The sequence below is a fragment of the Bos mutus genome, chromosome 10, assembly GCF_027580195.1.
Source record: "Bos mutus isolate GX-2022 chromosome 10, NWIPB_WYAK_1.1, whole genome shotgun sequence".
Taxonomy (NCBI): Eukaryota; Metazoa; Chordata; class Mammalia; order Artiodactyla; family Bovidae; genus Bos; species Bos mutus.
Window position 1 is genome coordinate 72,069,918 of NC_091626.1, and position 62,860 is coordinate 72,132,777.

The following is a 62,860-nucleotide window of genomic DNA, read 5'->3' on the forward strand; positions in this document are numbered from 1 at the left end:
AGTTTGAGGGAGTGGAGAGGATGGATTGGGGTGCTGGGTTCTCACCCAGTGACTTCAATGTATTGGGGGCTTGTCACTAGAGATTACTGCATTTTTTAATGCCCATGTCTGGCCTCCAGGTTGTCAGGTTGTGAGAATATAAAGCTCAAAAAAAATGTCCAGATTTGGGACTTCCCTGGTGGTCCAGTGGTTGGGACTCCACAGTTCCACTGCAGAGTGTCCAGGTTCAAGCCCTGATCTGCGAACTAAGATCCCACAAGCCATGCTTCATGGCCCGCCACCGCCCCCCGCCCCCCCACCCACACCATCAAAAGAATGTCTAGACTTGGGAGCTGCGTCCCTCTTCTCCCCCTTCTCTCTTCCTCTTTTCTTCCTTTCCCTTCCCTTCTCGTTTCTTCCTCCTCCTTCTTTTTCTTGGGGAAAAACCGTAGTTTTGGACACGTCAAGTTGCAAGTGCCTTTGAAACATCCAAATGATGTTAATTAGCGGCTGGACAGGTAACTAGTTTGCAACTTAGAGGGGGAGACCTCTAACCTTAGAGGGGTTAGAGATCTGTGTGTGAGCTCATTGACATACATAGCACTTGAAGCATGAATGCAAGGTTGGGGGAGAAAGGAAGAGAGAAAGGGGTCCAGGAAAGACCTTGAAGAGCCTCAACATGCAACAGCTGAAGGAAAATGAGTCCACAAGACAGCCAGAGCAGTAGGGTCAGACAGTGAGGAGAGACACCCAGAGAGGACGTTGTCCAGAAAGCTAAAGGAGGCTATAGGAAAGAGAGTGTGGTTCCCCAGGGTTGAATGTTCCTAGGAAGTAAAAAATGGAGCCTGAAGATGCCCACTGGATCTAGTGGGTCATAGGTCATTTTTTATTTTGGCGGAAGATGTTTCTATGGAATGATGGGGGCTAGGGGTTGGAAATAAATAGTAAGTTGGGAAATGGAGACAACAGGTATAAACAACTCTTTCCAGAAGCTTGATTATTCTGTTAGAGCTTGCAAATGTGAACTTGAATCCTGTGCATCAGGACTCACTGAAGTGAGTATCATATTTCAGTGGAAAGAGAGCCCCCATTGGTCAATGGGAAATCCACATACTAACAGCACTAGTGCCCTACTTAATGAATCTGCGGAGCATGGATTCTGGTGGGATTGCTACATATAACGTGGCATCAAGACAAATGTTTTCATTTGGGGTATGCACTTGTAAACCTCAACAGCATGATCTGTACATGCAGATGGTTTTGTAAACAATTACTGATGAGGGGAGGTGTTTTTAGCCCATTGATCTACCAGGAACAGGAAGTGACAGGAAAAGAGACTAATCATAGTGATGGATGTGTGCATCAGAATTCCTGACTCACAGCATGCATCAGCACCCAGGTCTCACCACCACTGCCTATGACACTTCAAACAGCATTAAAGCCATCTTAAAGCCAAGGTCGGAGAAGGCAATGGCACCCCACTCCAGTGTTCTTGCCTGGAGAATCCCAGGGATGGGGGAGCCTGGTGGGCTGCCGTCTATGGGGTCGCACAGAGTCAGACACGACTGAAGCGACTTAGCAGCAGCAGCAGCAGCAAAACCAAGGTGGTGGGGGTCTGCTATGGAAACGCAGGCATGTGCCATTTATTCAACTCTGACGAATGTGAACTACAAGGGCAAGCAAGAGTGTGGGACCAGATTTTTGGAAACTGAAACATTTACTAGTACCCACAGCTTTGATGCCTAAAGTCAAAGGCAGAGGATTATTTCAGTCATTTTGGATCCCAATACTTCAGACATTTTGACTCATTTGAAGACACTGACAACACTCACTTGGTTCTAAATCAGCATTTTTTTTTTTTTTGATCTGTGTACATATGCCTCAAAACTCCTAACTCTAAATTCTGATACCAAAGGCTCTGATTTAGAGGCAGATACTTGTTTTTATATTTTATCCTTTTTACCTGGAAAGAAGCAGATCCTGGAAAGTTGAAATACATGTCAGGAAAATAGAGAATGTTTGAAACCTTAAAATCGGTGTTCATTAAGGCAAGTATCTTGACAGCACATCATATTGACGGCAGACATACCATACAGTGAGAACGCTGGTACTCACTTAAAAACGGCTTCGGGCACACTTGAAACGTATTTATTCATAGAGCATGCATAAATTAAAGGGAAGGGTTTTCAGAAACAGTTATCTGACAGTGACAGTTATCTATGTTCAGACATCTGGTGCTTGTCTCTCAAGCCTGAGCTCCTCGTTGGGTTTAAGAAAGATGCCAACACTGCCAAAATATCTCTTTCACACCACAATTCACTTTAATAAATACTGATGTCTCCAAGTCCTCGGAGGAGGAGAACGAGGCAGGTGGGTTGAGGACAGTGTGGGCAGTGTCAGAGGACCCTGGGGTCTCCTTATAACCAGGAAGAGAAGACAACCTCTTGCCTGGGGTGATTTTAGAGTGCCTGGAAAGGACCCTCAGAAAGGTGGGTGGGAACGATGATGAATTACAACCATAAAACTCCCCCACTGTGTAAGTCAGGAATCCCTCTAACAGGAGCTAGAGATAAAATGTAAATGCTTATGGTTCTGCAGGAGATAATTCAGAGATTTAAATTCACCCTCAGGTGGAAATGATGCTTTCAGAAAACCGGTTGATCCTGAAGGAAGGAGTGTGGGAGAAAGACCAGGCAGGAGGGCAAGGGCTGCTTCAAGGACTGAGGTGTCAAGGAAGGCTGACAGGAGCCACATTCTGGCTTTGGTTCAGAACTGGGTATGACTGGTAAAGAATCAGTCTGCAATGTGGGAGACCTGGGTTCGATCCTGGGCTGGGAAGATCCCCTGGAGAAGGGAAAGGCTACCCACCCCAGTATTCTGGCCTGGAGAATTCCATGTATAGTCCATGGGGTCGCAAAAAGTCAGACACGACTAAGTGAACTTCACTTTGGGTCTGACGGGGAGGCAGACACAGAGAGAAAGAAAGTGTGAGAGATGGGAGTGGGTTTTCTGTACTCTTGGGAGCAGGATGATGGGCTTGTCAGAGAGCGGGCATTTCAAAAAGATACCACCCTTTGGCTGCCTTCTCTGCAAGCCTCAGGCACTTCATTCACAAGGATGCCTCCAATGTCTTTTCATCCATCTTGACAACTGCCACGTCGGCACAGGACCTTAAAATTGGTTGCAAGACACCGTTTTCGGATATGCTTAGAAGAATCAATCCTGTCCATCACCTTCACTTTCTGAGAAACTCAAAGTGATAGTTGGTGGGGACCAAACCAGATTTAGGGGAAGGACCCTGCTGAATTCGTCTATCTCTAGTTTAATAATATGGAAGGCAATGGCACCCCACTCCAGTACTCTTGCCTGGAAAATCCCATGGACGGAGGAGCCTGGTGGGCTGCAGTCCATGGGGTCACTAAGAGTCGGACACGACTGAGCAACTTCACTTTCACTTTTCACTTTTATGCATTGGAGAGGGAAATGGCAACCCACTCCAGTGTTCTTGCCTGGAGAATCCCGGGGACAGGGAGCCTGGTGGGCTGCCGTCTATGGGGTCGCACAGAGTCGGACACGACTGAAGTGACTTAGCAGCAGCAGCAGCAGCATTTGCACATATATTCTTAAATAACATTTGGATCTTAAGAGTTTGTATGTGTCTGGGTATACACGAACTTACCATGATGATTAGCTTAAAACTTTTATTTCTTTTTAAAAAAAAACAACACTTTTTTTTGTGTGTGAGAGACAATATAACCTAGTGTTTAAGGGAGTAGGTCCTGGAGCCAGATGGCCAGAGTTTAAATTCCAGTTCACCTGTCTGCTAGCTGAGTGACCCTGAGAAAATTACTAAACCTCTCTGTGCCTTACTTTCCTTATCTGTAAATTAGACATGACAATTGTACCTGCTTCCTAGGGTTGTTATGAAGATGCAGTGAAATCATACATAGAAAGTCAGGCCAATATCTGGCATGTAGTAGCACCTAATAAATGTCAGCCACTTCTGTTGGTGGTTTAGGGTTTTGCTTCCTATATCCTTCTAGTTCCCTAAGCCACAGGTTAAGACGTTCCTCTGTCTTCTGTATTTCCTGCAAATCGGCAGCTGGTTGTCTAAGGTTTTGTGGTGTTAGCGGCTGCTGTTGCTGAGTGCCTAGATTCTTTAATTCATTGGGGATTGCAAAATGGTGATATTCTATCACTTACTTTTTTATTATTAATTAGGGTACTTTATCTTAAAAATGCTTCCTTTCGTCCACTACTTGGTTGTTGTTTAGTTGCTAAGTTGTGTCCGACTTTTGCAACCCCGTGGACTGTAGCCGATCTGGCTCCTCTGCCTATGGGATTTTCCAGACAAGAATACTGGAGTGGGTTGCCATTTCCTTCTCCAGCAAGGCCCTTACTGTTTGGTAGCCAAGTGGTAAAATTCAATAGAAAGTCAAAATAAATGCTTGATTCTTTTAAATTTACTAGTTTTTAAAGGTAAGAAATATCATTTTCTGAAGATGACTTTTAAAATACCAGTATGAACTCAAATTTGGACATAGCTGATTGTTTCAGTTGGTTACAATGATCTTTTCTGAAGTTACAATTGTCCCATCTTTGGCTGTGGGAGTCTTTCTAAGTTGACTTTCATGACAAGTCTTTAATCATTCCCTTGCTATCTGATAAAACATGATGTCCAGGCTGGTCTTTTATATCTCCTATTCCAGAACTGGAACCAACCGTTTCTCCAACAAACTCTATTTTTTTGTGTATTGTTTTTGTTGTTTTTATTTTTAGTAGAAAATGGTATTTCAAGACTACAGTCTGGGTACTATAGATATTTATTGCTCCTGGATGGGTCATTGTTCCTAGGCCTCTTCAGCTGATAGAGCTAGGATGGATAGATCAAGTGATAGATCAATAGATAAATATAAACTATCTCATGAATTCCTACTAATACTTCCCATTCAGACTCAGGACTAAAATATTTTCTGTTTATTTGTTTGTTTGTTTTTGTTTTGGCTGCAGCTTGCAGGGTCTCAGTTCCGTGACCAGGATTGAATCTGGGCCAAGCAGTGAAAGCCAAGAATCCTAACCACTAGGCAGCCAGAGAACTCCCCTGCTTTTTGTGTTTTTAATCTTAGGAAGTTTTATTAGTCATGTATACTTCAGTAAGAATTAGCTAGTGAAAGTGAAAATCTCTCAGTCATGTCTGACTCTTTGCAACCCCATGGACTAAACAGTCCATGGAATTCTCCAGGCCAGAATACTGGAGTGGATAGCCTTTCCCTTCTCCAGGGGATCTTCCCAACCCAGAGATCGAACCCAGGTCTCCCACACTGCAGGCAGATTCTTTACCAGTTGAGCAACAAGGGAAGACCAAAAAGACCAAAAATACTGGAGTGGGTAGCCTATCTCTTTTTCAGGGGATCTTTCCTTCCAGGAATCAAACTGGGGTCTCCTGCATTGCAGGTAGATTCTTTAAGGACTTAGCTATCAGGGAAACCCTCAAGAATTAGCTAGACCCTTCCCAAACTGAAAGATGAGAATAAGTTCTCAAGCAAGCTTAAGCAGAAAAGGGAAATTTAGTATAAGGATACCCAGAGCTCAAAGATGCAAATGCAGCCAGGCCTCGAGAAGGTGGTGGAACCAGGGGCAAGAAAGCTATCAGAGATCAGGGCAGCCCTTCTCCATGGGAAGCTTCTTGCTTTTCTTTCATCAGATTTACTTTCTCCACTTCATCATCCACATGCTTGGTAAAAGGTGTCCAAACACTTCTAGGCAGTAAGCATTTTCCTGTGTTACAAACATGGGTATTGGGGGTGGAGACTGGGGCTGGAAAAGGAAGGGCTGTTCCCAGGCAAGAGGGAATCTCAGTCACGTGGAGTCCATGTCATGAGGGGTATGAGAACATAAAGGCTGTGGGCACAAGGGAAGGTGGCCGTAGCTTGTGAAAAGAATGCAGGACTACTGGGTTTTCACTTAACCTTTTCCGTATCACATCTGTATCTTATTCTTCTGCTCCAAGAAGCCTGGTTCTCAAGGACACAGGGCAGGATAAAATTAGAATATCACATAATTAATAATCTACTTTATCCCACTTCACACACACAATAGTCTCAAAGTAACATTAATACTACCACTATCAATGTAATTACTGAGAACAATTAAAATTGGTTTTTACGTATGTTCTCTGCATTGTCCCATTGTTATAGTTGTCTATAGCTACCCTGGTGGCTCAGTGGTAGAGAATCCACCTGCCAATGCAGGAGACGTAGGTTTGATCCCTGGGTCAGGAAGATCCCCCTGAGAAGGAAATGGGCACCCACTCTAGTATTCTTGCCTGGGAAATCCCATGCACAGAGGAGCCTGGGGGACCTACAGTCCATGGGGTCGCAGAGTCTGACACAACTTACCAACCAAACAACAACAACATAGCTACATTATACAAGAATATGGCCTTTGGTGCCCTATATTTTCTGTTTTACCTCTTGCTCTGTCCTAGTCAGACACGACTGAAGCAACTTAGCATGCACACACAATCTTAGTCCTATGAGTAACCCTATATTTAATGTTCACACCAGTCCTTATGTTGATATTTTTCTAGTCATTTTGATTATCTTAATTGTGAATTCAAAAAAAAAATTTTGCTGCACCATGCAGCTTGTGGGACATTGGTTCCCTGACCAGGGATCAAACCCACAACCTTGGCAATAAAAGTGTGGAGTCCTAACCACTGGGCCGCCAGGAAATTCCCATAACCAATTTCCTTAAGTGTGACTTTTAAAAAAAGTCTTTATTGAATTTGTTACAGTATTACTGCTGTTCTATGTTCTGGCTTTCTGGCCATGAGGCATGTGGGATCCTAGCTCCCCAACCAGGGATCAAACCTTCACCCCCTGCTTTGGAAGATGAAGTCTCAAACCACTGGCCCACCAGGGAAGTCCTCAGTTGTGACGTTTTAAGAATATCCTTCAAAATTATATTATTAGGGTTCTCCAAAGAAACAAAACCAATAGGCTGTTGTGCATGTGTGTGCATGTTTATGTGTGTGTATGTATATTTATTACAAGGAATTAATTCAAGCAATTATGAAAGCTGAAAAGTCCTAAGATCTGCAGTTAGCAAGCTGGAGACCTAGGAGAGCTGATGGTATTAGTTAGAGTCCAAAGCCAGCAGGCTCAATTCTCAAGAAAAATCAGTGTTTCTGTTTGAGTTTGAAGGTGGGAAAAAAAAAACCATGTCCCAGCTTACTCCCAGGAGGGTCAGCCATTTTTTCATTCAGACCTTCAACTGACTGGATGTGGCCCACCCACATTAGGGACCACAATCTGCTTTAATCAGTCTACTGATTTAACTGTTAATCTCATGTCTGACCAAATATCTGTGGCCCATGTAAGTTGATATACAAAATTACCCATCATAGAAGCAGAGGTCAGGAATACTTTTTGCTCCCCCTAACATCAACAAGAAGTCATTCATTCTGCTGGCTCATTTACAAGGCCAGACCTAGTAATGGTGCTGGTATTATATGAAAGGCTGCAATTTAAAGAGCATTACATGTATTATCCCATCTCCAAACAAACCACAATCCATATATCCAGAAACTGAGGCTTTGAGAAGTAAAGCAATTTATCCAATGTCATAGAGGTAAGTAATGAAGTGGGGATTTGAATAAAGATCTCCTTGATTTCCAACACTTTGCTCTTAACCACTATGCTAGATATCCTGGAGAAAACATGGGCTTATAAGGATAGAAGGTGACGCTTTCTATCCTGTGGTACACAGTTTAACTAAGTGATAATTACATGTGCTCCAAGCCTCACAGTCTCTTTATGTATACTTTGAAAAAAACAGATTTAAAATAGTAGGTAAGTGAGAAAACAATAAACCTCTTCATCACCAAATTTTTTTTAGCCATGCTGTGCAGCTTGTGGGACCTTAGTTTCCCTACCAAGGATTGAACCCAGGCCCTTGGCAGTGAAACAAGTCCTAACTGCTGGACCACCAGGGAGTTCCACATGACCAATTTTTAGATTTGGTTACTGTAATGTAAAACTTCAGGAAGCTCATTTCTCCATTTCTAGAGTCCACAAATAGTGGTATGTGGGTTATGAAAGCTATGATACTTAGAATTAAAAGAGAAAAATAATTTTTGACACAATATATATATATATATAAACGGCATACATAAAATATATCTACATTTCAAAGAGTAATAAAATAAACACACATGGACCCATCTTTCTACCTGAATTGTATCTACTACTTTCTACTACTTTTGGAAATTAGAAGTAGATGAAAACATTTTGTACATGTGCTTATCTATGAAAGCGAAAGTGAAGTCGCTCAGTTATATCTGACTCTTTGTGAGCCTATGGACTGTAGCCCCCCAGGCTCCTCCGTCCATGGGATTTTCCAGGCAAGAATACTGGAGTGGGTTGCCATTGCCTTCTCCAGGGGATCTTCCCAACCCAGGGATCAAACTTGGGACTTACACATAGCAGGCAGACTACTGTCTGAGCCACCAAGGAATCTATAAGAGAGAGTCAAAAGTGCAAAGCTGATTTAAGAGCTGGTTTGAGCCTCTTAGAGTCTTGTCTTTTCCAAAATAGATTCAGAGGAACCCCAGACCTGTGAAAAAAGGGATTCTATTGTCAAATAAGTTTGGAAGAACAGTGCATATTCCATCTCCACCTTCCACTCAAATCTGGAAGGGACATATTAACATATCAGGAATGTTTTAAATGTGCAGGAATCTTAAATTTTTGTAGTTCTTTAAAAATCTTGTAAATTCTGAGAAACTCTGGATTTCCCCAACATATTTGACCATCAAAAACTTTTATGTGGCCTGTTTCAACCTGAGTGCAACTTGTCTTCTCTGGGGAAATGCCAGCACAGGTGCCTGCTGGTGACTAGGGCATAAATGGAAGCTTTCCTGACGGTGATGCTGACGGAGCACAGTATGAATGATCAAACCTCTAGACTCCTGAGAAAAGTAGAGGTTCAGGAGGTTGGGGGAATGGGGACAGTCAGAGGAGTCTAGTCAAGGACATGGGCAGAGGTGAGAGCCAACACAAAATTAGAAGTTTGCTTTGCTGGTCCAGGGCAATACTACCTTCAGCTGTGCAACTTGGCTGGTGGTTTCCAGGAGGAGACCATGAAAAATAAAGCATAAGAGCCTGTTACTTGGTTTGTGTTGGAGTCTCTTAGTTCAGGCTACTGTAACAGAGAGCCACAGACTGGAGGCTTAACAACAAACTTTCATTGCTCACAGTTCTGGAGGCCAGGAAGTCCACGTCCTGGCAGATTTGGTATCTGCTGAGGGCTCTTTTCCTTGCTTGCAGATGGCCACCTTCTCACTGTGCGCTCACATGAAGAGAGAGAGAAAACTCCAGTCTCCCCCTCTTCTTGGAAGGACACTAGTCACATCATCCTAATGAACTCATCTAAACCTAACTACCTCCCAAAGGCCCCACTTCCAAATACTATTACATTGGGGATTAGGGTTTCTACATATGAATTTTGAGGGGGCATAAATATTCAGTCCATAGCAGTCTCATTAACAATGATTGCCTTAACAATTATTGTACAAAATTTTGTTGTCCTATTATGTTTAAGAGTACAAGCTGCTAAGCAACATGTGTCAATGCACTGTGAAGCTGCCCCCACCCAGCATCTGAACACGGACCCTTTTCTTACACCATCTACAGAAATTAACTCAAAATGGATTAAAGATCTAACTGTAAGACCTGAAACTATAAAACAACTTAGAAGAAAACATAGAGGAAACCTTCATGATATTGGAATGGGCAATGATTTTTTGAATATGGTATCAAAAGTACAGGCAACAAAAGTGAAAGCAAAAATAGACAAACGGGACTACACCAAACTTAAAAACCTCTGTGCAGCAAAGGATGCAATCAGGAGAGTAAAAGACAACATACAAAATGCAAGAAAAGATTTACAAAGCATATATCTGATTAGGGATTAATATCTAGAATATATAAATAATTCAAACAACTCAGTAACAACAAAAACACCCACAAAAGACCCAGTTTTAAAATGAGGAAAGGACTTTAATGGATATTTGTCCAAAGAAGATGTAAAAATGACCAAGAAAACATAAAGAGGTGCTTAACATCACTAATCATCAGAGAAAGCAAATAAAAATCACAATATCACCTCACACCCTTTAGGATGGCCACTATCAAAAAGAAAAGGCAAGCAAACAAACAGAAAATAGCAAGTGTTGGCAAGGATCTGGAGATATTAGAACATTTGCACACTGTTGACGGGATTGCAAAATGGTGTAGCTGCACTAGGAAACAGTATGGAATTTCCTCAAAATAATAAAAACAGAACTACCACCTGATTCAGCAATCCCACTTCTAGGTATATATCCAAAATAATTTAAAATCATCTTGAAGAGCTATTTGCACACCCATGTCCAGTGCAAATTTGCACGCATCAACAGATGAATGGATATAGATACAATGGAATTCTATTCCATTTAAAAAAGAAGGAAGTCCTGTCATTTGCCAAAACACAGAAGAACCTCGAGGATATTATGTTATGTAAATAAGCCAACCACAAAACACAAATGCTACATGATTCTACTTATATGAGGTATCTAACATAGTCAAATTCATAGAAACAGAAAGTAGAAAGGTGGTTATCAGGGGCTGGGGGGAAGGGAAACGAGTAGTTTAATGAGCAGATTTCAGTCATGCAGGATGAAACAGCTGTAGAGATCACTGTGCAACAATGTGCGTTTAGTTGACACTATCATATTGTACACCTGAAAATTAAGAGGGCAAGTTTATGTTACATGTTTTTTACCACACGCCAAAAAAAATGCCTTGTCCAGTAACCTCCTCAGATTCTGCTTTGAGTAATGTTCCTCAAGCAGTACCTTCCAGTCAGAGCCTGGGAGACTTCTTTTCCAAGTTCCTTCTAGAAAAGAAATATAAAACTGACTTTTCCGGGTACTTCAAAAGCTAGAATGATGGAAGAGAAACCATCCTGACCTCAAGGAGTCAGGCAGGGCAGTTCAGGGCAAATACAGGGAGCTGTATTTGCAAGTAAGGACACGACAGCCCAGAGTAACACTGGTGGGGTGGGTGCCAGGAGGCGGTGCCAGAGGAAGCTGCCCTGAGGAGGGGCAGAGCTGGGGCCAAGGTCTACTCTACAGGCTGGTGTGCAGCCTGGAGACAGAGGAAGGTCACCAGGACAACTGGAAAAGCGCCCCCAGCAGTGGAAGGGCAACGTGAGCAACTCAGACTCTCAGAGAGGGAGCCTTTAGTTCTGGGAATGACACTGCCAGAATGAATGAGACTCAGAATCCAACAAGGGCTACGCACTATTTCAAAAAGCCAATCCTGGTAAATTGCTTGATATTTAATCCTCAAGAGGCTCAAAGTTAATCACCATTTTTGATTCCTTTGAGACAGACTTTAGAGTTGAACTCATACTTTTTTAGGTTTTCAAGTTTTTAGGTCCTACTACAGAAAAAATATATATATACTTTTATATATTTATACTTTATATATATACTTTTTCTGTAGCACACACACATATATATAATTATATATATTGTTGTTTAATTGCTAAGTTGTGTCCAACTCTTGCAACTCCAAGGACTGTAGCCCACCAGGCTCCTCTGTGATGTGATCCTCCAGGCAAGAATACTTGAGTGAGTTGTCATTTCCTTCTCCAGGGATCTTTCTGACCCGGGATTGAACCAGTGTCTCCTGCTTGGCAGGTGGATTCTTACCACTGAGCCACCTGGGAAGTCCAATTATGTATTATATATATTATATATAATATAATGGAAGTCCAAAATATGTATTATATATATTATATATATATATAAAATTTTAAACTATGGATCTATAGAAAACATAACTTAAATGCCTTGCAAAGTAGATTAGGAAAGAAGGGCTATTTCACATATACCATATGCTCAGCCTGGCCTGTCTCCTTGACTTCATGACAGTAAGGCACCTCCTGTGCTCTCCCATCCCCCCACCCCTGACCTCCCGCCACAGTGATTACTGCTCACATCACAAGGAAGCCATATCCTGGGAAAGTCATAACAGTCCAAAGCATTCCCCGGAATAAATGTACCTATACACTTCAGTCCACACAATGTAGTCATTTTGGACGAATCAAGGAATCACACATTTGACATTTCCAGAAATTACTAGGCAATTTGCTGTTTAATCCTGTATCTGGAAAGCCTTTGAAATCGAGTCACTCTAATGCTTGAGACCCTAACTCAGTTATTCTTCAAAAGAAAAAGGGTTGAGTTAGAGAGGGAAATGTGAAGAGTTACCAGTAAGTGCCAGGGTCCAGCATTTTGCACTCTTGAGGAACATGCTGCTAAGTCACTTCAGTCGTGTCCGACTCTGTGCGACCCCATAGACAGCAGCCCACCAGGCTTCCCCGTCCCTGGGAGTCTCCAGGCAAGAACACTGGAGTGGGTTGCCATTTCCTTCTCCAATGCATGAAAGTGAAAAGTGAAAGTGAAGTCCCTCAGTCGTGTCTCTAGCGACCCCATGGACTGCAGCCTACCAGGCTCCTCTGTCCATGGGATTTTCCAGGCAAGAGTACTGGAGTGGGGTGCCATTGAGGAACATACACCCCATTAAAAGAGAAAAAAAATTGCCCAGTTCTCTGGTATCCACTTGTTACTCAAGTAAGTATAAAACAAAGTAGATTTATGGAAATACTTATTATATTACTGTAAAAAAAAAAAAAACAAAATTACAGGTTCAAAGAAAATCACAGCTAAAAATCATTCAAATTAAAATCATTCATTTTATGTGATAAATGGTGCTGTTGCTGCACTGAATTCTGTCCACCCGACTATGGTGCCAACTGCAAAGATGCAGGTTCTCTGAGTTCAGCTTGCTTCCTTCTATCAATTTCCACACCATTTTTTGGTACTATCATCAGGGAAGAGCTCTGGTAGAGTTGCTTGCACCACCTCTGTTGTAAATGCAAACTTGGAAGCGGAGATGACACAGAAGCACCGGATTATAAGGTAGTGCTTCAAACCATCAGGAATATTATACGATAATTTGCTTAGGTCACCACCAAAGAACATTCAAAATTATAAGACTCCCCAGAATATGTCTGTAGGTCATAGTCTGAGAAAAATTTCCAAAGCCCAAACCTGAGGTACCTTTTCTGTACCACAGCTCCCTTTGGTGGTCTGGTGAAGCTTCAGAATTGCATGTTGCGTAAACAAATCATAGGATTGCAAAGGAAACCAATTATATTGAAATTTAGCTATCAGTATATTAAGAAATGAAAATGTGGTATTAATACATGCTTCTTTATGAATATATTATTCACAGGATCTAGTGGCAGGTCTGATAACATAATTTCTAAGTAGTAATGAGTATAATTGATAGTTTGTGATATCTTCAACGATGGTAAAGTGATATTAAAAATATCTGTGATGTCTCTAAATGTCAAAGTCACCAATTTTACTAATATTTCATAAAACTATGAATTTATAATATCTCATATTTCAGAGGAGGTTAGAGAAAATAAAGATACAACTTTTCCCAAGATTAGCAATCTCTTGAAAACTGTCCTCAGACCTCTAAGGGGTCCCAAGGACCCTAGACAAGGACGCTTGGTCTAAATCTTACCCAAATAAAATGGTTAAAATTATATACATGTATTCAAGATTAAAGGCAAGCTTGGATGATTAAGGAGCTGCCCTGGCCCGGACCCAAACCCAGCGCTTCTGGCCAGCAGATCTCTGAGTCTCTGTGGCAACATACCATGAAGAGCTGAACTGTCCTGGCATGAGAAGGCTCTTACTTCCATCTTCTCCTTTACCTTTTTCTCTTCAAAGATTCACTGCAGGGTGAGGTATGTATCCTCCCCTTAGCCTTCAGAAACTCCTCCCTGGGAGGAGCCCCGCATTTTACAGTGCACTTGTATGGATCCCAAGTCAGGAAGAAAGGCCCTAAAGAGATTCTGCTCGTTTCCTATGAGGGAGGGGGTAATTACATAGAGTACAGGGACCCCCTGGTTGTTAGGCAACAGGTCATGAAGAAGTGGGGCCCAGAAGACCTCCAGAGCGAGAGACCCCCAGTCACCTGACTGTCCTCTCTACCCACCCTCTGGCTAGGAAGGGCTGAATTGCCCTAGGATTGCTAGGCAACAGGATAGAATTCACTGATGATGGTACCCAGAAATCTGTTACACCTTTGGTAGTCTGGCACGTGGTGTGTGTGTATGATATGACCCATCCCTTCCCTGGAGGTCTAGAAAGGGGCAGAAAAAGTGAAATTTCTAAAAGAACTTAAAGGGGAATTTGAGGTTCCAGCAAGGCTGACAATGAAGGCTAGGCTTCACCGTAGTATGTTGAAGGCACCCCTCCCCTTATCCCTTTGGGGTGTCCTTCTCCTTCCCACACTATTTTGAAATCCTATCAAAATCTGCTCTCTATTCATGGTCAAGGGGCTAAAAGTGACTACTAAACACATCCATTGTAAGAATCCAAGTGATAAGACTTCCCAGCTGCTTCCAACAGTGTGGAGAACAAGCACAGGCTGAGAAACGAGCTCTCTGCATCAACCCCGGGTCAGCCTCTCAGTAAGTGTGTGACAGCCCTCTCTGACCCCTCAGCCTCCATTTCTGTAACATAAAGAGGTAAATTCCATCAGAGAGTCACCAGGAGTATCAGACCTGCCAACCTGAATCTAACCAGGAGGAGCCTATCCAAAAATCTAAGTTAAGGGACATTCTGCAAACAACTGATTTGAATGCTTCAAAATGTCAACAGCATGAAAGACCTAAAAAGGCCGGGGGTGGGGTGGGGGAGTGGGAGACTGTTTTAGATGAAAGCATACTAAGAAGTCATGACATGACTAAGTACAGGGTGTGAGCCTTGATTTAAGAAATAAAAAGTCAAAACACATTATCCAGTCTAATGGGAAAATTTGAATATGGACTTAATACTGCTGTATAAATATAAAATGACCCAGGTTTGATCGTAGTATGGGGTTACCTAGCAGAATGTCCTTTTCCTCAGGATACACGCTGAAATACTTTGAGAGTGAAGCACTATGATGTCTGAAATCCATCCTAAAATGGTTCAGGAAAACATACACAGAGAGATAAAATAAATGTGGCAAAATGTGAACCGATGAATCCAGGTCTATGGGTGTTAACTGTATTAATTTTACAACTTTTATGTAGGTTTGTACCTTTTCAAAATAAAAGAAGAAGAGGTGTACAGAAATCTCTTCACACAGGGCCTGGCACAAGGAAGTAATTAATAAACTATGATTGACCTTTGCATCTACAAAGGGATGATTTCATAAACCAAAAGAATGACCATAGAAAATGGAATGACAGGCTCTCACGCTGGATGGTGGCCGGACTTGGAGTGCTGGGGCTCCTGCTGTGCCGGCCCCCAAGGGTGAGGACAGTGTCCATGACACAGGCAAGAGCTCCTTCTCTCACCTCTGGGAGGAGGACGTCCCAGCCAGCCCAACCCAGGCCATTGGTCCTGTTCACAGCCTGGCCTTGAGACTTCTCCTCTAGGCAGGATAAGAGATTAGACCTGGAAACAACACTCTTAATCCCAGGCTTGACGGCTGCGGCCCCCTAGATGTGGAGCGGATGATACTTTTGTGAGTGTGAAAAACAGGTGCTCTTCCTCTGGGAGATCCAGCCTGTGTCCAGGCACCAGCCATGTAATTGCACACAGCAGCCCTGATTAATCCCTTCTATATAACCCTGAATATTCATTGAAAGGACTGATGCTGAAGCTGAAGCTCCAACGCTTTGGCCACCAGATGCAAAGAGCCTACTTGTTGGAAAAGACCCTGATGCTGGGAAAGATTGAGGGCAGGAGAAGGGGGTGACAGAGGATGAGATGGTTGGATGTCATCACTGACTCAGTGGACATTGAGAAAACTCCAGGAGATGGTGAAGGACAGGGAAGCCTGATGTGCTGCAGTTCATGGGTCGCAAAGAGTCGGACACGACTGAACGACTGAATAATGACAATGTAATGATAGCTTTCATTTATTGAATGCCAGGCATGTTCTGTGACTTATTTTGAAACCTCACAACAACTCTCCGGGACAGGTCTCATTTTGCTCATTTCACTTGTGGGGGAAACAGTTCAGAGGCTGGTTTGATTGACCTAGCTAGTGAGTGTCTGAGCAAGAGACCAAGCATCTGAAGCCAGGACTGCTTGACTCCTGAGCTCTCATCCCATGGATGACCACTCTCCAGCCTTCTGTTGGTACAGAGTTTTATGCCGCATCAAACTCCTTTCCTTGTGTGGTCTGCAAGTCCCCATAACCCCACAAAGTAGAGAAGATGACAAGTGAGGAAAGTGAACCTTAGAGAAGGGCTTGCTCCAGATCATCAGAGGCGTGTGGCAGAGTGCGGACTGGAATTCAGGAATCGGGTCACTCTGTGTCCTTAATACCCTAACTGTGCTCATGCATGCTCTGTCATATCTGACTCTTTGCAACCCCATGGACTGTAGCTTGTCAGTCTCCTCTGTCCATGCAATTCCCTAGGCAAGAACACTGAAGTGGGTTGCCATTTCCTCCTCCAGGGGTACTCCAAGGTACTCCCTCCCTATTAACCCCTGGAGACTCCTACCCACCTCTTCTGGAAGCTTGGCTGGATTAGGAACAAACGAATAGGGCCCCCTTTCACCTCTGCTTTAGGGAAGCCATTCGACTGTTGAAAGTTCCTCCCTTTGGGGAATTCACATGGTCACACTTCAACTCCCAGGCTTCTCTCAGTTTTACTTTTCATGACATCTGTCTCTCATCTATTTTCCTGCCAATCCTGGTAGCACTACTTTCTGTCCTGCATCACAGCAAGCCTACGGCCGAATCCTGGGCTGCTTGCTCCATCTCATAAACCTCTGCCATTGCTTCCTTAGTGGAATATCTCTCCTTCCTTCTAGTTCTCTCCTTTTAAAAGCAATATGCTAGCCACCAGGTAGATGTTCACTGTGATTCCTGATTTCTCTTCCTACAGAAGTTCCTCTTCCTCTATTCTCCTTGCTGCTGTTTATCCATCCATCCATCCACGTACCCATCCATCCATTCATCCCGCCCTCCATCCAATTACTTATCCATTTAGCCATTCATCCTCCCATTCAGAATTGCACACACACACCTATCCATCTATCCATTCATCCATTTATTCATGTATTCCTCCATCTATTCTGCTGACCTTCCACTTATTCAGCCTTTATTGAGCACCTACTATGTGCTACAAATACAAAGAGAAACAGTCTGACTCTTGCCTTTGAGAAACTCCCAGGCTATAGGGCAGGGGCAGACAAGTAACAACATGGGTAGAAAGCTCTCCTAGAAGTATGTACTAGGGACCATGGGACTTCAGAGGAGGAAGGGGCTAACTAGTCAGGAGAAAACTGACCAGTTTTCTGACTGGCCTTCAGGGAGGGCCAGGTATCTGAGCTTTGACTCCGAGTCTTCTTGGTTCTATCCTTCCTCTGCGCCCATCGTTCCCCCTGTACTCCATTCATTCATTCTGTTATCTGTGTGCTTGGGCTGAGGGCAGTCCCATTGGACAGAAAGCAAAGACTCCTCCCCAAAAGTTGCACAGGGGCTGGGTTTTACCTCCTGGCTTACCTCCTGGCTTTCTTGCTTTAGTTAGGCCAGCCTTCGCTTTCATCTATCAGAAGAGCTCTCTTTTTATCACTGGACCCTTGCAATCACTTGCACTCAGGCAGCAGGAGTTACCCCCACCTTCAGAGAACCAGCCTACCACTGCTGCTTTCCCAGCAGTTTCTGGGGAAGAGGTTCGTTATGGGTTCTCACTAAGCAGCGGGTAGGAGGGGGGACGTGGGGGTGTGTATGTGTGTGTGATGGAGGCATGTCTGCGTTTCCAGGGATCAGTTGACCCCCAGTATGGCTTAAATCCTCATCCAGAAAGCTTTGCCCCATTCCCCTCAACTAGCCAAACCAACGTTCTTGGGCCTGCCTCTAGTGCGTTCCTCCAGGCAGCCCACGGCCCTCGGCAGCAGTGTGCTTGGGGCCAGCCTGAAACTTGGCTCCCAAAGACTCTTCTGCCCTGATGGTCCCTCTGACCACAGTGCTTGGACTCTTGGGACTCTGCTAGGGCTCTGGTGGGGGTTTCAGATGCAACTCAGCTCTCCAGGGCTAAGGACAGAGAAATGGTCCAGTAGAGGCTTCATGACTTCCTGCCTCCTAGGCTGCTGTGAGATGGATGGCTCCCTCCATCTGCAAATTGTCCCTGAAGTGGTGGCCCAGCAGAGCTGGGGCAGGCACTGCAGGGCCAGTGGAAAAAGTAACATAACAGGCACCTCCTTCCTAGGCTCCTCAAGTGTTTCTGTCTCCCAAGCCCCACCCAAAGGCTGAGACCGGCAAAGTTTTCCTGCTGGAGGGTTGAGGAGCAGAAGACCAGGCCCAAACTTGGTCCTCCTGATCTCCCCACAAGGGCACCATCAGGACTAACACTATGATTCTCTTTGTTTCCATGGGGACTCCTCTACAGAGGGGTCCGGGCCCAGGCAATACAAAGAGCTCAGTCGAGGAGTCTACAGAGTAGCTCTCTTTAGGGGAATTTTGCTTCCCTCTCAGGCTGTCCTGCAGCTTAAGTCCATATGGATGAGCCTATTGGGAGAAAATCTAGACTGTATGCCCTGGGGATCTGGGGCTCCATCACCCAGACTCAATCTCTGGGTGATTCTGCTCTCAGCTGAAAGGGTGAGCCTATGAGACATGGAAGCTAAGCAAAGATAATCATCAATATCCACCCAATCAATGACAATGATGCAGAACAAAGATAACCAAAACCTGCAGTGAGTTGGGTAAATTTCAGAGAAAACATCATGAAAATTACAGTACGGGCACTTGGGAACAGTGATAGCACACGTCTTCCAACACCCAGACGAAGAGCAGGGGCAGTAGTCCTGCTATAAAGCCAAGGAATGACCATGGGGAATAGTTTACTTACAGATGCCCGACACCTAGAGGCTCTTGCTAGGCTAACAGCTGTTTTCTATTTGTGAAAAAGGTCTTTATGTCAACAGAACCTATGGAGACCAGTGCCCACAGATTGGAGTAACTAGGTCTGTGTGGCAGCCGTGAAAGTGCCTGGCTCACATCTCCTTTCAAGAGAACCTGCTGTGAGGAGAGAATTGGCTGATAGGTCCCAGCTGCTGCACCTCAGTCTGCTATGAGGTTCGTGTCCCCCCATTTCTGCTCAGTGGAGGACTCTTCCAAAAAGCAGTCTTGGCCTGGGACTCCCCACTAGCCTTGCTGAGACTTTCTTATAGGGGCACTGTAATCTAAGACTCTTCCCACCCAATTTTTCCTTCCTGCTCTCCTTTCTCAAGGGTCAGGAGACACTGCCTGCCTATTTCTGCTCCTGTTCCTGCCCCCTTCCCCCTTCACAGCTGTTTTCTCCTATTAATCTCTTGCACATCTAATTCTTGGTATCTGCTTCTCAGAAGACCCAAACTGAAAATCTACTATATTCAGTCTGGATCTACTGGAAAGTAGATTCTCAGGGTGGGCAATTCTGGACAGTTTTATAATAGCTGGAGAGGCCTGCAAACAGAATTGCTGGGGGAGTGTTGGAAGGAGATTTGGAGAAAAAGGGCTCAAAAATTAGAGAAAATGAACATGATGCTTTGCAGCAAACGCAATGAGCTGGGTAACTTGTGACACATGTTCACCTATGGAGGACCAAACACTCGATGGAGCTGGGTTTTCAGCTCAGCCCCACCACCTCTTTGGGTAAGTCGTTTAGTCCTACTTTCTCCATCTATAAAATGGGAATACTTTTACTTACCTTGTTGGGTTGTTGTAAGAAGGGAGAGGATGATGAGTTAAAGCACTCCACTGCGCGGCTGGCACAGGTACTCTCAGATCAGAGTGGCCCTTGTGAATTCTTATTTCCCTTTAGGAAGAGAAAGAATGTCTTTTCTCTTGTTTGAGGCCAGGCAGGGACTGGTTCAATAAATAAATAAAAGCACTGGGTTCACCCTGGGAGGGGGAGGGCTCTCCTTTTGGCCCCTGGGAAAGGGGAGGGCTCTGTATTCACCCAGGGGGAGGGTCAGTGGTTCCACTTGGACTTTGGTGTTTCCTGCAGAGCATCCGTGTGGTGGGTGGACAGAGATGGGAAGCGGAGGGGAAAGGACCTTAGAATTTAAGGTGACATGGTTTCTGGGCAGTAGCTTCAGACGGAGGAAAGATGGATTAGAACTGGATCCTGGAGGTGAAGCCAGGACCCAGACCCAGAAGGCCAAGCCCCTTTGGGTCCCTCTTCTTTCCTTTGTTCATAACCCTCAGCTGAGAGAAGTTAAGCTGCCAGCAACATGCTCCTGTGCCCAAGAGGACTCAGTGGTAGGGATGCAGTGAGTTTTAAAGGGGGCTTTGTCTTCAGAGTCACCAGGCAGTGGCGTAGGGCTTGGTTCCATGTGGGGATGAGGGTGGACCCAGTGAAAGGGGGAATCCTGAGTAGACACAGGCCAGGTGTCTGGTCCCAAGAATACCCTCGGCCCATCCCTGACGACCCACAGCTCACCACACACCTCCAGCTCTGGCCTGGGTACCCAGTATAAGGCAAGCCCCACTAGGACTAGCCGCACCCACACAACTCTCTGCTACCTCCGTGGCAGCTTCTTTGAAGAAGTCCATTTTTCTGAAAGGAAAGGTAGATCCCCAGTGAAGTTCCTCAGGGGCTGATTCTAGGGAGAAAAAGGACAGAAGGCGGCAGTTCATCTAAGCAGGCCCTCTTTTACCTCAAACCCTCCTCCCACACCACAAGGTGTCTGGTTCTGGCTGTCAGGATGCTCTGTGGCCTGGCACCCTTTTCTGTTTAGTAGAGAGTAGCCAATAAGCTAACCACATCAAGGACGGCATCTCCTCCAGGGCAGGGACTGGCAAATGTCAGCTGGGCTGAACTGGGTTCTCTGCAAATGAAGGACTGAAAGAACTGCGGAGGTAGAACATGTGTGAATGCCCCTAAACCCACCCACATCCACCCCCCCCCACCCTCCTTCGTCTTCCTTAACCTTTCCATCCCCTCTTCTCTCTACACCCTCACCTTCTACCATCTCTCCCTCTGTCACTCTGCACACCCATGCCCCTACAATTTGGGAGGTCCCTGGGAGGGACTTCACTTAGGATACTTAACTCTCTCTGTGCCAGGTTCTGCATCTGTAGAACAGGCTAAAACCTGTAGCACCCGGCTGTTGTGGGGTTGAAAGGAGATGAGGCAAACACAGCAGCTGGGCTCGATGCTGCAGGGCCTTGGGAGGAAGACTGAGGAGCTGGCGTGGATCTGGGGCTGCAGTTCCCAACCAAGGAGCAAGAGACTGGGGACAGAGTGGAGATGAGGGTGGGGGTAGGAGTGGGAGGTCCTGAAGGGCCAGAAGCCCAGAGAAGATCTGACCAGTTGGCAGAGGAAGTGAAGGGCCAAAGGGCCCTGCCGAGAGGCAGCTCTGATCCCCAGCGCTGAGTGGACACAGTGTCCTGGGTTCTCCCTGTCCCCATTGGCCTCCAAGGGATCAGGTGTTCAATTAGCATTTCAGAGAGCATCTATCAAACCAGGTGCTGGGTTGGGCCCTTTGACTCATTTTTTCTTCGTTACTCCTCACAGTGATCTACATGTAAGATAAGCATTATTATTCCCATGATACAGAGGAGCACATGGAGGGTCAGAGAGATGTTTGGGGAGCTGGCGAGGAGCAGAGGTGGGACTCAATCAGTCTAGGTGACTCCAAGCACAGTACTCTCCATCCTGCATCAAGATGTCCACCTTGGTTCTGCCAGGCCATCTACCTCCTGCCGGTCCCTTGGGCTAGGTCCTGGGAATGTCACATGAACAGGACAGATTCAGTCTCACCTTCACACAATTCACATTCTGTGAATTGCGTGAGAGACTGATAAGTAACTGGGCAGATATGGCAAGCATGGTAGGAGCTATCTGAGGTGGAACCTCCAGGAGCTGAGGATCCCACACAGGGGATCAGTTAAGGCCTCCTGCTGAGTCATGGCAAAGAAACATGAGTGCCCAAAGAAGCCCCTTCCCCAAATGTGGTTAGTTTACTTCTCCAAAGTCAGGCCAATAGCAATGCCAGGTAAAAGTGACATCTGCAAGGAGGCCCTTCCTGCCTCCCTCCCTCCCTCCCTCAGGCATCACCTCTCAGCACAGCCCCAGGTCCCTGAACTACAGCGGTTCCCATGGGGGACGTATGAACTAGGACTAGAGCCAGCTCTGGCCGTGACTCTCTCCCAGGGGCTTGGCAGGCCCTGCCTCCTGTTCTTCATCCCCTGGTGGGTCTGGGGGTCTCTGGAGAGAAGAAGCTGAATGAGTCACACTGAGGCCTGTCCTCTACTACCCTGATCCTACTCCTCCCACATTGCTCACAACTTCCTCTGAATCTAAGTCAGCAAAAGCTGGCCCCTCCACTCAACCTCCTTGCCTTCCTTATAATTCTCAATGCCAGGAATAACCTCCCCCAACTCATGCAATGATCCCCCTTTTCAACTGAGGGCCTCCTCAGTCAAGAAGTATTCCTGCCTAAGAGGAGAAATATCTTTACTTACCTTCAGGGAATAATCGTGTAGATGTGCTCTAGGCCTAGGGCCTTTCTTAATGGTGGTGCCCCAGAAGCTGAGTCAGTGATTGGTATGGCTTACGGGAAGCTCTCAAAGGCTCCGTGGTATGATGATGGCCCACTGCACTAGCCCTAGCAAGTGACAACTTTCTCTACCTGCAAGCTCTCTCCCCTGTTCTGGGGAGAGGGACATCAGGGGGACTTGGTGGACACACAGGAGCTCAGAGGGAGAATCAGAGATACTGACCTTGTATACAAAATGGCTTTATTAAAAAATTCAGCAATTAGGAAAACAAAGCCTTCTCAAAGGTTCTATAAAAAAAGTACAATTTTTAAATAAATGCATCAGAAAAGTGGCAGCCACATACACCAGCCACAGTCACAACCCTGGGGGATGGGAGAAGTGCCCAGAGTCCCAAGAAGAGGCTGGGCACAGGGGTCTTTGGACGCTGTAGGGCCAGGTACTAGAGCTACCAGGCAGGGGCCCTTTCAGTTTTCCTTTCCTTGGAAAAAATGTAAAGAATCTGGCAAGCATAGGAAATTCTAAGTCTGAAGCAGAACGATACAGAAGTCATTTATAAGGCACAACTGACTCCAGCCCTAAGGCACATGAAGTGGATGAACAGGAGATCACAGCCACATGGCCCCCAGTTCCAGTCATGCTCCTGGTTGGCACCCCCTCTGGGTTTGGCTACAGGTTAAATTAAGGTTGATCAAGTGGACAGTAAAATCCCTGCAGGCAGGGCCGTGGAGCCGGTCTTGAGAAGAGATGTATTGCTTCACTAGAAAAACTGGTATCTTGCCCTGCCAGGGCAAGAAGGATCACATTGGCTCCCAAGAAACGCCCCTATGGAGAGCACCAGGCCACCTGTCCCACCTTGTCATCTGAGCCACTGTGGGTACCCGCCCTGGACAAGGAATTTCCAAGGGCAGTCCTTTCCAGCTAGGCATTTAGACAAAGAGAAACGCTGGAGCCAGGGTTTCACTGTATGGCAACACAGAAGCTGGCATTGTCAAAACCAGTCCCCCAAAACTGCTGGCGCACACCCATGGTCACTGGTGACAGGCCTCCCTGGTGACATTAGGCAGTGGGTAGGCGAAGAGGGAGAAGTCCAGGATATACTTGGGCAGGACGTCCTGCAGCAGGGCCCGTGGGGCACTGCACAGGTGGTAGTGCAGGCTTTCGGGGCTGGCTGGCCTGTACCAGGCCTGGCGAGCTGGGAATCGGACATGGGGCGGTGCCCGCACCCACTCCAGCACCTGGTTGGCATCCGCCTCCAGCCGCTCATAGGAGCCCACAAAGTCATAGCGCACCGCACAAGGCTGGCACAGGTGGTACACGGGCATCCAATGCTCGTTCATGCGCTCGGGGTCCTCATCCGCCAGGTATCTCAGAAACTCAGGGAAGGTGACATCGTCCCCCGCAGGGCTGGGCCCCGCTCCAGCCCTGTACCGCTTCACGATCTCAACTCCGTAGCGCTGCTGGTACTCTCGGATCTCACCAAACTTGTTGCGGTAAGCAGAGAGAAGACGCTCCAAGGGGTCCCGCACAAACAGGAACTTGAAGTAGTGCTGGAGGCGGTAGCGAATCTCGTCAGGCCGCAGGTCGGCCAGGAACACCAGGTCGCTGCGGTGGTCCATCTTGAGGCGGACGTCCACGTTGTCCAGGACTCCCGCCAGCACCTTCAGAACCCGCTTCCAGTTGGAGCAGGCCACCTTGGGCACATAGCAGTAGAGGAAGCGGTAGCGGTCACTCACGAGGATGTGGCGCAGCAGGGTGCGCCGCTGCCCCACCGGCAAGTCCCAGGGGTCCCGGGGCATGCCCGGTTGTCCGCACACTGCCCGCAAGGTCCGGTTCCGGACGTCCTGCCTCACCTGCAGGTCCGAGTCCCCCGCATCCAGGGACAGCCTCCCAGGCCTGGGGACTGTCCCGCGCCAGACCGCGTCCTCGCGATTGGGAGGGTGCAGGGGAAGGGGCTTCATCTCGGCCAGGATGCCCCGCTCGATCATGAGCAGCAGCCCGCTGGAAGCCACGATCACCGCGAACATCAGCATGGACGGCAGCAGGAGGGGCGGCCCGCCCAGCCCAGCCCGGGCCCTGCCCAGGGGCGCCCGCCTCAGCGCCCGGCCCAGGGGCTCGGCGCCATTTGGGGCCGCCAGCGGGGTCAGCGGGCGGGGGAACATTGTGCTCTCGGGGCGGGGGCCTGCGTGGGCCAGGCTGATCCGAGGGCTGTACGGGAGGCGGGCTCGGGCTGGGGGCGGGCCCGAGGGCTTGGACCCGCGGAGCCCGGAAGGGATCCGGGAGAGCAGCGCTGGCTGGAGGCCCCCGGCGCGCGCGGGGTGGCCGACTCCCGGGATGCGGCGCCGAAGCGGGCGGCGGGCAGCGGGCAGCGCGCGAACACGGCGAGGGACCTGGGCCGGATGTCCCGCCCGGCCGCTCTCCTCCCCCGGCCCCGCGGTGACACAGGCGCGGGGGCGGGCCCAGGCCAGGGGCGGGGAGAGGGGCGGGCCCCCTGCAGTGAGCGGGCTGGGAGGGCGTGTGCCGACCCCTACCCTGGAAAGGGCGCCTGAGCCAGAGTCGCTCTGGTCCTCCGGCCTTCGGGCACAAAAGCTGCCGAGGCCCCAAAGGCAGAAAAGACCGAGGCCGCGGTTCCCTCTCCCAGGCACCGCGTGCTCAGGAAGCTGGACGGACAGAACCTGCACGCAATGCCCGGCCGCCGCACTCTCTGACCCGGCAGAGCCCTTACTCCAGCAGGTCTGGAGGCAAGGCGCCGCTGCACCCTTCTCCCAAATTTCTGGAGGTCCCAGTGTGCTCCCCTATGTGCTGTGTCGGGCTACTCCAATAAAAAGCAACTAGACTGTCAGGCAGAGACAATGGATCAGCTCTATGGTGACCCTTAGGATTTAAAACAGCAGCTGGTGGTTACAGTGTTTATCCATTTACCCAATGGATGTCTTGAAATGGAATCTCCTGTCTTCCCTCCTCCAGGCCTGAAGAGCTGGGACACTCTCTGGTGAGGGGCCGGTGACAAGTTGGTACCTCATGACTACTGGTGTGATCAGCACACATTTGAAGGATGAGAAGCTGGGGCCACTGAGTAGCAACTTCCTTGCCTGGAGCCAAACTGTGTGCTCAACCCCACCAGGCTAGCCATGTAGATAGAGGCAGACAGGGAAAGACTTGGATGTCAGGGGACAGTTTTTATTGATCTGAACTGTATCCACACTTCACTGTTAAAAGTGGGCAGCCAGCGAGGCTCTGAAACAGAGTAGTGTCCACAGTTGTTGAGGCAGGTGTCATCAGTGTTTTGTATTCATTATCTCTAGTTGTCACAGCCACGCTGCGCATTCCCACTGAGCAGCTCAAGAAACAAGAGAGGCTCAGGGAAGCTGAGACTCTACATGGATTGGTCTGATTCTAAAACCTAAATTCCCAATCACAATCCTTCTGAGATTAATGGAGCACAAATGTGGAGGGAGAAAGCAGCTGACCCCAGAACACACTGTACTGAGGGGGAAATGGCAAAGAAGATGCCAGAGGCTCTGAGTTTAGTGAGTGATGAGCGGAATTCAGAGGATGAGGAGTCCTCAGGAATGGGAAGCCTGGAGGCCTTCAGCTCCTCAGAGCAGACTCCATACTCCCAGTCTGAATGCTAAGGCTGCACCATTCACTGATTTAGAAGTTTGCATCAGGGTTCACTCCTCACTAAACTGCTCCTTGTTTCCAAGAGAACTGAAGGTAGATTTATGGTAGTGGGATTACTTCTACTGAAGTCTTTTTAAAAAAAGAATAAAAGTACATCTTTTATGGGCTTTTCCAGGTGGCTCAGTGGTAAAGAATCCGCCTGCCAATGCAGGAGACGCAGGTTCAATCCCTGGGTTGGGAAGATCCACTGGAGAAGGAAATGGCAACCCACTCTGACAGTCTTGTCTAGGAAATCCCATGGACAGAGGAGCCTGGTGGGCTACAGTCTATGCGGTTGCAAAAGTCAGATACGACTAAAGTGACTGAACAACATTTTTTATACCAGAAGAAAAAACAACTTTGAGAAAGTGTTTGCTGAATGGGTCACATGTATTCACTTCTCTGAGCAGTTTTCTGTTAAGAGTCACAGTAAGGCAGTCTGAATACAAGAATAGCCACTTACTCTAAAGGAGTCCCTAGACAAAATACTTGTCTCCAGACCAGTTTCCTGTCTGTAAAATGATAGGATACCACCCATCTCACGGGACTCCTGTGGGCAGCACACTGATGTCAGTGCTACAGTAGGTCCATGGTGGTGTTTGTGTCACCAATAACCCTTATGGAAATGCACCTACCCAGACGTGCTTACAAAACGCAGCAGACGGCTAAGCAGCATTAACTGCCTCCAGGGAACACCCCCAGCCTTAGACGACGGCCCACCTTGGACAGAGTCAACACTGAGGCTTTGGGGCGAGGGCTGGATTGACTGAACCAATGGTCCAGGTTTGACTCCTTGCCTCATGATGTGGCCTTCAATTCCTCATGAGTGACAGCTGCAAGATGCCAAGGCCCTCAAACAGCTTCTGCTGACCAGTTCTCCAGGGGCATGACCGAAGGTGATGAAGTAGTATCTTCACCATGCAACCACTTGGAGGCGAGTTCCCAGGTCACCAGCCAGGTGAGAACTGGCGACCCAAGGATTTCCCTCACCCAGGCAGGTGGCTTCAGCTACTGCGACGCGAAGAAGTCAACTCCAAGTTGCCAGTCCCTGTGTCTTCTCCTCATGCTGCTCTCCACCCGCCCTCCCCTTTCCTGTGCTCTTGGCTTATTGGCCTCAATGAGTCCCTGCACTGCAATGGAAGGAGCCCCACCAAAATAAAGAGGAGTGAGCCCCTCTGTGTGAGCCCACACACAAAAAGATGACAGGACACGCAGAAAATGGTCCTTTTCTAAATTAATACAATTTCTCAAATTTATTTTTTTCTTAAAGAAGTACTTCTAATCTCTGTCAAAAGGGAGGTGAGGAAAGGTCCTCCCTCCCTTGTAAACACTGAAATACAGATCTGAGAAACCAGGGTCGACACACACAAAAAGTGCATTTTACAAAATATCAACTAAAATATATTTTACATGAATTATGCTTCCACTGAAATTCTACCAGCTGCATTTTCAGGTTTGAAAAATATTTCCACATCTAAGAGATTCAAAAGCATTTAAGTTCTGGGCAGTGGACCCCACCTCCCTGGAGGAGGCCTGACCTCCCGCTGGGTGAGGCTGGGCTCCTTAGCAGCTCCCACTCTGCCACCCTCTCTTACTCCCCCACCCTCCTTGACTGATGTTTTCCTCCAAACAGCTTATTCAGTAAGAAGGGACCCAAGTTTCTTCCCTTGGGGTTTGAGATTGGGTTTCCCATGTGTGAATTCACCTCTGAATGGTCCAGGCCTCACCTGAGCCTGGTGACTAATCAGGAGGAGCCATCTGCTCAGGGACAGGGCAGGGCTGGGGACTGCTGGGTGTGCCCTCAGGGTTTGCTTCCACCTCCCTCTCCAGCTTCTGCCCAACCGTCCTCACCCAGTGCCACCTCCTCAGCCTGTGGGGTCCGTGTCTGCCCCTCTCTAGGGGAGGGGGACCCAGTGCTGCCCTCCTTGGCTCCTGTCCCCAAGGTGGTACCCTGCAGAACTGCTGAGCATGCGCCCAGCGCCAGGCCCAAGCCACGCTCCCTCTCCCCGTCAGGCTCCTCTTTGGTACAAATAGGAAAGAACCAGGCTGCTCCAGCCCCCACAAAGTGCCCCAGGGCCAGGGCCTAGTCCTGGCAAGGACAGCAGGGGGCTGAGCCTCCTAATCTACTCTGGGGAGCGGCATGAGGTGAGAACAGGGCCCCTTGGCAACAGGAACAAACTAAAAATGCAGGTCCTTAGCTCCTAGAGTGAGTGGCTGCAGCTCAGCAGGTCTGTGGACTGATACAGTGTTGATTCTTGCTGGGATGTAAATTAGTGCAATCTACAAAAGACTAGGGAAAGGGGTGTCAGAGGCAAAGGGAGCCACAGCACTCCTTTGGTTTGATTTCAGGTGGGTGTGGCTTGAAGAGTCATGTGTGAAGTTCTGCAAGAGGTTTCCTAGAACCTCCAAGTGTAAGGCAAGAGGAGAAGTCTTCAATAAATCAGGTAGCAATTTTCCTTGCCCCCTGCCCCCACCCCCTCCCAGCTCCCTTCTGCTCTCCCAGACATGACAAAGCCCGCGTTAATCAGTTAACTTCTGGGCAGCCAGACCTGCTGGGTGGCCTTCACCAGGAGGTGGACAGGAAGCTGACTCCCACGAGGGGGCCACACCCATGACTGTGAGGGCTGGTAACTTGTCCCAGCACCAAGGGCTACTGCAAGGGCAAAGGAGGAATGCCGGAGAAAGGCCCCAAGTCCAGGAAGAGAAAGTCAACGCTCTGGGAGCCAGACACTGGCTCTCCAGGTCTCAAAGGAATGGGCTCGGAGCTGTGCTAGAATCTGGGAGAGCCTGGTCCCAGGCTAATGGGGAGGCAGCGGGTCACAGTGGGTGAGGTAAAGCTGGCTCCCATGCCCCCTTGAAGGGCCCAGGGGAGGATAAAGAAGGGCATGGTTCCTGAAGGACCTTCCCCCAGTCCCTCCAGGGCCCATGCCCCTCAGGCTTGGCCCAGCCTCAGGGAAGACTGCTTCTTTAGGAGCCTCTGCCCATGGGCCCCAGAGAGGCACCCTGGGCCAAGCTGAAGGTTCTGATGCTTTTCTTATACCCTGGCCTCCCCTTCCCTCCCATGGGGCCCAATCCCACAGGGGCCCCTGCCCTCCCCCACAAGAGAACCACAGGCCAGCCACCTTGAGCTCCTGTGGCCCCTTAACCAAGTGCTGTGCTTCAAGCAGTGCCCCCTGCCCTGAGCCCCATTTGCCCATGGGCAGCCCCAGCATGGGTGTGAGGAGGCTACTGGGGGTTCTTGAGGATGCGGCCATGGCGGAAGTCATAAACATGGCGGCAAAGAAACACCAGCTCAGGGTCCGTGTCCTCGGGCACTGTGCGGTGTGGTGGGGTGGAGTAGTCCACAGATGGGGGCACCAGTGCTGTCTTTCGGCTGGGGAGCCCCTCGCCCCGGCGCTTGGCCATGGCACAGAATCTGCAGTGACACACCATTCACAGCTGTCTTAGCAGGAAAACCAGTTCCTTCCCTACCCTGCCCAGAGAGCTGGACATCCCCTCCCACCTCCACAAGGGCAGCTGCTGCCTCCATTCCTGTCCTGGGGTTTATGCCCTCTCTGCCAACCACCACTCCATCTTCTTGGTCACTGGGGACCCACACCTACCGAACCTCCCTACCAAACACCTGCCAATTCTCCTTGATTTCCTTCTGACAGCAGTATTGTGACCATCCCCACCCCTGAAACTCTGTCCCAATTCACTCTGCCTCAAAACGGGAACAATTTTATTTTTTTCCTATAAAAATCAGATGATGGAAGCAGACTGGAAAAAAGTTCTAGGAGGTCAGGTCCAATGAGTCAAATCCCCTTGGGGATCACAGGCAACCCACGAATAGTCTGGGGAGTCTGAGGGGAGAGGCAAGCCAGAGGTACAGGGCGCCACCCACCTGCAGTACTCAGCAAAGGTCAGCACATAGCACTTCTCTTCGATGCAGGCTACACTGTTCTGGTCTTGATGTCGCGATGCAAAGACTTCATTCTGCAAAGGCTCAAGGGGAGACAGAAGGAGGTTGGCTACCAGGGTGGGAAGCACCTAACTCCAAGAGCAAGATGGACATGAACTCTGCTGGGACTCCTGACCAGAAATAGATTAACTCCAGCTAGTGCCCAGGAAGCCAAGGAGCTTCCCTGGAATTTCAGCCTAACCGTTTTCATCAAACAGCCCAGGGCATTCCTCCTAGGTCCTGTCCTTCTCAGGAGGAGCCAGGTGCCTACTCCGGCCCCTGACTGACATCAGCCTCCTGACCCCCAACAACTGTGCACATCCTCCCGGTTAGAGGAAAAAGGTCCCAGCAAGGGGAAAAAGAGCAAAAGGGAGTCCAGTCTGGGGGTGGAGCAACGACACCCAGATGGCATCACCTCTCCGAGTGCAGGGCTTGGGAGATACCCAGGTGTGTCTGGAGAGTGTTCCCTCCCCTCCCTCTCACGCTGCAGACACTAAAGGTGTGCACTCCCCCTTCCTGTCACCAGGAGGACGTATATACTTGTTCCCATTCTGGCACCCCCTGCCTTAGGGGGCCCCTTTCTGCCCCGCCTTTCAGGACAAAAGACCCACTGAAACATGAACTAGGCAGTGTTAGCAAAAGAGGCTACAACTCAGGCCCTTCCCCAGGTTCTCTGTGTCCAAGGTGACAAGTCCAGGGACCAGACCAGCCAGGCTGCTGCCCCATACCATACTCTCCATGCCCCTGCCTCCCCGCCACCAGGTAGCTCACCTCGTGCATGCTGGGACTACGGCCACCCTGTAAGTGCTCTGGTCTGTAATACCACAAGAGGCTCATCATCAGCTCTCCTGAGGGAAACAGAAGCAATCAGGGCTTGAGCTGACAACTCCAGAATGACTGAGATGGGCAGGCGGGCTGGCCACCTGCCCTGGAGGCTCATCCAACTTCAAAGCCTGGGCCAATCCTGTGAGCTCTGGCCACCCCATCCCCTGCCTTGGGCCAAGTCTGGTAACTCAGTGGCTGAGAATGCTGTTAGGCGTGGAGGAAGGAGAAAAAGGCACTGACAGGTGAGGCAGGGTGACGGGTGCCCGGTCCCTGATAGCTGCAAAGGTTAATGAGCTGATCCAAGCCCAGCCCAAGGCTGTCTGCAGCCCTGAGCAACAGACAGACGTTGGCTTAGAGGGAGGCAGACTCTGCTAAGAATGCGGGACACTAGTGCCCGGCTGAACTCTAGGCAGGGGGTACCTGATTCGGGGTTCTCCCAGAGGGCAGAGATCTTGGCCACATAAGGTGTGGACGTCTTCCGAGGGCCTGACTTGAGCAGGACAGTGTCCCGGACTCGGATCGTCTCTCCATGCCGCTCCACTGCCTGGTAGCTCTTTCGGATGGCTGGTTCCGGTTCATCCTGAGCAACAACCCAGTGACACAAACAAGGCTTGTGGGGCCACACTCAGCACGGGGAGGGAATGACATCGTTTCCCTCTGTGATCTCCTCAGAGCACTCAAACCACTGAGGACAGCAGACTACAAAAGCAGTGAGCGCTCTGTCCCCTCCTCCCTGAGCCTGGCTTTCGGGGCAGAGTGGGAGAAAGGGCGATAAACGAGAGCAGAGGTAAGAGAGTGACTCGAAACTTCTGGGGCTGTGTCTGAACACCTGACCCCTGACAGCCGGCTTTCGCGCTCCAAGCCCCCAGCACCGGGCGGTCCTCAAGTTTCCTAATGGACAGTCTGACTTTGACTCTTAAACCACCACGGTAAGTGGCGAAGCCTTGGGCAAATTATTTAATCTACTGCTAAGCCTGTCTTCAAATGAGGGTAGTTACAGGACCACAGAGTGCGGCGTACCTCACAGGGCAGTGGCGGGGATGAAAGCGGATAATGCATGCAAAAATTTCACTCAGTCCTGGCCCCTCAGAAGTGCTCAATACATTTTAGCCAACATTCTTCTCATCATCCCAGACATTCCTGTGTCACTAATTTCCTATGCTTATCCGCATTTCCACTGTACATACTTATCCAAAAAGTCTCCAGGGAAGTCCTCTACTTTACAATCCAGGAAGAGAGGTGAAGACTCATCAGGAGGCCTCTCTGAGAGTCAGTGATGGAGATGGAAGCCACCAGCTGTGACTGACTGTGTATTCCCTGACTCCCCAAGGCACAGGGCACCGGGTCAGGAGGGGCTGGGGGAGCAGGATGGGCCAGTGTGATCACTTCCCCAGGGTAAAACTGAGCTGGAACCCCTTGTCACCTCTCAGAGTGGCCAGAGACAGGGGTGGCTGGGATCCACCTCACTGCAGGTCCTGTGTCCCTGCCACCACCCTCCCTTCTCCCCATCGGCTGGGAGCTGGCGCTCACCAAGACATAGACGGCCTTCTCGCAGGCAGCCCCGACGGGCACCCAGCCATTAGTGCGGCGGCGGCGACGGCGGCGGGGGCGTGGGCGCTGGACGCGAGGCTGCTTGGGGTGGCTGGGCCTGCGGGCGGCCTTGCTCCGCGCAGTGTGCCTACAGCTGGAGCCCGTGCGCAGACCTGACTTGGAGCCACTAGGAGGCTTGGCGCTCTGAGGGCACGCACGGGCTACTGTCTGGGGCTCCGAGGTGGGTGTCTGAAGATGGGGGACGGGCTCTGCTGCAGGTGGCACGCTGGGCACAGGGCACCCCAGGAGGGGGTGGGCAGGTGAGGCAGGGTGGCCGGCTGCCGGGAGAGGAAATTCCAGCTGGCCCAGGGATCTGCAGCCTTCTGGGAAAATGAGAGAGGGAATCAAGGCAGGTAAGGACAAGCAGTGAATCCGCAGCACCTCTGCTTTCACAGCCTGAAAGTGAAAGTTGTTCAGTTGTGTCTGACTCTGCGACCCCATGGACTATACAGTCCGTGGAATTCTCCAGGCCAGAATACTGGAGTGGATAGCCTTTCCCTTCTCCAGGGGATCTTCCCAACCCAGGGACTGAACCCAGGTCTCCCGCATTGCAGGCGGATTCTTTACCAACTGAGCTATCAGGGAAGCCTGCTTCCATCTTAATTCTAAGTGTGAACCCAAGGCCAATGCAGTGGCAGGTGGGGTCAGAGGCCCTTAAGGTAGATGATCAGGGACTGCCAATGGTTTTCCTTGACCTTGGGAGACTGGCCCATAGCCATCTCCATCTCCGCTTCTAGCCTGAAAGAAGTAGAATGGGAATAGCATCTCTAGCTCTGACTTAATATTCCTTTTCTAAAGGCCTCCACAGTGATTGGGAACAGGGGATCTGAAGCTAGATGAGGATGTGAGTCCCTGATCTGCCACTCGCCAGCTGTGTGACCTCAGGCAAGTCACTTTACCTCTCAGTGCCTTGCCACAAAAGCAGTCATTTCAAGTATCATGTAGTATGTCCTAGGCATTTTTCTATCAACTCATCTCATCCTCACAACAAGCCCAGGAGGTGGGTGCCACTACTCTCCTTTTACAATTAAGGAAACTGAGACACAGAGCAGTTACTGGTTTGTCACACGATCGATCACGTGGCTGGGGAGAACATTTCAGTCTGGCCACAGAGTCTGTGCTCAATTAACATGCTGTATGGCCTCCAATATATAAAGCACCAAGAACAAGCACCTGGCACATGGTACTTACCGGTGTCCCAGGGCAAAGGGCTAAGGGTCTTGGGTCCCACGGGTTAGGTGACTAAACTTAGGGAGTGGTACAGAAGAGAAATAAAAGCCTAAGAAGAAGCCTGTTCTCATTTCTCCAGAGCTCCTACTCACGCCAGAACCTGAAACAACCAGTCTGGCGAGAGTCAAGCGGTCTATTAAGTTGTTTTATAGACCCCTTCGAGAAGGGCTGTGGAGGAGAAGGCAGAAAGCCCTGAGAAGGCATGGCCCCTCACTTCACCAGCAGCATAGCAGACATCCTGGCCAGCATGGCTCTGGTCATGTCATTTCCACCCAGAAGGGAGCCTGGAGAGGCATGTGAAGACACTCCTGCCAGTTTGGGGGCAGAGAGATCACTTAGGGCTGTCTCATCAGCTACAGCATGAGCTCTCAGTTGTCTGATCTTGCTGAGAAGGTACACACCAAAGCCAGAGGCCCCAGCAGCAGCCTGTCTGTTCTCCGGGTGTACCCACCTGGTCCACACCTAGCAAGGTAATACTAAGTCTGAGCATTACTTCTCTTTCAAGGCCTGTACGGCCAGGATGAAACTACCCTAATACAGCTGGCACCACCTACCAGGCCTGTATCCACCATCCCTCCCATGGATACTGCACTTGGTTGGCAAGCAGATGGTCTGGGTTCCTGGGAAGTAATGAATTCTAGTTTTCCTCAAGAAAGGCAAAAGGGACATGGGAACAATATGGCACAAGTGCTAATTTCAACATCTATCTTGCTACTCAAAGTCTAAGAATGGGTATCCCAGTGGGGAGGCAGGAGAGACTGTCCTCGCCCTTTCTACCACCACAGCGCTGCCAACTGCCAAGGTGAGAAACCTCTACAGACAGCGGGGACACAGCAGGGCTGCTGAGAACTAAACATGGGCCTCTTTCCTGGGAATTTCCTAGGCTGATCGCACAAAATCAGGGGAATCCGCCCTTCTCAAAACCCCTTGCCTTCCCATGCAGTTGTAGATGCCAAGACACCCCACCCCAGTCCACGGCCCACTCTCCTGGAACACCGCATCTCAGAGATGCCCTGAGATACCCCACCTCTGGGAAGGCATACCTGCTGCAAAAGGCATTTTGTAGGGGCAGCCGCCACAGGTAGTGCCGATGTGGGTAAGAGACGTGGACAACATTTCACAGATACTGTAGCCATTCGCTCCAGTATCCTCGTCGGAGCAATAGCGAGAACCCCATGGAGGGTGCTGGAAAGGGGTGCCTGCAGGCACTGAGCTTGGAGCCAAGAGAAGCCCCTCGTTAGGTGCAGCCACTGGGGACAGCTTGCCCTCAGGGAGCATGGGGCAGGAAGAGTAGCCCCCACACTGCAGCCTGTCTTGGCTGCAGTACAGATAGAAGTTGCCCAATGCGGTGAGCTCAGGCCGACCATACAGGCCATTGTAGTCAGCAGGGTTGCCAGGCATCGGGAGCGGGGAGAGTTGCGGTGTGGGGAACGAGGGCTGGTGCAGTTCCTGCTTGGGGGCAGGTGACTCCTCGCCTGGGCGCCCAGGCTCCGGCTTCAGGGCTGCCTGGCCCCCCATCAGCAGGGGCAGCTGTGGGCGCAGCCCTAAGGGGCTCTCCAGAGCCTTGCTCAGGGGCTGGTAAAGTGGCTGGCTGGCTGGCCCACGAGGCGGGGAAGATGGCCAAGGCTCCTCGGGGCACCCTTGCCAGCCGGGTGGGCCTGCAGCCTCCCCAGAGCTGCCAGCCCCCTGTCGGGCCTTGGGATAGTTCTTGCTGTTGACCTTGGCCCACTTAGGCCTCAGGCCCTTGGGTGCTGGTGGCTCCGCAGAGTGCCCATCTGCTTCAGGGTGGGCACGAGGCGGCCGCAGGGGGAGCTCCCGCTCCTGGCTCAGCTTCAGGAAGGCAGCTGCATTCAGGCTGGCCAGTCTCTTGGGAGTTGGATCACCATCTCTGCGGGCCCCTTCATCCGGTGCCGGCTCTGGAGACAGGTCCCGACTTCCTTCTCCGAGGTTCCCAAGCCGGGGCCGCTTCTTAGAGGAGGCCCAGCCTCCAGTAGCCCGGTCACGGTCCCGGCTGCGGTGGGGGTCTCCTCCTCGGCTGCGGCGAGTGCCCACCAGGCTGCTGGTCTCCTCCCGCTCCAGCAGCAGGTTATTGAGGGCCTCGGCATTGAGGGAGGCCAGGCGCCGCTTGCGGGGCTGTGAGAGGGCAGTGTCCTCGCTGGATGGGGTTGGGCTAGGAGGCTTGGGCAAGTCGGGGGGCAGCTCATCAGCCTCATCTGCGCTCCGTGGACCAGCCACATTCTCCAGGCGGGTCAGCAGCACTTTGCAGGTCTTGGGCTTCTCGGGAACTAACGGGCGCTTCCGCAGTGGGTAGTTCTTGCGGCGCCCTGTAAGATGCTCCGGGCTCTCAGGAGGACCTGGCTCCACGCCCTCTGCCCGCTGCTCCACACTGCTGCCTTCCATTTGCAGGGGCTCCTGGTGGCCTGTGGGGCCTGAACTCAGCATGGGAAGAGACTTCCTCCGAGTGTGTGTCATGGAGTATCTCCAACCTGCAGGACAGAAACAGGCAATGAGAGAAGCCTGTCCTGGTCTGCCTTCTTCCCCACTGAAGCCCTTCCAGCATCCGCTGCAATAACTCTGGCCTACCCTCACTGCATTTCCAGCCTGGATTTTCTTAGGACCCCTCTTCCAGAGTGCAAAAGTCTAGTGGGGTCAGGCTACCAGCAGCTGTGCATGGACTGGCTACCCCACTTTCCTCTGAACCAAGCACCTGGGGAGCCTATGGCGCGATGCAAACCCAGAGTCAGAAGACAGAAAAGGCTGGGGACAAAATATGCAGCTGTTTCCACCTGTTTTTCTCCCACTGGATATTCATCACAGGACAGGAAGAGACTCTGAGACACTGAAGCAGGATAGGAGCTTGGGTGGTGGGAGTCCATCTAGTCCCTCAAAGATACTATCAATCCCTCCCCCTTCCTGGGGCCTCGGAGATTGTCCAAGGAGGATAAGGAGATGGACAGTGAGAAGCTGAGATGAGGAACCTGCCTGCTGGGCTGTGGAGAACGCCAGGTCTAGTCTGTGAGGACACCTGCCTGGCAAGTACAGTGGATGGCCATAACCTGGGTATTGCTGCAAAGCCCCCTGAAGGATGAAGGCCTGTCACCCAGCCCCTGGAGCCAGCCCCACCTTAGTTCAGATTCCAAACAGCCCAGTACCTGGGGGAGGGATGGCAGTAAGGTTGGGGCCAGGGTTCCCAGGTAGGAGACCCACGGACCACACTCTAGACCTGTGGTACAACCTTAAAAGCCCACCAGCCACCAAGAGCTGGGAAAAGAAAGTACCAAAGGGAAGAACTGACTCAGGGGACAAAGCCGCTCAGCCATGTTAGTCCAGCCCTTTTTATCAGGACTCCCTCCAGGTAGGCAAGATGCCAGAAAGGGGCAGGATGGAGGAGAGAATCACTGGAAACCTAGAGCCCCAGGACAATGCCCATGACCAGGCATCACCCCCTAAATGTGCATGGCAGATACCCCCACCTCCCACATACCTGGGCCCCCCTGAGTCTCCTCCTAAATGAAAAAGTAGGCTGTGTGCAGGAAGCTGGCATGGCATAGCCACTGAAGAACTGAGGGGCGGGGTGGGCGGGTGCCTCCCGGCCCTTCCCCAGGTGGTGGTCTGTTCACTCTCTACCTATACTCCAACAAAGCAAGGTGATGCCAAGTAAGGTGTCAGACTGGGCTCTGCCCTCGCCAGCATTCTGCGACCCCACTCCGGCTTTTCAGCTTAATTTCCCTACTGCTATTGTTATTCACTCTCACTCCACAAGAGGAGCTGGGAGCAGTCGCTGCAGGGCCAGGATTTAACCCTGAAAATCCCAAGTCCTGAGCCCTTCCAGTAACTCCTGTGGCCTTGGGCCAGTGTCTGGGATCACTGGGTCTCTTCTCTCCAGAGATAAGCCAGGCTAGCCGAGAAACAGTGCTTCGAAAACCAGGCTGAGGGCAGCGTGGGTTTCCCTCACCCCTGAGAACGAACTTGGAAAACTGGAAAAGGGAGGCAGCATGCCAGGCATTGCTCTGGCCACGTGCGGGGACCTGCATATCCAGAGACCAGGCCCCAGGCAGGACAGAGAGTCACAGAAGGCAAATCCATTCATTCCTGAAGCACAGACTGCAGTGCTCCTGAAAAATTCCAGGCATCTGCTAGGCTCCCTAAGACTCTTTCTTGCTTCTCATCAGGGGGACCACCCATCCCTGATTGCTCAGCACGCTTATTAGCAATGCCTCATTTCACCTTCAAAAGCATCCCAGGTGCTTACAACCCTAGGCCCTTCCCTCACTGGCAGGGCACCCCTGTGCGGAGATGAAGAAGCAAGAACAAGGAGAGACATCCGTACTTCCTGGACAAGTCCGCACCCAGGCCTCCTCCACTCCCAAAAGGCCTGGAGAACAGAGAACAGATCACACAGCTGAGCAGGGGCCAAAGCCCCTCAACAGGCCCCAGGTTACTACAGCAATTAGCCTGGGAATGGCTGGTGGCCAAGGCTGAGGTCACCTGGCCTTTAAGGACATTGACACTAAGTGCAGAATAAGGAGGGGTAGATGAGAAACGGAAAGCGAACAGAGGGAGGTGTTTTCAAGTCTGGTCAATGAAGAATTCTTAGCAGACCGAGGAAGGACTTGGTCTGTTCTCCACCCCTAGTTGGCTGGTAGACCGGCCACATGCATGGATGGCCCAGGGATTCTGGGATACTTGGTCCCACTCAGTCTTTCCCTCCTAACATGAAAGATTAGGAGAGGAGCCTTCCACTTCCTGGAGCTGTCCCCAGAACCTGAGAACTTGTTTCCTGCAGAGGATTCACTCTTACATCTCCCTCTCAGCCCTCCAGTCCCTCAGGGACACTCACTGTCCCTGAGGCTAACGCTCCAGGGAAGCCTCTAAATCACAGGGTGCAAGTCACATTTCCAAATCAAGCATAAAGGCCTCCTGCAAGCCTCCCCTGAATCTGCCAAATCTTGTCACCCGCAGAACAACTCCCAGCTCTCATGTGGTGCCTAAGGCAGCCACGGCACTCCCCCACAACCCCCCAGGAGAGGCTGGGGTCTCTGCTGCCTACCACACTCACTCCAGGCTGAAGAGAGTGAGTCATGCTTTGAAGCCAGATGGACGTGTGAGAACTTCGGCAGCAGCTTTTCCCTGGGTGGGGCTGGTTGGAGGGGGCGCCCAGCCTGCCACGGCCCCTCTAACCTGCAGGGGGGCCTAGCTCAATGGGGGAAGATCCCATTGAACCAGGAAAGCTTGGTTTCCCTTCCAGCCCTGCCAAGCCCCCTGCCGTCTGTCTCTCCCACTTACAGACCAGGAACTTCCTACCACTGCCAACACACCACCAGGGTGCCTAGGTTCTCGGACTACCTTCCTCTTCTTTGGGAAGCCCTGTCCTCCCAGGGACAGGTAGTCTGGGCCCCCTTGGGAGAAGGTTCCTAGGAGAGACTCCCTAGGGCATATTACAGCTTGCCGAGACCATGTCAAGCAAGCTGTCACTGAAGAAAACCAGTCTGACAGCTGCCATGAAGCACAGTGGCCGGCTGGTGGTCCTCAGAGCCGAAGACACATTGAATCACAAGTTGAATCCAAAATCACAAGTCTGCCTGGCTGGGTGAAGTTATCTCCACAGAAACAGAAAAAGGGGAGTTTGCCCTCAAACTGTAGCAGCACCTTATACCCAGCCTCCACCACCCACTAGGCCAGGTGGCGCACACCCCAAGGTACTGTGTCTGAGAGCAGGTCAAAGGCCTGGAGGAGATGGGCCACAGGCACCAGAGGGGAAAGGAGGAGGGAGGTGGGGGCCTGAATGAGCAGATCAAGTCTGCTTCACTCCTGCAGAGACTGCACTGGGTTGGAAAGTGGCCCTCAACCCTGCCAGTAGGTCTCCTTAAATTACCCGGCTCTAGACCACACCCCCACCTCACCCTTAGGGGTTCAGGACCCATGTCCCCCCCAGTGCTCTTCCTGAAACTTCTCTTACCACTACACTTTAAATTTTGGCTTTCGGTCTTTTTGGTTTATTCTTAACGGGAGGGAGTACTTGAGGGGGGGGTCTTAGGCAAGAGCTGACCAGGTGGCCCCTTAGGTGAGGGTCAAGAAAGGCCCTGTTCCAAGCCACCTCCCTACAATTACACCTAAAGCCACGCAGCTGGCACCAAGCTAAGCACTGCCCACCTCTGCAATCTCTTTTGGAATAATCCCCACCTCTCAAAGGAATAATACTTTTTCATGGACACTGAGTTTCTTGAAGCTTCTATCAGAAAAGAAAAGCAGCAAAAGCACAAAGGCAAGCTACTGTTCTTTTAAACTCAGCTGATGTTATTTCATAGAAAAACAGAGAGGTGAAGCTGCCGAAATTCTTGTGATAAAGCCAGATAAAGATGCAGCTGATTTCTCTTGAATCCCCCAGAGCTGGTAAAATGGAAAAAACCAAAGCTTTAAGTCAGGTAGACCTGGATTTAAATGCCAAGTCTGCCCATCATGAATAACTTACTTAAATTTGCTGAACTTCAGATTTCTCATCCCAAAGAGACACATCAGAAGGAACCTTACTTAAGAGTGCTGGTGAGAATGATACTAGTCACCACGCAGGAGCCAAGCAGAGTAGGAACCCGGCAGGCCAACATCCTGGGGATCCCACAGACAGGGGAGGGCAGCCCAGCCGTGGCCCTCAAATCCCCACGCCAGGAGTCCAGAGCCAGCGGGGGTGGTGAGAAATCTGAAAATGCAGCCTGCATCTGAACCCTGCCCTGCAACTGTTCCACTGAAAACCCCTGAGAGTCCACCCCAGGGAACACGGCAGTGCCACTGCTTTCCCAAGAAAGACCCAGTGTGAGGTGAACTGCGAGGGGCTCAGTTTACAATGCAGCGAGACGGCAGGGGCAGAAACTGTATCCCACAGACCCTCAACAACTGCTCCAGGCCTCCAAGAAACAAGAAAGGCGAGATCTTCAGATGCTAAAGACCCAGGGGATGGGGTCAGAGAGCATGCACTGCCTGCTGCCACCATCTGACTGTGGCTTCAGCACAGGCACCCAGAGAGAGCAGAAGTCTTAGCTCTGGCAGCTCAGAGCTCAAGCCCCAGGGTTCTGCCCCTGAGGAGAGAAGGCCTCCCCGGTGCCCATTCAGCCTCACTTGCTGTGGGTACTCGATTCACTCTGCAGTCAGGCTGGGCTCCTACAAACACCTGGGCAGGAAGTGCTGCGGCCGACCAAAGGGAACTGGCCTGACTCGTCTGGATGCGGCTGGTTTTATAGGCTGCCCCCGGGGTCTGGCGACCATCTGAGGAGCTGGGTTCACCTGGCCTGGAGGCACCAAGCCTATCTCCGGTCTGTCAGACCACCTGCTCCTCACAATTCACACTGGGGGCTCCCAAAAGCCCAGAGAGGTGGGAGCAGTGGTACAGGAAACGTCCACCCCTACCAGACACAGGGTCCAGTGTGGCAACCAGCCCAGTCCCACAGCCCCAGCGTTGGCTACTCCTGTTCACTCTGACCCTCCCTACAGGAGCGCCCAGACACACAGGTGTCCAGAACCTCCAAGAACTTCTGGCTCTGGACACAAAGTCAGATGTCATGCACGTGTGTGCTAAGTTGATCCGTATCCGACTGGTAAAGAACCCGCCTGTCAATGCAGGATATGTAAGAGACGATGGTTCAATCCATGGGTTGGGAAGATTTCCCTGGAGGAGACCATGGCAACCCATTCCAGTGTTCTTGTCTGGAGAATCCCATGGGCAGAGAAGCCTGGCAGGCTACAGTCCATAGGGTTGCAAAAGAGTCAGACATGACTGAGCGACTTAGCATGCACACACAGGAATACAGGAACAGTAGAATAGGTGGAATCTCCTCTTTCTCACTGGAAACAGTCAGTTCCTAGTCTTAGGGCAAGGCCCCTCCTGCAGGGAGGGGGCTGAGAGTAAGGCAGACAAGACCTACCCCTTGGATCTAGAAGTCAATCTATACACACAGCCCCCTGAGCTTGGACAGTGGGCAGAGAGCATTGTATTTAGTCATATCTCAGTGCTCTGCTCTAAGAAACTCAAATCTGACAAATTAGAAGGTAATCACATGCAATACAAAACTAGTCTTTAGAGGCTTTCTTTTAAAGGCACAAGTCCTTGCCAAAGGCGACTTGCCTTCCCCTAGTTTCTTTCAGGTGCCCTGCTCCAGTGTGCACCAGGCAGACCTCCCAGGGCAGGTGTCGGTCTAGCTAAGCCAGAGCGCCCGCCACTCATGCCCAGGCACATGGCACCTCTTGTGACCTTTGCTCATTCGGCCAACATTTTGCTGGCCCCTCGCCACAACTCAGCGAGGTGAGACCCACACAGGGCTAGAAGCCACTTTATGCCGCCACTAATCCCAAGTGGGCTTGATCAACGAACAGCTTGAACTTCACGAACCCTGGTTTCCTTATCGACACAGCAGAGTTGTGAGCACCCGGTAAATAAGAATGGTATACAACAATGGCGATCAACACAAGCTCATTCTTGCCCCCTACGTGTCAAGTTATCAGGCAAAGAGCTGAAGAAAAATGCAAAACAGACTGGAAATGCAAAAATGAAATGAAAAAATGCGAAACTGAGAAACTGGAGCTTGAGCCGGTAGGAAGACAGAGGACAAGAGTGTGTGAGAGGGCTGTGGCAGAGTGCTCAGAGCTCAGTGGAGAGAGCTCAGCTCCAAGGCAGCTTCCCAGAGGGCACACCCGAGCCAGGACTTCCAGCTTCTTCCTGAGGGGCTACTTCATGCCAGGTGTACCAAGCCCAGTGGGAAATGGGTAGCAGTCTAGAAAATTTGCTTCACAAACATTTGCAAAGGGCAGGAGACAAAGGCAACTTTCCCCAGACTGCCCACCACTGGCTCCATACAGGATTATTCCAGGCTGAGGGACAGTGGAGCTCTGGGCTAAGTCTCCTGCAGACCCTCCCCCTCTCAGACTCAGTCCCCTGCCAGAAGCAAATCTCCCGCTGGGGCAGGACCTATTTGTTCCTGGCGGTGAAAGTGCTGAAGAGATACAGCAGGAACAGGGCCACAGAGCCTCAAGGCTCAGCAACAGGCCCACCAGGAGGAAGCCTCAAGAACTGATGCCCTGTTCTCCATAAAACACAACAGCTCATTAGCTTGCTCCAGGCACTTGCCCAGGAATGGCAAAAGATATGTGGCTGGTTCAACCACCAGGACACTCCAGGAACCAATAACTTAGATGTCTAAGATGGCTTGCCAAGACCAGAGGTGCTATCTAGTATCTTGAATGAAGAAACTGGCCAACCAGGCCAACATGGGAGTTCTGCCCTCGGGCTTCCCAGCGAAGTGCTGACCTCCTGAACAAAACAGCCGTGGGGAACAAGACCCAAGACCAGGCCTTCCCAACATTCCGCCAACACCAACAGAACCACAGGCAGCCCCTACTAGAGTTACAGGCACCTAACCTGAATATCTCACTAATTAACTAAGTGTTTAGTGCCACTCCCATTATGCAAGCTCTACCAGGACAGGCAGGGTCTGCCTTCCTTACCAGTAAATCTCATCCATAGGGCTTATTAAGAGCTTGCTGAACAAATGAAGATCTAGCTGCCCACCTGCTTCCCTTCATATAACATTTCTACCCTAGACTGATGGCACCACTTGGAGCCCAGGACAAGAAACTCTGACCTCAAAGCTCTCCCTCATCCCCAGGAGTCCACCATGCCTCTTCAGTGTAATCCACAGTTCAATGGGCTACTTTAGGAATTCTCTCATGTTACACAGCACAACCTTCTTCCACTACCATCCTTCTCTCTCCCAACCTGCCCAGCTATCTCGGGAGACTATTTCTCTCATTCCACATCTTATAGTCACCATCACTCTCATTCATCCTTGCCACTCCCCACCCCCTGGGGGCTGTTATCATTTCATCCTAGCAAGGAGAAAACAGAAGCACAGAGAGGTAAGAGAACTTGCCCACACTCCCGCACCATCAAGGGTGGAGGCAGGGCGGCTGGTGTCAGTCCCCAAGTCCACGCCCCGAACCGCAACACAGGATGGCTGCTGAGTCACAGGCCAATAATCCTGCATGTGCAATTTTGCTTTTCTGAGCTGTTTTAAGTATTGGCATTAACACATTATTAGTTTTTCCTGATTTTTCACAACAAAGGAATTGAAGATGTACTACAATTAAATGGCATCTATGTACTGGTCAGGGAACATATACATAATTTTACAGACTGTTATTACAGAAAAGTCTACTCAAGGTTCTCAGTATGTTCTTAGATGCACTTCTAAAACAAACCCATTTTATATCCTTGAAAGGGGTAGGGGCTGCAAAGACAGGTTTTCTTGATTTTACAGTAAATCTAGGAAAAGAATCTAGAGTCCGCCCCCGCCCCCCCCACATCTAACCACGTCTCTTGAATCAAATGAAATCTCCAGCATGAACTGCAATGAAGACTGAAATTTGGTCATCACACTCCAATCAGCCATCTTAATATTCAAAGACATATTACCTGACCTCTTGGCTACCTCTTTGGGCTGAATAAATTCAAGTCCTTCCAATTCTCCCTGATGATCATCTCTTACAGTCATTTCATCTATTTTACAATTTTTTCTACACTCTGTCCAAACTGTGTGAAACCCTCCAGGCAGAGAACAGCTCCGCCCCCAATACTGAGACAGGCTTGCCAAACCTGACTCCATCTTCCATTCTGAAATACACATCACAATATCCTGGCATCAAGCAGCACCCTAATACCTTTCCTGTGTTATCTACAAAGATCCTCTAAAAACTAAGAATTCAACTCTACGGCATTCCCTGGCGGTCCAGCAGTTAGGACATGATGCTTTCACTGCCGGGCTGGGGTTCAAATCCTGGTTGGAGGACTAAAGTCACATGGCATGGCCAATAATAATACACCTCTGAACCATCTGACCAGATGAAAACGTGATTAACAAACTGAATTTTCTCCAGACACTTTTAGACACTCAGCTGCAGTTGGAGAAGGGCTTAAGTGTGGGCCACCCCTCTCCTCTTCATGGAGGAAACTGAGAGCTGCATCTAAGGAGGGTAAGGCCTAAACAGGCTTTGAAGATGGGAGGAACTAAGGGTGGTCAGCACCGCTCCAGATGAGACCTGGGCATCACAGAGGCAGCAACACACCAAAACATGTAGACCCTGAGTTTCTGCCTGGCTTGATCCTGTTAACTAAGACGAGTTACTTGTCATTTTTTTGTCCAGGTAACTTGGTTATTATGGTGCCTCAGAAATAAGTTCCTGTTTCAAACCTCAGGGAGGCTGAGAGAAAAAGCCATTCTTTTACTCCTGATGCTTGCAGAGGATCTATCTCAAGGGTAGTGTCATTTTTATTATTATTATTTGGTGGGAGGCTGAGTCAGGTTAATAACCACACAACTTTGCAGGTGTTTCTCACTGGGAAAAATGGAATCTGGATGAAAATCCTTCCCAGGACATGACACAAAGTCCTGGACATGACTTTGCCCTGAGGCCTGCTCACCAAACCCACAATCCTCAGACCCTCAGCTTCTAGACCAAGTTGCCTAGGGCAGGACAGCAATCCCTCCATTGGAACCCCAGGGCCAGGCTAGTGCTCAGCCACTCTGCAAAGCCAGCTCAGTGGAGCGAAGGGCACTTGCCTGGCCCTGAGCAGGCAGCCTGCAGCACCCCCAACTGCTGCTGCTCTTCCTCCCTTCTCCCTATTAGCTGGTTTACTGCTCATTAGTGGCAGAACCAGGAGGTGGGCAGGGGAAACATAAAGGAGCTGAAATTCAAACCAGTCTATTTTACTCCAGTTAGGTGCCTCCCATAAAACCGAGCAGGATTTCATCACCCAGGACCTCCCTGTCCCTTGTTCCTTGGAGGTCGAAGCAGCCTGAAGATGAAGCGGGAACCTGCAGAATCTCAGGACCCCAGGCCCCGGAAGCCTACGCTTCTAATCACTACAGGCTCTTGACTCCATCTTCTCAGGGTGAGGTGGCCCATCAAAGCTGGGGACCCGCAGAGCAGAGTGCTGGGGCTGCCCTCCGTGTCCAAGCGCACTCTTCTTGTCCCTACAAAGTCCCCAGCACAATGGCAAGTTCACAAAGGAAGTGAGTCCTGCCAGACTATGCTAGCAAATTCCCATAAATGCTTGGGCCAGGGTAGTACTGCTTATGTAAAATGCTTCCCCATTGAGAGATGCTGCCTTATTTACATTCCTCACAACCCATTCATAAAACGGAGGCCCTTTAATGTTGGGGCTGTTCGTATAATGCTCCATAAACCCGGCAGCTTCAACTGGCAGCTTTAGTTTGACACAGGCTGCCTCTCAACTTTTTCCCCTTAAGATTTTTTTTTTTCCCTCTTTAATGACTCACCTTGCGACAGGGCGCTCAGGCCAGATGTTGCCGGAGCAAGGCCAAGAGGAGTAAGAACAGATAAAAATGAAAACACACAAGTCTTCCTGAGTGCTGGGACGGAGAGGTGGAGAGAAATGAAAATAAATAAATCGAAAATCCCCATAGAACTCCAATGTGAACTACTCATGTTGAAGGTTGAATCCCTTCCAGGTTTACTGAAACTTCCTTTAAGGATGTCAAAATGCTCCCGAACTTAAGCCTCTACAAACCAGAGATGGTGTGGAGGGATTTTTTTTAACCCCAAAGGAAAAGATAGAAGGTTCTTTCTGGTTTTTAATCTACATTGTGGATGAATAAAAAGGCAGAAAATTTCTCTGCTTCTTTGTAAAAGTGTTCCATGGGCTGCTGGATTTAAGAGGGGCAAGATTTGCTCAGAGTGAAGAAACTCAGACGAACCTCAGAAAAGAGGAAGGGCTGTGTTTTAGGACACACAGAGAAAACAGCCTGAGCAGCTGAGAAGAGAGGCCAGGAGATTCATTCAGAGGTAGCCTGTCTCCTGCTACTGTAGAAGCAAGGAGGAGAGAACTAGTACGGATTTTTTTTTTTTAATTGACGGGGGAGCGGTCTGCATTGCCATGGCAACTGTGAGGGGTGGCTTTCCCGCTTAGAAGGGAAATGCTGGTCCATTAATCATCAAACTGGGGCACAAAAGGGAGGTTTGGGGGAAAGGGGGTGGATGCAGAATTTATTTTTTCCACTGTTTAGACTCAAACCAGTCACCAGTCCCCTCTCCCATCTCCCCATGGTCCAGGGTTGGTAGTAAACAAAAAATGGAAGTTCCGAGAGAGCTGGGATCATAGCTGTCCTTTCTGATGGGTCCAGTGTGGGGCCGATCATGCCTCCCATGTTAGCGATGCCCCTATAAACATCTCCAACATCAGTCCCCAAAGCCCCATTCACAGGCCAGACCAGGAATCTTTCTCTTCTGCTCTCAGCATCGCGTTTTCTCCCCTATTTACACCCAGGATTGAGAAGAGATAAAACATATGGATTCATTTAGCATGGACAACAAGGAAAATTGCATAAGAGCAGCAAAGCCGGGTGGGGAGAATGGCCTGGTGAGGTAGGAGGAAAACAGGATTACAGCCCTTTTCCAATTCATGTCTATATGGTGTCATGTGAGCAATCCACAGGACAGACTCTTCACCAGCTGGAAAATCAGAAGCAATCATTTGCTCCCCATGCTAAAGCACCCCAAACACACCCTATGTATGTGCCTTAGGCAGAAAAGGTCGGAAACCACCGAGGACTCCATACTCTCTGGAGTTCTGGGGAAACAGAAGGGAAGGTTTCCCCTCTGCTCCCACTCAACTAAGCAGTCAACTGCTTTTATTCATTCAATAAAAATGACATGCACAGCACTGTATCACAAATCCTGGAATACTCACACACACACAGGTTTAATACTCATACTGTCCTTATCCTTAAGAAACTTCCAACGGACAAAAGCACTCAAGAGGATGCCATGTTATAAAACCCAGGGTCACAATCTCAGAGGCAAGCAACGCTAGCCTGGAGTGGTCTGAAATGAAGAATGAGTAGGGTTCAGGCAGGAGAAGGAGGCAGCAAGGGACTCTTAACTGGGGACAACTGGGGAAGTCAAGAGGAGCAAAGATGCACGGTGATAAACCTGCTCAGCACATCAGGGCTAGGGGAAAGCCTTAAGGGACACTGTCCAGGATGAGACTGCAGGAAACGGGGAGTCACTGTAAGTTTGTGGGTAGGGGAGTGACATGGGGGAAGGAGTGCTTTATGAAGAATGATCTAGCAGCTGTGTACGGAAATGGATCAGAAGGGCCAGTGCAAACAGGAGGGAAAGGAAGGCCATGACAACAACATAGGCCTGACATGGGAACAGCAGAGCAACAGAAAGGAAGAAAGAGAGGGAGATAGAAAGGAGAGAAACTCTTCACTGGCTAAATTCTACAGAGCAAACTCTTAACTACTTGATCTGACTTGCGTAAGTCTCCTGCCAGAGAGCCAAAGAGGGAACCATTGTTTTGGCCATTCTCCTTTCTGTTCTGGTGGCCAGAGCAGGTCACCCCCTTCTGATGCCCCCAGAAGAATCACATGCACACTGGGTAGCCCCACAGAAGACACAAAGACCTTGAGATGCTTCATCATCCTCTGGATCTTAGACATACAATTAAATTCCCTCAGAAAAAAACTTTAAGTCTCCTGCATGAGGTAATACCTCCCTTTCTTTCCCACAAGCCTCAACTCCACCCAGGCTGGGGTCTAGACCCTCCTGGGGAGAGGGACAGAGGGTGGCCATGAATTAACTCCATGCTCAGACTAAGCAGGGGTGACAGGCTGCTTTCCCAAAGAGGGATTACACTCAACCACAGCTGGGAGCAGCTCATCATCAAAACCTTCCCCCGGTGGGACCCGGATTTTTAACAAAAGTCTACACTCTAAACACCCTGAGTCTGTTTTTGTGGTCCCAACTCTTCCATTAAATATGGGATCACAAGATAGAGCACAGGAACTCTGAGTGGGTTTTTACAACTGGAAAAACAGCACCCAGCTTGGTCACTGGTGGGACAAAAGGGGCTCACGGCTTAAGCCACTGGTTCCCAAATGTCCTCTAGTTGGTCAAGGACAGTGGTGTTCCTCCAGAACACACGGTCTCTCTAGGGCCCTTTTCACTCTTTTTCAGAAGGCACGGGCGTGGAAAGGGTGGGAGGAAAGTCTCTCAGGGGATAGGAAACCTTTTAAACTTAATCATTAAATTCCTGCCTCAACTCAGCTTCTCCTTTCTCTCTGTGAGTACCTTCTTTCGCTAAAGAAAAGTGCTGAAGACGGTTGTCCAGGAGCACTTCTGGGAGGTATCTCCTAGTCCCCAGTCCAACTGGTCTTCTGCCCTCTTAAGACTAGTGACAACAGGACACTAGGAGATGTCCCAGGTGGGATTAACCTTTTGGGCAGACTCCTCTCGCTGAAACACCTCATTCCTGGCAGGCTCGAGAGCTCCTCACCGAACTGTTTCTTGGGCAAGTCCAGCAACCGGGTCGCCACTGGCCAAGCCCACCGCGTGCACACCCCCACCTCTGCCCCACTGGCTCGACCCCACTCTTTCCAAAACAGCAAGTCGATCCGAGACTGGAATAGTGAGCCAGTGCCGCAGCTCCTCCCGGCGGTCGCCCCGGCCCCCGCAATCCCCGGGGCAGAGTCCGGCCCGGTCGCCCGCCCCTCGGGGTGGGTGGCTCGGACCCGCTCCCCTCCCCGACGCCACCACCTGCGCCCGCTCCGGCGCCGCCTTTGTCCGGCGCTTCGCCGCCAAGCGGGCCCCTCGGGCCCGACCTGACCCGGCCCCCGGCCCCGGAGAAGAGGCGGCGAGGCGGGCAGGGCAGGGCCAGGCCCGGCCGCGAGCACTGGGTCCCGCTGTCACTTGGAGGCGGTCTGACAACTTCGATCCCCCCGCCCCACCTCGGACTCGGCCGCCGCTCCGCACGGTCCTCGCCGGGCCTCCCGCGGCCCACAATCGCTTCTCGAACCGGTTCCTTTCCTTCTTCGGCGCCTCCCTTCCTCCCAGTCCGATCAGGTCGAGTCTATACTACCCCCCGCCCTGGCGTGGCCCCCATCCCCTGCTCCCCCATCCAGCAATAACCGGTCAGCTCCCAGCGCGGGAGGGCGCCCCCCACCCTGTGCGGGAGATCCCGCGGCGCCGCCCCCGGCCGCGGCCCCTTGCCTCAGGGACCGCGATGGGGGGAGGGGGCACAGGGGGGGCGGGGGCCTCGCCGCCCGCGCACTCGGAGGCGAGCCGGCTCCGCCGAGGCCAAGAAACGACCGGCGTCCTCCCGCCCTCCGCGGCCCGGGACGCCCGCGCCGCCGCCACCCGGCCAAGCTGCCACCCGGCGGCCGCCACCCACCCCGCCCCCGGCCTGCGAAGCGGGCGGCCCCCGGGGGCTGTCACCTCGAGGCGCTCCGCGCTCCCCGATGGCGGGACCGTGGCGCCGGACCCGGGGGAGAGAGGCGGCGCGAGCGAGCGGGCGGCCGCACCTGCTTCGCGTCGTCCGTCCGTCCGTCCCTTCCCGGGCTGGCGGGGGCGGCGGCGCTGCTCGCTCGGTGGGGCGCGCTGACGGGCGACCGGTCCTCTCCCCTTCACTCGTCTGCCTCCCTCGTTTGCTCCCGCCCGCCCGCTCGCCCCTTCCCCCCTCCTCGACCGAGGCCCCTATCTCACCGGGACGGCGGCGCGGACGGCGCGGCTCTGGGCGCCCGCAGGCCCCGGCCGGGCTGGAATCCGGCGGCTGGAACCCCCCGGGGGCGCTCAATTCCCGGGCTCCACGCTGCTGCGTCAGCGCCTCCTCCTGGGGGCCGGGGCCGGGCGGGCGGAGCGGGGGCCGCAGCCGGGCGGGGCCGTCGGGGGGGCGGGCGCGCCTGGCCGGGGCGGGCGGACCGCGGGGGCCGGACGGGCGGGGCAGGCAGCCGGACGGGCGGGCGGCGGGGGCCGGGCTCCGGGATCCGCTACGCCGCTCGCGGTTCCCCCACAAACTCCCCGAGAGCTGAGCCTCCGCCGCCCTCCTTCCTGCTTCCTCGTCCCCAGCCAATCAGCAGCGCGCCCCTCTGCCAGCTCCGCCAATCAGCCGCCCCGCCCTGCGCTGGCCCCGCCAGCCAATCCGGCCCTCGGCTCCCCCTCCCGGTCTCCAACCAATCAGAACCGTGGGTCGGTCGTCCCAACGCAGGGGGCAGCACGAGGCGGCCGGGGGAGGCGGTGCGGGGAGTGGTGGGGCCTGGGGGGAGGGGTACGGTGCCAAGGGTGGTGGAGGAAGGTGGTTTTCTTTGCCGGCTTCTTGGGTTTTCTCATCTCCGGAACATGAGCCAGTATCCCATGGTGACCCGACCCTGGAGCCCCAATCCCCTAGCTGATACCCCCCACCCCGAAATCTAATCTCACCCCCCCTGGCGGTCACCTCTCTCCATCCCTCGTCCCCCTTCTCCTCTCCAACACCCTCGGGAGAAAACTGCGGGCCGAGGACCACCCCCACGCTCGCCAGCGGCTGCTGCCCCCAGGGCAAAGCTTCGGGAAGATCAGCTGAAAATCAAGCGAGGACAACCCCCCTTTCCCGCAGAAAGGGCCCCAGACTCCAACGAAAGGGCCCCGACTGCTGAGAAGCCCCTCCCGCCCTTGCCTCATCTTTCCGACTTCCCTGCCTGCCACGTCTCCTTTCCTTTCAAGCAAGGTCGGTCCTGGCTTGGTAACCCCTCACCCGCATCTCTTTTTCCTCTTTCTCCCCTTCACCTACCACCCCCCACTCCAGCTCCTAATTCACCCTTCTTAGAAGCAGAGTGTGGAACCCTCATCCATTTGCAGCCGACAGCAGAGCCTGGTCTGTGAGTCCTTGACACCCACACACCCTCTTCCACCACCGCGGGAACATCCGAGCTCTCCGGGGGAGGGAGGTGGGGGCGGGCAGCCTGACAGCCCAGGCTGGACTCCCTCCCTCGCGTCCCCAAGCGAGGATGGGACCAAGTGTGGACACTTACCTGGCTTCCCCCTAGTCACCGAATGCTGTGGCTCCGTCTCACACCCACAGACGTGCCTTTCCAAGCCCGAGCACGCTCCGCGGGGTCAGCGGGGTGGGTGGGCACAGCAGGCTGAGGTCACACGGAGGTGTGGGAGTCCTTGGGAGGTGCGGGAAGGGGCTGTGTCTTGGGCACCTTGTAGTGCCAGAGCCGGCCAAGGGCCTCACTTCAGCAAGCACTGGATGCGCACATAGTAGGTTCTTGAGAAATGCTGAGTCCACCCTAGAACAAAGCCTCATTCCCAATTCAGGTGGGGGAGGGGAGCTTTGGGAGGTAAAAGGAGGCGCAGCAAAAAGGGTAGTATCGAGTCACTAGAGCCTGGGAGTAGCCCAGGGAGAGACTGGGTGGAGGAACACCTCTGACAGAGAGAAGGACCCCAGTGCTGGGGCTCCTAGAGGAGAAACCCAGCCTTGGCGTGTTTCTCCTCCTGCACCACACATTATGCCTAGCTTTTCCTAGACCTTGAGACTCAGCTCTCTATGAAGATCAGGGCGGCCAACCCCTATGGCTGGGAAGTAGAACTCTAAAGACGGTTCTGTTGTCTGCCTGTAGAGCTGTCAATGGGGCCCAGACTGTCTTTGCTGTGTTGGGGGACATGTTTAAAGGAGGAGGCCACTGAACAGGGTGTGAATGGAAGCTGAAAGCTAAGACAGTGGCACAACCTCTTCTCAAAGGGCCAGGTCCTTCTCAGACAACAGTCCCCTACTTCTCCTACCTCACACCCTTATGGAAAGCAATGTCTCTACACCTATAAAAGTAGAACAACACTACGGGATTTTCCCCCTCTCTGAGCCTCCCAGGACAAAGATTCCTAGCGGTCTCCCCATTACCATCAGGCCAGCCCTACCCCACATCACAAAATACCCCCTCCCCCTGTCACAGTCTGTCGCTTAGGATGACACCCCCCACCTCTCATCAGAGCCCAGTGGTAGAGGGTAACAGCATAAGTGACTGCTGGAGCTAAGCCACGCCATTCTGGCAGCCTAGAACCAAGACAGAAGAGGGGAAGGGACCCCCGTCAGCAGCTCAGCCTATGGTGACCTTGGCTTCATGCCCACTAATGGGCAGAGATCGAGGCCAAGAGGTTCAGAAAAATGTACCTAGTCAAAGGGAAGGAGACCCAAGTGGCAGGAAGCCTGAGCTCGGCCTAAGAAGTAGTTGCAGGATGAAGATGGAGGACTGGACTTTTCCCCAGTATCTAGGAGTGAAGATCTAATGGCCCTGGGCTGGGATAGTGGGTAAAGAGTTGTCTTTATTTGGGACCCTGGTGGGAGGAATAAAAGGGACCAATGATTGGAGAGGAGGCAGAGTGGTCATGAGAGCCCATTCCAGCCTACCTAGCCTGCCCAGCCTGCCCAGCAGCTGGAGGAATTCTACTCTCAGAGCCTCCCCCATGTGGGTGGCTGTCTTCTTTGCCCCAGGAGGCTCTGGGTGAGCTATGGTTTGGAGACAGGCTGGCGAAAGGCATTTGATGTTCCTCCTATGTCAGCCCGCAATGTACCTCTGTTCTGCATCCCCTTTGTCAGTGCTGGTCAACAAGCCAGCCAAGAAGCCAGGGGCTGCACCATGCCTGTTCTCCAAGGGACATTTTGGTCTTCCTTCTTCACCCCACTTCAGGGACCTCTTCACCTGGGCTTCCTTCCTTTCCAGTCCCAGGTGTGGAAGGGCTCCACCTCTTCCTCTAAACCTTTCCTGAATGAATGCTACCTCCACCCCATTCCACCAAGGCTGTGCCAAAGCCAGAGGGAACCCTCACCTTTCCTCACCCTGGCACACCCAGCAGCCCAGGGGGTCCCCCACTGAAAAGGATTTGTTGCTTCATCTGGAGAGAGGACTGGATTCATCTGGTCTCCAGAGCCTGGAGCCTGGAGGCAGGGACTCTCCCTGCCCCTTCAGACCCATCATGAAGGGTTAACTGCCTCAGGACGGGAGAGCAGTGAGAGGGAGATGCGGAGAGGGAAAACATCCAGGGCTGAGAGAAAACACGCTGCACACCCCTCCCCCACCACGTACGACCAGACTGACAGCCGGGACAGACTGGCTGCTCCGTCATCTCCAGTCCAGCCGCCAGGCACCTCCCCCACTGCCCGCCGCAGTCCCTGCAGACCGCCTGCCCTCGGTTCCAACCACCTGGCACCGGGCAAGGCACCCCACCGAGGCAGCGCAGTCTTTGCAGTGGTGGCGGTAACCACTTTCCCCTCCATTCCACGCCCCGGTCCCATCTTTCCTGAGAGTGGGGCAGCAGCTCCCTTGCATTCCCCCTTCTCCCTCCCCCCGCCCAAGAATGCCTGAACTCTAGGAGTCAGGATCACTAACTGAGCTACCTAGTCCCTCAGCCTCACTGGACAAACTGGAGGTCAAGGTGCCTTGGGGCAGGGATACCAGCACACCATTTAAAAGCGGCCGCAGCACTTGCCCCCCTCCCCCATCATGGAGGGGGGTGTTGGGAAATAAAGGAAGCTGGACTTTTATAGTCCTTTTTATCTGACCCACTCCCTCTTAAAGGGATCGAAACCCCCTCCTTAAAGGGATCTCCAGAAATTATTTGCCCCCAGGCAAATCCACGTGCTGCCGTCTGTTTGGTCTTTACCTGCTGGGGCCCTTTCCCCTAGGGACAGGGGAGATTGTAGTGCTCTCCCTGTGACTCTGAGCTGGAGGGGCAAAGCCTCCCCCGCGCCGCCAAAGAGCCAGGTGTTGAGTGCCTAGCTAGGAAGAGGACCTCTGTTTCCTCTAATGGCACCCACTGCCACAGGATGAGGGGAAGGTCAAGGTGAGGCAGCGGCTCGTGTGGGCCCAGTGTCTGCACAATGAACAAGGGGGGCTGGAGGGGGGGGCTTCCTGCACCAGACCTTGGGGAACACGTCCATGGCGCGGTGTCCAAACCCCCATCTGTCCAGTGCTAGTCTCCAGATTGCTGGCCAGGGGAGGTCTTTGCAGGCTGCCCTCCCGCCCCCGAAAAAGCTGTTTATTCTTTCTCCTTCCTTCTCACAACTCCCGACTCCCACCCTCTTTAGGGCCCCAGGCCTTCCCTTTGGGGTGCCCTCTCTGCCCCTCATCCAAATTGCCTCCACCAAAGCCCCAACAATTGCAGATCAAACCCCATTTCAGGTTCTTTCCTGTTCTTGTCGCCGAGTCCCGGGGGTTCGTGTCTCCCCCGTGCGCCCTCCAACCCCCCTCCCAGCCAAGGGGGTGGGGGATGGGCAGATCTCGGCTCTTCGGAGCCCAGCCGAGCGGCATCCTCTTCCCACCCCGCTTACTCGGCACCAAGTCCCACGGGTCCCTTGGGGTTCGAGAAGGGTGGATATGAAGGGGGGAGGGGGTTCCGAGGGCACTCCAGACCGAGAGGGAGAGTCGGAAGCAGGCTCCCAATGAAGCCACCCCTCTGCCCCTCCTCCCTTCGCCCGCGGAGGGTCGAGGCTGCCGCCTGAGGGCTTCCCGGGCTCCTAGGACCCGCCTAGGCCCCCACCCGTGCCACTCCCTAGAGGAGAGGCTTCCCCAAGGACCGGAGCTGCGAGCCCTACCCCCCTCCCGCACCTCCCGCAGCTGCTGCAGCCTCCGGCTGAGGTCAGGCTCCACCTCCTTTCTCCGGAGGGAGAGCGCGAGGCTTGTTTGTTGTTGGGGTGTGAGAGGGAGAAGGTTCGAGATCACCTGGCCCAGTGGGCACCGGCCCCGGGAGCGGGAGAGGGAGCGGGGCTGGGTGGGCTGGGTTCTACGGGCGCAGACTGCAGAGGGTCAAAGACTCACCTCACCCACCCCCACCCCGCCGGTTCTGCAAAAGCGGCCCCATCCGTCGTTCTAGTTCTTCCATCTAGCCACCCACTCGCCCTCGCCTCCGCCCAGCCGTCCACCCCTTGAGGGATTCTTGAGGGGCCAAAATGCCCCCACCCAAAGGGCTAGCCCTTGGGTTACCACGAGTAACTAGACCGATTTTTTTTTTTTTTTTTTTAAATTTTCTGCTCTCGAGAAGCTTCCAGTCGGGGGCTGAGATGTGTTCGGGGTAGAAGGACAAGTACACAGAAAACAGCTTGACAAACAATTTGTTTGTCTGGAACACGCAGTGGCTTGACTGGAACACGCAGTGGCTGCTAAGGAAGCCAAAGGAGGGGTGCCAAGGTCTCCCCTGGTGTGGCGCTGGGGTGAGGTGCGAGAACGTTCGAGAAGGGGCTAAGCCATGAACAACGTCTTTATGAAGGAGCAGGCATTCTCCACGCAGACCTGCCTTCTGTAGAGGCAAAGTTAAGGACGCCTCGGGCAGGGGTTCTGGCCTGAGCAAAGGCGCAGAGCTGTGAAGTAGGGGGTGAGTCGGAAGTTGAGGCCAGAGAAGCGGCAAGAGCCACGCGGGTTTGTAAGCCCTGCCAGTGGGCTTCCTTCCAAAGCATCGCGTACCGGAGGCTCTTAAAGGGAAGGAAGGTCCTGGTCAGATCTGAGTATGCCAGAGATCTGGAGTAGCAGAGCGGGGTGGGGTGGGAGTGGTGTGATGTTGTCCCTTTGTTCCCCCCCAGCGCTGGCTTCTCAGAGGGATGTTTTACCTCGGATCTCCCCTCTCCCTTCCAGAAGCACTGGGAGGAAAAGGTCTGCCCTTGGGGAAGAGTCCTCTCTCAACGCGGCTCCCACCGCCCAGCATGGGTTCTACCTTTGTTCCCCCAAAGGGATGGGGAGTGTCCAATGCCTCCGTCTCCTCCCTCACCCCTTCAAAGCAGTCCTGCCATTTCCTGGAGCAGCGACGAGACGTCGGCAAGCAGGGAGACCACCTTTACCCTCCTGCTTGCCACTAGGGACTGGAACTCTCAGGCAGTGGACATTGATGATAAAAACCCTGTTGAGCTGGTTGCATCCTCATCCCAATCCCAGGAGACAGGCATGATCACTGGCACCATTTCACAGATTAGAAAACTGAGGCTTAAAGCAGTTAATGCCTGTCTCATGTGGCACAGGTGAGACTTATACCCCAGTTTGCCCGACTTTCAGGTCAGGGTTGGATCCCCTGGCAGCAGACCACAGCACTGCTTTCTATGAGTCTGGACAGCCATGCTGGGCTGTGTGCCCCTTTGGACCAAGACCATTGCTGGTATTGCCAGAGTATGACAGGGTGGGAGGTATCCGTGAAGCTTTATACTATAGCCCTGCACTTTGTAGCCAGCCTTTCCCCATGACATCTGGAATCAAACTTTACAGGGCTTTTCTTTGGAGTCTCCAGAAAAGTTTGTTCCCAGATCTCCCCGGGCTCTCTACCTCCCGAATCCTTATCCTCAGAGTCTCAAGCCTGACTTCCTGGGAGTGTCTTCTGAAGCTCAGGTGAAGTTCTCCCAAAGCTTAAGAACGCCTTGCTCCCTAATGTCCTGGACTCCTAGAGGCCCCACATTGCCTCCTGCTATGCCTTCCTGACCATCTGCCTCTTTGCCTGGGTCTCAGTGTTGAGACTGTAAGCCCCTGGAAGGCAGGACTGTGGCTTTGACTTCCTCTTTATGGTATCCTGTGTGTCTTGCACACCCTTGGATTCAAGGAAGGATGGCATTCTAGGTCCCTCAGAACCTAGCTCCAGTACAGCCCTTGACCCCTCCCCTTGAACAGATCCACTCAGGGGTCCCAATTTGGCAATCTTTGAGCAGATTTTAGCAGGCAGGAAAGTTCCTTTTGACAAGCTTTTTCTTTCTCACAAGCCTTTTAAAAAAGATTAAAATTAGGAATGAATGCTGAAATGCTTGGAGATTTCAAATAAAAATCCAGATTTATAGTTCCTCTTGGAAAATCAGAAGATCTGGCTACCTTTGGCCCCTATTTCCACTTGCAACAATAGGCTGGTCCCAAGTAGTAAATGCCATCTTTACAGGGCAGGTGTGCTTCAGTGTGCCATGGTCCCACCTTGCCCTCTTCCAGCATTTCTGTGTGGCTGATCCTTGAAAGTCTTCAGGTTGTGATCCTTGCATTGTGACTACAGAGACACAGGTGGGTGTCATGGTCCAGGCCTTTGGAGTATCTGCCTCCCTGGGCCCTGCTGGGAGAGCCTCATTACATCCCGACAGCCTGTTTCTCATAATACCTTTACTGTTTACTGAGCACACTCTAAGACCCATGGACCCAGGTTGCAGATGAAAAGATAATTTCAACGCAGTCCAGAGTGTGTGGACTCTTCTGGTGACTACTTTGAAGAACATGGTGTAATGCTTGGCAAATAGTAGGTGCCTAATAATGTTTGATGAGTTAGTAAATGGGAACTGAATAAATTAATGGAATAGTTCCAAGAAACATGAAATGTCTGTGACGATCTGGGTCACCTGGGACCTCAGCTTCCTCAGGGTCACTGCTATCAGATCAGGACCCTCATCCACTCAGATGTCAAATGCAAGTATGTTAAGGGGACCCCACTTATGAGGAACCAGAAGACTGTGAACTGGAAATCCAAGGATGTACCCACTGTGATTCCTTGAACTCAGACCTGCAGACTCCTGGGACCATGAGAAAACAGAGATCTGGAATGGACCATGTGCTCCAAAACCAGGAGACTTACTGAAGGTGTGGGTAGACACTCAGCATGCATTTCTTTCTTTAACCTTTTTGTTTAATATTATTCTCAAATTTACAAATAAATAAGAACACTGAGACCTGTAGAGTCTTAAGTAACAGCTCAAGAGCACACAGGCTTGGAGTGGTTCCAAACCTTTGCTTTTTTAAGGATGGCACTTAGCATAAAGGGTTAACTGAGGTCTCACCCTTTGTGGGTCTAAAACCTTTGCTCTTTCCACATTTCACATAGTGTAGCGATTAAAGTATACAGACTTTTTTAGCCAGACTCCTTGAGTTGGAGTCCTGGCTCTATAGCTTTTTAAAACATGCGAAGTGCTTAAAACAGTGCCTGACCCTCAGTGAATCCCCTCAAAACACTAGCAGTTATGAATCATTCCCCCATCCATCCTGCCATCTGCCCTGTTTCTGTATTGGTATTGGAATGCAGTCCTGCAACCTCTGTTTGCCCCCCGCCCACCCCCAGCCTCGCCCCCTCACTGGTCTCACATGGGGAGCCCCTACTACTTGGTGCTCAGGGCTGTATTCTGTCTGCCCTACTGCAGCGCGCCCCACTCTGGTCTCAGGTGGCTGGGTGCCTCTCTGCTGCATCTGGGGGAGGAGCCAGCTGATTTCCCCGTGGCTTTCCCACTTTACCCTCCCAACACCAGAGCAGTCTCCATGATTACAGCCATCTTCTGCATTTGGAAAGATTTTCCATGGCATTGCTGATCACATCCCCCAAGCCTCCTCCTCCTATAGGCTCTTAGCCATAGCCACGGACCCCTCCCCACCGAGTCTTCTGAAACCTAGAGCAGAGGCAGAATCACTAGTGGCTAATTGCCATCTTCCTTTAACCTCAGTGAACGCACGGGAGCCCAGAATCAGCTCCTCCCAGCAGAGACACCTCCTGGAGAGGTCCCCAAACTAAAGTCTGGGCCACAAGGGCAGTGCTGACCAACCACAGCACCACTGATACTTGGCGCCAGTGGACCTGGAACGTGATGGCAATTATATCGCGTCTGACTTGGACAGCCTCCCCTCCACGCAGCAAAGAAGAGTCCCTCTGAAACGGGAGAATCCAGCTGAGTACATGACCCAAGCAAGAGTGAGCCAGAGAGTAAGTAGTGAGGCAGGTGACAGACTCAGGCATGAGGTCTGACAAGCACTTCCCCTGATTTGGGAATATTATCCTAAATTTTAAACATCTTATGAGGGGATTTGCAAAAATCATGATTGGTTATATGGGCAACTCTTCTTTACTGAAATGCATATGGGGAAATCAACAACTTTCATTTTCATTTATTTCTCTCTGTTGGAGGGTGTTCTGTAGTGACAGATAACATTTTCGGAGAGATTCCATGAGCTAAGTTCTTTATATACTCTCTTCCAATCTTCAGCCAGTCTTATGAAACAGGAAGATATTATTCCCATTTTACTGATGAAGAAACTGAGGCAGAGAGGTTTGATAGCTTGCCCAGAATCACACAGTTAATAAGTAGCAGAGTCAGGAGTCAAATCCCAGCCTTGTCACTTTTAATTGTTCCTTCATCTCTTGTTCCTAAAAGAGGTTTTCCAAACAATTCCCTATTCTTGTATTTTCCAAATGTCTGTTAGCAACTAGTTTGAATTTTACACATGAAGTTGCTGTGAGCAACATTCATCTCACTATTAGACTGGGAGGCAAAATGTTGTGAGTGTATTATCATATTTCTTTATAAAAAGAATATTCCTTTTGCAAAGCCTTAGCAAAAATACCCTTTCCTTGCCCTCTGCACTCATTTTGACACTGAAATAATGTTCTCTTTCAAGGACATCAGATACACCTTAACCAGCTTCCAACTACAGGCGAACCCAGCACTCTCTGTATTTCAGGAACCCGCGAGTCATCCTTGGCACCTCCCTCTCCCTTTTCAGCCACCATCCATATCTAATCTGTCACCACAACCTGATTGTCATTTACCTCCACTCCTTGCACCTCCTCCCCACCCCAGCGACAGCAGCCATGGCATCTGCTCAGACCAACCCCATCCCCCCACCCAATCCCGCAGCCTGTTCTCCACACAGCAGCTGGAGGGATCTTTCCAAAAGGATCACATCGCCTTCTTCTCCTGCTTAAACCCTTCTATGGTTCCTGCTAGCTGTCAGGATAAAATCCGAATCTGGAACAGAAAAGTGAGGCTGCTCCAGCTGGGAAGCTCTCTGATCCCTACCCCCATACCTCTTCCAGCTGTACCCCTGAACCGGCAATGCTCCCCTCACACCAAACCTTGCTGGGCCACTGAGGGTAAGGCCTGGGGTGAAGACCATGCCTGCACTGGGTCTTACTGTTTCCCCTCAGCTTGGCAGGGTACCTGCACACACTAGTTCTCAGTAGCAGTTACTGAATGATGAATGAATAAATGAATGGCAGAAAAAGCAAGCCTTTGCCTGTGCTGCAGCAGCAGCTCTGCAGTCTGCCTGCTTTGCCAGGTGGTCACAGTGCTGGACTTTCATTTCAGCTTAGAAAACTCTCTCCTGTAGCCACACTGCGTGCCAGGCCCTGCTCCTGGCCTTACCCTCTCTCCTCCCAGCCTGGTTTCCTGTATGCGGGAGTAATTGTGATGTTACCTTGGCCTCTAAGTTTCCAGTGTATGTGGGTTTTATGATTTGTGTATATTCTTCCTATAAAATTTTCTGATGATTAATTCAGTGCTTGGGTTACAATACCTGTGGGTTCCACAGGGAAGACTCTTCGAAATCTGGAGACAAAAACGTTATGGTGCTGGCTTTGGCAGTCCAGATGGCTTCGCAGAGAAGTTAGAATCTGTGGCCCCAGAATCCTGCTCTTTTAGCTGCTACTTAAAAGATTGGAGAACTCAGTTCAAGGCAAAGCCTTGGGATTCCTCTGCCCTCTTCTGCCCCTCCTCTTGCAAGTCCACTCTGGATGTTTTAGTTAAATGTGACTTCATTTAAATGAGCTTGGTGGAGGTTGACAGGAAGAGAGGTGGTCCCCTCCTGCAGCCCCCCAAGGAAGGCATTCATTATGCAAGTATTTAATGGTGGGTACCTCTGTTAAGCCAGGCTCAGTGCTGGGGATTCAGCAGCAAACCAGATACTAATATTTGGATGAGCAGTGCTCATGCTGGGTCTTAAGGAATGGATAACAGTAGAACCCACTGGGGGGACTTCCCTGGTGGTCCGGCGGTTAAGAGTCCGCCTGCCAGTCTGGGGGACACAGGTTTGAACCCTGGACTGGGACTATCCCACGTGCTGTGAAGCAACTAAACCAGTGTGCTGTAACTACTGAAGCCAACGTGCCTAGAGCCTGTGCTTTGCAACAAGAGATGCCACTGAAATGAGAAACCTGAGCAGTGCAGCTAGGGAATAGCACCTGCTCGCCGCAACTGGAGAAAGCCCGCAAGCAGCAACGAAGAGTGCTGCCAAAAATAATAATGATAAAAAATAAAATAAAATATACTTTGAAAAAGAAATAATTGGGGTGATTAAGTGCTTATCAGTGTTTTCACATCTATCTCCCCAAGTAGACTGCAAACTCCTTTGGCCCCATAACTGTTCCTTGCCTTTGAATCCTGGCACCCCTAAATGAAGGTTGTTTTTCATTGACCTGGAGATTCGGGAGATGGAGAGGTGGGTCACTCAAGTGTTCTGAGCCTGGGGTGCCAGGCTGAGGGGCAGGACGAGACTGGATAAACTGGTCCATCCACCAACAGATGCTGGGACTGGGTGGTGGACCCCAGGAAACCCTTGCAAGACTCTGAGGTGCAGAGTGATGGAGTTTCCATGAGGCTGCAGGGAAATGAGTTGACTGGCTTTTCCTGGTGATTGGGCAGGCTGGGGTGGCAAGGAGTGGTGGGAAGGGGCAGATCAGAGAATCTAGTGAGGAAGAAAAACGGCTGAGCCACTTGGGGCTCCCATCCTCAGAGCAGAGGGGAATGTGGAAGTTTAAGGAATGCAGAATATGGGATACTATTTTTAAAAAATATTTATTTATTTGGCTGTGCCTCGTCGTAGTTCCAGCACATGGGATCTTTAGAGTTGTAGTGTGCAAAGTCTTGGTTGTGGCATGTGGGATCTAGTTCCCTGACCAGGGATTGAACTCAGGCCCTCTGCCTTGCAAGCACAGTCTTAGCCACTGAACTAGCAGGGAAGTCCCAAATATGGGATACTCTGAGGCACCTCCAGGGCATCTTCAGGGCACAGGAGTCCAGGATATGAGTCTCTAGTCCACTTGGAAGTTTGGATGATCAGGTGGGGAGGGCCAAAAAATTGCAGCATGAAACTCTGAAAGGACCCTACGAATCAGTGAATGGGGCTTAGGGGTATGTGTGGCAGGGTTTCAAGCACCGGGGCATCCTGCATAGGAGAAGACAAGAGCGGTCCCAGTTGCTTTCCAGTGAGGACTTCATCTTCCTTCTCTCTGGAGCCAGGCAGCCTCCCAGGAAAGGAGGGTGTGCGGGCAGGTGGAGATCCCAACGGCCCTCTTCTCAGCCTTGCAGGACCTACCACAAAGTGTACTGTGCCCAGAGGCACCCAGGAGATGGGGGCAGGAAGAGGTAGTGAGAGGGGCCAGCTCTTGCTGGATCTACACATCTAGGTGGTGATTCTTTAATGGAAAC

General features: G+C 51.3%; 2 protein-coding genes across 4 annotated transcripts; both read right to left on the minus strand.

Annotated features, from left to right (window-relative positions):
- Nucleotides 1-22,827: 22,827 nt before the first annotated feature.
- On the minus strand, nt 22,828-25,029 carry CHST14 (carbohydrate sulfotransferase 14). Its single transcript, XM_005888944.2, has one exon. The coding sequence runs from the start codon at nt 24,761-24,763 to the stop codon at nt 23,633-23,635; it is 1,131 nt and encodes a 376-aa protein (XP_005889006.1). The 5' UTR covers nt 24,764-25,029; the 3' UTR covers nt 22,828-23,632.
- A 2,457-nt stretch (nt 25,030-27,486) lies between these two features.
- Nucleotides 27,487-50,746, minus strand: BAHD1 (bromo adjacent homology domain containing 1). Of its 3 annotated transcripts, none has more exons than XM_070378229.1 (7): nt 50,398-50,746; nt 34,893-36,335; nt 32,560-32,939; nt 31,450-31,609; nt 30,976-31,052; nt 30,148-30,248; nt 27,487-29,679 (listed from the first exon to the last, which is right to left on the minus strand). In XM_070378229.1, exons 2-7 carry the CDS (start codon nt 36,319-36,321, stop codon nt 29,490-29,492), a joined length of 2,337 nt encoding a protein of 778 aa, XP_070234330.1. In that variant the 5' UTR covers nt 36,322-36,335; nt 50,398-50,746; the 3' UTR covers nt 27,487-29,489. The 3 variants fall into 3 exon arrangements, with proteins under 3 accessions (XP_070234330.1, XP_070234329.1, XP_070234331.1); XM_070378228.1 differs by having other exon boundaries at nt 32,560-32,942; XM_070378230.1 differs by having other exon boundaries at nt 30,148-30,239; nt 32,560-32,942; nt 50,398-50,745.
- Nucleotides 50,747-62,860: the final 12,114 nt, after the last annotated feature.

What these genes read in the sequence shown, in the direction of transcription:
- CHST14 (XM_005888944.2), bottom strand. Translation starts at nt 24,763, where the DNA reads ATGTTCCCCCGCCCGCTGACCCCGCTGGCGGCCCCAAATGGCGCCGAG.
- BAHD1 (XM_070378228.1), bottom strand. Translation starts at nt 36,321, where the DNA reads ATGACACACACTCGGAGGAAGTCTCTTCCCATGCTGAGTTCAGGCCCC. An exon ending in CAAAATGCCTTTTGCAGCAG is followed by an intron (nt 32,943 to 34,892) that starts GTATGCCTTCCC and finishes TCATTTTCCCAG; the next exon opens with AAGGCTGCAGATCCCTGGGC. An exon ending in AGAAGGCCGTCTATGTCTTG is followed by an intron (nt 31,610 to 32,559) that starts GTGAGCGCCAGC and finishes GTTGTTGCTCAG; the next exon opens with GATGAACCGGAACCAGCCAT.